General features: G+C 40.9%; 1 pseudogene; it reads right to left on the bottom strand.

Moving 5' to 3' along the window:
- Positions 1 to 24109: 24109 nt before the first annotated feature.
- Positions 24110 to 43830, bottom strand: LOC126059993 (mediator of RNA polymerase II transcription subunit 6-like; annotated as a pseudogene).
- Positions 43831 to 72089: the final 28259 nt, after the last annotated feature.

Consider the following 72089-nt stretch of genomic DNA (forward strand, 5'->3'; position numbering starts at 1 on the left):
TCTCCAGGGCTCCTTAAAAAAGAATTACATGTTTTATTCTATATTAATTTAACCCAGGGACTGATTACTCAATAAGCAAGGTATGGATTACCTAATGAGCAAGATACGCACCAGTTTACTTGTGCTTTCTTACTAATTTGTAGTGCACAATTTCACCTGTTTTTCACCACATCTCATGTGAAATTATGCACTGCAGGTTAGTAAATAGACACGTGTAAGCCTGTGCATACCTTGCTTACTGGTTAATCAGCCCCTGAACCATTATATATTCATAGGTGTTAGGGATGTAGAGGGAATTCTGATAGTGACACCACTCCCTCCTCTCTGAAGAACTGCTGAAAACCATTGCCCAGAGTGGATCAGAGGAGCAGTTTCTGTTCTGGTCTGCTCCAGGTCCCTCTTCTCCCAGCTTCTGCTGACTCTCTTCTGAGTCTGACTCTGGTCCTTCACCTACTCTGCCTGCTCAGAAATCAGCCACTTCCTTGTTTCGTGGTCTTTATTACTTACTATTCGTTTTTCATTTGCAGATTATTCTGTCTCTGAAGATGTTATTGCTCAAATTTCACTTTAAATACAGTCTACATCCGTTGATATTTGTATAAGTTTTACTTCCCTCTAATAAATCATCCCCCCCCCAAAAAAAAACAAACCCATTGCCATTGAGTCTATTTTGATTTGTAGTGACCCTATAGGACAGAGTAGAACTGCCCCATAGGGTTTCCAAGGAGCGACTGGGGGATTTCAGCTGCCGACCTTTTGATTAGCAGCCGAGCTCTTAAACTACTGTGCCACCAAGGCTTCAAATGTACACTGCAGAAGCTGCCTGCCTGTTTGAAATCCTTATCTGCAATCTTTGCCTCAGTACTAACAATGCCTATACCAAAAATAATAACAGGGGCACCATATAGTTGGTACTTAATCTGTTACAGGCAGAAAGCCTGGTGGTGTAGTGGTTAAGTGCTATAGCTGCTAACCAAAGGGACAGCATGTTCAAATCCGCCAGGTGCTCCTTGGAAACTCCATGGGGTAGTTCTACTCTGTCCTATAGGGTCGCTATGAGTCGGAGTCGACTCGACAGCACTGGGTTTGGTTTTCGGTTTTTTGGTGTTACAGGCATGGCATTAACTCTTTTAAGTAATTTTTGCCTTGGATGCCGAAGCTCAGGCTTAAAGAATTTATCAAATAGAGTAGGGTAGCTGTTTTAATATGCAAACCTTTATTTCTTGCCCATGTGCAGTGCATGTAGTTTGGTGGTGAAGGGTTCTACTCCACACAGTTATACAGAGATTCAGGCTGCTTCTGTATGGAGGTGCCACCATCTTCCAGGGCCTCAGAATTCTCCCTTAGATCCTCTGAATCTGGCTAGTAGCTGACAAGGGAAAGGAGACAGAACGTGAAGGATCACACAGAAGGGTTTAGAGTCCAGGCATAGAAATGGTGAATCCCTTCTGCTCAAATTCCATCAGCCAGAAATCAATGAGATGGTTCCATCTAGGTGCAAGAGGGCTGGGAAATATAGTCTTGTTACACACCCAGGAAGAAGAGGAAATGGTCTTGGTGAGTGCCTTGTTAGTCTCTGCTGCACAGAGGTTAAGTGACATGTCACACAGTAAACAGTGCAGAGTCAGGACTCAAACCCATGCTGTTTGGACTCCAAGGCCAAGCTGTTAACTTATATGTGTCCATATTGCCTTTTCCCATCAGATTTTCTTCTTTTTTGGTGAAAACATATACAGTCATATACCATTTCAACAATTTCTATGTCTACAACTCAGTAACATTGATTATATTCTTCGATATAATCAATGTGCAAACACTCTTACCATCCTTCTCCAAATTGTTCTATCACTATTGACTTAAGTTCACTTCCTAAGCTTCTCATCTAATCTTGGAAGTTGCTATTGTCAATTGACCTCACACAGGTACTTTTAAAAAAGACCACAGAAAGTCTGGATTCCATTGAGAATTAAAAATTCTGTTCTGCATTCTTCCCCCTTTTGATCAAGTCTTCGATAGAATCTTTGATCAAAATAATCAGTAACGGTAGCTGGACACCAGGGCCTAAAATCCAGAATATATAAAGTAGTCCCACCAGGATGGCTAAGATATTAAAAAAAAAAAAAAAAGAAAACAACAATTGTTGGTGAGGATGTGGGGAAGTTGGAACTCTTATCCATCAGGTTCTTCTTACACAGAGCTGCAGCTGTGCCATGGAGGGAGAGTTATAATCTGCTCTTTGTCAGGAAGCCTGATTAAGGACCAGGCTGAAGATGGATTCCTTGAGGGAAAAGAAAAATGGATGCTGTGACATCTCCATTTTATGCGTAAAGCCATAAAACCTCCCTCTTCATGTCAGCAGCTCAGGAGTGCTGTTCCTGATTAACCAGTTCCTTCCTGACAGCACAAGACCACATTAGACTGAGGACTTTGGACTTTACCCTGTGGCCAGCCTTGCTTATGAAACTCTTAACTGAATGCTTTAAACTTGAAGTAATAGTCTCCCATTGCTGCACGGAGAGGGCCTTACATCTGTGTAATGGGCATACTTTATTCTACAAGGTGTGCAAGAAATGTACTTGAATTTTTTTTTTAAACCAAAATTGCCATATTTCACTAATTCTAATACATGGCTTTTTGTATGAAATCACCTGAAATCAGGATTTTAAAATTGATGGCATCTTCCAATGGCCGTTGACTGGGTGAGGTTCTGACATGGTTGGCATTGCCTGCTCAAGTGCAAACTGGGTCATAGGTATTTCCATTGTTGTTTCTTCAGTTGAGTTACTTGCATTGTTGGTATTACCCAAGTTGAGTTTAGTTGAGATTTGAAATGTTTCCAGTGTGCTTATTCTGAGTTTCAATACTGAAACGAAAAGTTACAGTAAACAGAAAGGTTCAGAAATGGAGCAGTGGGGTGTAAATATAATATTAACAAATCAAATATCTATTTTTAGAGGAATCATTGCAATCCCATAGTTTCTTGCAAAACGAGATCAGGATTTAAGAAAGGTAATTACTAGAAGTATGTGACACTATGATACATTTCGTTACTGAGTTCCACAAAAAAAGCCTGCCAGTACATGCCAAGCGGAATGTACCCTCATTAAACCTTCTAGAATGGGTAGCAATGTCTTGGAAGAAAACTTGGAGCCAATGGTGGGGGTATTCATAAGAAATGTTTTGTCACTAACATAGGGAACAATACTGTGTAGAGAAATATGAACACTGATTCACAAAAGTTAGAGTCTGAAAGTAAAGATGTTTTCCTTTTTATATATGCATAAGAATGATATTTAATAAGAATCTATGACCCAACAAATCTAAAAGAGCTTTCTCAGCAAATATAAAACAAAAATTGTAAGTGATGAGAAAGCATTGTTTCATGGATTAGTTGGGTGCATCTTTCTTAATGGTACACAAATTAATGATGCATTTTATAATCAATGACTTCTTAGTATCAATGAGATGGTTAATTTCTAATTTGAGCTCCCATTCCTTTGGGTATTGGAAATTAAAGTTTAGTCATTTCAGTTCCCTCCTTCCCCATAATTACATTGCAGTTTCTGGAGGCTTCTGAGCTGCCACCCTTCGGCCTGGGGGCAGTGCATTTGTTGAAAGTCATCATCGATCCAGGCTGGCAGTCACCAAGATGTCTATCATTTTCCCTGATCCTGCTCGTCAGGCCACACAGATCATTTGTGGATCCTTTTTGTTCTTGTCTCAGGGCCCTTTCAGAGATGGATGTGGCTTTTTGCTAGTTCTTTGTCTGTCTTGGATGCACCAGCTTGGACATGGAGAACTCTGTCATGGATTGAATTGTGCCCCTCAAAATATATGTTGGAATCCTAACCCCTATACGCGTGGATGTAATCCTGTTTTGAAATAGGGTTTTCTTTGTAAGTTAGTTAGATCATAACCAAGTAGGGTGCGTTCTAAGTCTAATTGCTTCTGAGTTATAAGAAGAAGCAGGTTAGACACAGAGATATATACATATGGGGAAGACAGATGCTACGTGAAGATCATCTACAAGCAAAGGAACCCCAAGGGTTGCCAGCAGACACCAAAACCTAGGAGAGGTGCTCACAACACGGCTGAGACCCTGATTTGGACTTTCAGCCTCCAGAACTGTGAGAAAATAAATTTCTTATCTTTAGAGTTACCCACTTGTGATATTTTCTGCAGTGCTAGGAAACTAAGACACTCTGTAATCCTAGTAATGCCCTGTGACACTCAATGGACTTTATGAAGGCTATTCTGCTCCTACACACTCAGCTGGGTGGCTGAGTACTGGGTAGAATTCACTTCTCATTCTACACGTAGGCATGCAGGCGTCAAGCTTCTCTTTGGAATGGGGAAGCCAGGTGGGCTGTTTTGGGTGCATCTGTTTACACCCACCAGGCCTCATTTTCTACTCTGGCTCTACCTGGGAAAGGAACACATATACCCTCAAACTTGGATGGCATTTGTGGCACTTCTCCTATTCCCACAAAATTAGAGGATGTGGCCAGGTGGGAAGACCCACTGTTGTGCACCCTCCAGGGTCTAAGCTCTAACTTCCCCTCTACAGCCCCCTCTTTATGCTTGTCTGGGGAATGTTTTCAAGTTTTGTGGGTCAGCAAGCCTCTCCCTTACTCCATCTTCCAAATTCTTCCTGCTCCTCAGAGGCCCTGGGCTCTAAAACCCAAGCCAAGAAGGGACTCATGATTTTCTCTGCTTTCTTAACAAGTGTCTCAAAATACCCAGCTGACTGAGTGGAAGAAAGATCTGAGTGAAAAGAAACACAAACAAATCACATTGGTTAATATTTCAAAATATTATCCTAATACAAGTTCTCACTTGGTTACCTTTCTACTCTTATTTTAAAGTGGTATTTTAGGTCCATTTTTTAGATTGCTGGTTTTCTGCTCTCTCTCTTAGCAACATGGTACCTGATTTCAATGATCCCTCAGATGTTTTGACCACTGATTTTCTGTAATCACCTCAGAAATCAAGGGGAAGGGATAGCCATTCTCTTCCTCCTTCTCTTTTTATAATACAAAGTTTATCATTTTTATTCCATTATACATTTTATTGTATTATAAACCATAGGAAGTCACTAAAACTAATAGCAGGAACAACAACAACAAAAATCACCTGTAACTTCACTACTCTAGAACGTCCATTGACTGGTGACATTTGTCATTTTTCCTTCTAGTTTTTTTTTTTTTAATGTTTACTCTTTGTTGTTGTTGTTAGGTGCCGTCGAGTCATTTCCAGCTCACGGTGACCCTGTGTACAACAGAACGAAACACTGCCTGGTCCTGTACCATCCTCACAATCATTATTATGATTGAGCCTACTGTTGCCATCTCATTGATGGTCTTCCACTTTTTCACTGACCCTCTACTTTACTAAGCATGATGTCCTTCTCCAGGGACTGGCCCCTGCTGATAACATGTCCAAAGTACATGAGATGAATTCTCACCATCTTTACACTAAGGAGCATTCTGGTTGTACTTCTTCCAAGACAGAGTTGTTTGTTCTTCTGGTGGCCTAGTGTATGTATATTCAATATTCTTCAGCAACGGCATAATTCAAAGGCATCAATTCTTCTTCAGTGTTCCTTATTCACTGAATGTTTACTTAGCTTGTGTGTATTTTTTTACATAGTGGACAGTACACTATATATAAAACCGTCTATCCTCCTTTGTTCGCTCAACGCTGTATTTTTTCTTATTAGCCTAAAGTCTTCAGAAACATCCGTTAAATGATGTAGCAGGGTTGAATCAACCACTTCCCTAGTGTTGGACATTTAGTTTGTTCTCAATTTTATTGTTTTATAAAAGTAATAACACATCTTCATGCATGAAGCATTTCCTACATTTCTGATTGTTCTCTTGAGATAGACTCCCACAACTGGAATTAACTAGAAAAACCACTATTTTTAAAACAAGCTATTTCCCTAGATTCCAAGCAGTGTCTTCTCACTGCATGTGGAAACACTTTTGCCCTGATATCCTATATCATATCAGGCTGTACTTGACGTTTCTAGTGGGGGGAAATATCTAATTGCTACTGATGCAAGAATATTGTACATCTATATGAAAGCAAAATTGATGGTACAAAAAACATAAAGCTAGATTTGCCTGTTCTTTCTACATTTATCAGTTTTAATGGTCATGTTTATCTGAGGATAGTGAATATGGGTTGGTTGAAAATTTTCTACAAGCTGCTTTCTTTCATCTCCAGCTTCTGTGGATCTTGATGGCTTTTTCTGGTCTCGTTACAGAAATTTGGTATTTATCTGTAGATGTACCGTACCTACACGTACAAAGTCTGACTCAAACAGTTACTTCTAAAGTTTTCTTATTTTTGTTAAGCTGTCGATAGACAAACTATGGTATTAGTACTAGAGGATTACATTGGACATAAATGTGACTCTAAAAGTCATGTGGTAGATTTTGTTTTAAACAAACACCCAAAGCTTATGCATTCAAAGAATTGTCCTCTTCAAGCAGCTACTCTAGATGACTGGGCACTTATTCCAGTGATGTGTCATCACTCAAGATGTTTTAGACCTCCTCTTTTGAAACTGCTGTCAGAGTCTCTGGCACGTTCTTTTGAATATCCTCAATGAAGAAAAATTTTAAGGCTTTTAGGAAGAATCGAATCTTTTCAGTCTTTCAATAGTATTCAAAATCAAATCTGAGTTGTCCATAGGGTGAGTGGGCATATGCACAAGATGAAAAAAATAAAACAGCAATGTGCCTCTACAGAGTAATGAGACTGGTTTTCTTGTATGATTAGTAGATAGCACAGTGCACAAAGACAATTATCAAAGAGGGAGGAGTAATATTTTTAAGCCATAGTGACATTGGGACATGTGAATCAAAGTCGATGGCCAGGTTGAGATGCCATATACTCAGAAGTGTGTGTGTGTGTGTATTTGACCTAAGCTTATTACTTACTAGTGATGTAGTTTAAATAAAAATATTTAATTTTTTTTTTTTTAAAGAAAAGTCAAGCCTGTGGTAAAGAAGAAAATAAAATCCATCCATTGAAATTCATGGGCTTAATTAATTACAACAATCCAGGGAGGACCCTGACTCTCTTTAAGCAATTTCCTCTTATGCATTTAAAATAATACAAACCCACTATAGAAAAATCGGGAAGTCCAGGAATCTCACCATGCAGAGATATTGCCTCATGATATTTTGGTGTGAAAATATCTCAGACTGGGTTTCCTGTTGACAGACTCCGAGACAGAGAGCAGCATGCAGAACATTTATTGGGAAAGTGCTCTCAGGAGATACCCCTGCAAGAAAGTAAGGAAGGAGTGGGCAGAGGGAGAAGCTGACTTCAAATGTTGTTACAACTGAGACCTCAGCCTATCATGGGATGAGCTCTGGAGCTGGATGGCTTCTGACAGTTGTCCCAGTTAAGGTCAGTGGGTGGGCCTTTGGATCCCTGCATCAGCCAGTCCTAGGAGGGGGCTAATTTTATATGAGTCTATTCCCTATGGCCAAAACCAATCCCCAGTGAGGATGCAGCTATGTGCTGCCGGTAGTCAATGTTCCCAGCAGCTGGGAAGAGATGTGCTTTCTGAAGAGGGGATATGGGGAATGACCACAGTACTATGTCAAAATTGGAATCGTACCGTATGTACAACTTTGCAGCCTACTTTTTTACTGAGCATTATTTGCTGAATTTTTACCATTGCATGAACATTTCTTTGAAAATAACATTTTTAATATTTTTAAATTATCATATGGAAGTATCATTTATTCATTATTCTGTTACAGTTGAGCGTTAAATTTTGGGCAAGTTTTCACTATAATAAATAATATTGCACTGAACATCTCTGTATCTTTGTAATGTGCATAAAATAATAATAATCCTACACCCGCCCACTGCCGTCAAGTTGATTTCGATTCCTAGAGACTCGTAGGACCGAGCAGAACTGCCCTATAAAGTTTCCACAGCTGTAATTCTTTATGGACGCAGACTGCCACATCTTTCTCCCTTGAAGTGGCTGATAACAACAGGGTGCATTTAATCGAGTGCTTATTACTGACCAGGGCAGGTCAACATTTTCCTTGCCTTCCTTGTGGAAATAAATGAGAAAATGCATGTAAAGTATTTGGTGCTTATTAACTCATTGACTCCTTTTAACAACCCCATGATGCAAACACTATTACCATCTCCATTTTGCAGGTGAGGAAACTGAAGAAACTGAGACACAGAGTGTAAGTGGCTTATCTAAGTTTCCACAACCAGCCAGATTAGAATCCAAAAAACCAAACCCATGGCTGCTGAGTAGATTCTGACACATAGTGACCCTTGCACCATAGATTCAGAGCTTACACAATATACTGCACTACTTCTTCCAGTCAACTTTTCCAGCGATTTTCCTAGTTTACCAAGAGGCAGTCATTAGAACAGAACAAGGGAATACCGTGTGGTTTAAAGTCAGGACTGGTGTGTGCATCAGGGTTGTATCCTTTCACCATACTTACTCAATCTGTATGCTGAGCAAATAAGCTGAGAAGCTGGAGAATATGAAGAAGAATGTGGCATCAGGATTGGAGGAAGACTCATTAACAACCTGCATTATGCAGATGACACAGCCTTGCTTGTTGAAAGTGAAGAGGACTTGAAGTACTTTTTGTTGAAGATCAAAGATTACAGCCTTTAGTATGTATTACACCTCAACATAAAGAAAATAAAAAACTCACAACTGGACCAATAAGTAACATTATGATAAACAGAGAAAAGACTGAAATTGTCAGGAATTTCTTTTTACTTGGATCCACAATCAATGTCCATGGAAGCAGCAGTCAAGAAATCAAAAGATGCATTGCATTGGCCAATCTGCTGCAAAAGACTTCTTTAAAGTGTTAAAAAGCAAAGGTGTCATCACTTTAAGGCCTAAGGTATGCCTGACCCAAGCCACGGTGTTTTCAATCATCTCATATGCATGCAAAAACTGGACAATGAATAAGAAAGACTGAAGAATTGATGTCTTTGAATTATGGTGTTGGTAAAAAATATTGAATATACCACGGACTGCTAGAAGAACAAACAAATCTGTTTTGGAAGAAGTACAGCCAGAATGCTCCTTAGAAGCAAGGATGGTGAGACTTCATCTCACATACTTTGGACATGTTATCAGGAGGGATCATTCCCCGCAGAGGGACATCATGCCTGATAAAGTAGAGGTTCAGTGGAAAAGAGGAAGACCGTCAATGAGATGGAGTGATGCAGTGACTGCAACAGTGAGCTCAAGCATAACAAAGATCATGAGGATGGCGCAGTACCTGGCAGTGTTTCCTTCTGTTGTACATAGGGTCGCTGTGAGTTGGAACTGACTCCATCTCACCTAACAACAACAATCCTTAGAAGAATTCCGAGGTAAAGGACTTGGTTGGTTTTAGGGCTTATGATAAACATTGCCGGATTTTTTCCCCAGAAGGACCGAGCACCACCGCTAGCAGAATTTGAGCGTTTTATTTCGCCATAGTCAACACAGAAGAATCCAAATTCTTAATTAGAACCACGGTAAAGGAAAAGTAGTCCGTTTCCTTGTCTTCCATCAGGTATTACAAATATTGATTGTTCTTAAGCAGAGGGCCTTCTTTTGTTCTTTAGCATGCTCATTTATTTCAAGATCATCTTCTAAGTGCTCACAAAATGTATCTCCTACATTTCAGAGAGGAATTTGTTTGTTTATGGAATAAATGCATGAATGAGGTCAGGGAAAGGGTGCGAAACAGCTACCTTGCAGTGCATGTGGAGCTGTATAAAACAGGTAAGCAAAAACCTTGTAGACCCCCCCACAAAAAAACAAAACAAACAAACAAAACCCCAACAAACAAAAAACACCAAACCTGTTGCTATCCAGTCAATTCCGACTCAGGAGTCGAACTACCGACCTTCCAGTTAACAACTAAGACTTAACCACTGTACCACCAAGCCAAAACCAGGGGAGTGATTTTTGAAAATGAGAGGGTTTTCCAAACATTCTTTACTGGAGTCTTTCCTGATCTCAGTTCTATTATCTATTTAATAAGCATTTATCGAACACCCGACTTGACAGACTCTATCACGTGGTTAGAAACATCCACTTCTAATGTTGGCAGGGATATTAGGCTCACCTAGAACTTGTTGGTACCTTCAGGAAGCAGGGGGAGCTATTTTATCCCCCCTTCACAGTCAGAGGTGCTCTTCAGAGGTCTTAGAGGGCACCAGACTTATTTTTCTTAATTTTAGTATTGAGTCAAGCTTCTTCTACTTTCAGGTAGCCCAATATTTAATTAGTTTTTGAATTCTGAGGGATTTCTTTTAGAAAACCAAGAAGTTTTTCACTGAATTGTGATCTTTGGCATTGTATTGAACCTCTCCAAGCTCCTTTCCTTTTCATCCTTTCTTCATATAGGACTGTCTTGAGTCTTAAATGAGACAAAGTATGTAAAGTTCTTAGTATAATATTTGGTACAGAGTAAGCACTCAACAAATATTGACTTTGAGTCCTCTCTCCTCCCTCCTTCTCTTTTCCATGCCCCTTCCTCTTGTTCCTTCTAGAATAGTTGTGGGACCTTGGGCATGATATTTAACCTCTCTGAGCCTCAATTTTCTCATCTGAAAAAACACAGATTATACTTTATTGTATATTCACTGTATAGGGTTTTAGTGAGAATCAAATGAAGTAATCTGTATAATGCAACCAGCACAGCACCTGGTACAGAGCAAGTAGTCAATAATTTGCAGCTGCGATCACTTTAAACCTGTTAATATACTTTAAGTTGGTTGTTTAATTGCTTGGGCAGTCTAAATGAATGAATGGATCAACCATACTTGGTTAATTTTCAGCCCTGTTGAATTTAGATATAGAATAGGATCTATAAGGAGCATAGCATTTAGATTTTATGAGCTAGGTGGCTAATTCTAGCCCAATTATTTTTGATTTCTGTTTAAAAAAATTTTTTTTATTGTGCTTTAAGTGAAAGCTTACAAATCAAGTCAGTCTCTCACACAAAAACTTATATACACCTGGCTACATATTCCAATTGCTCTCCCCCTGAGACAGCCTGCTCCCTCCCTCCACTCTCTCTTTTCACATCCATTTCATCTCTACCCTCTCATCTCGCCTCCAGGCAGGAGATGCCAACATAGTCTCAAGTGTCCACCTGATGCAAGAAGCTCACTCCTCACCAGCATCCTCTTCATCCCATTGTTGAGTCCAATTCCTGTCCGAAGGGTTGACTTTGGGAATGGTTCCTGTCCTGGGCCAACAGAGGGTCTGGGGGCCATGACCACCAGGGTGCCTCTAGTCTCAGTCAGACCATTAAATCTGATCTTTTTAGGAGAATTTGGGGTCTGCATCCCACTGCTCTTCTGCTCCCTCAGGGGTTCTCTGTTGTGTTTCCTGTCAGGGCAGTCATAGGTTGTAGCTGGGTACCATTTAGTTCTTCTGGTCTCAGGCTGATGTAGTCTCTGGTTTATGTGGTCCTTTCTGTCTCTTGGGCTCGTAATTACCTTGTGTCCTTGGTGTTCTTCATTCTCCTTAGGTCCAGGTGAGTTGAGACCAATTGATGCATCTTAGATGGCTGCTTGCTAACGTTTAAGACTCCAGACCCCACTCTCCAAAGTGGCATACAGAATGTTTTCTTAATAGATTTTATTATGCCAATTGACTTAGATGTCCCCTGAAACCATGGTCCCCAGACCCCTGCCCCTGTTATGCTGGCCTTCGAAGCATTCAGTTTATTCAGGAAACTTCTTTGCTTATGGTTGAGTCCAGTTGTGCTGACCTCGCCTGTATTGTGTGTTGTCTTTCCCTTCACCTAAAGTAGTTCTTATCTACTATCTAATTAGTGAATACCCCTCTCCCACCCTCCCTCCCTCCCCCCTCTTGTAACCATCAAAGAACATTTTCTACTCTGTTTAAACTCTCTCTTGAATTCTTATAATAGAGGTCTTATACAATATTTGTCCTTTTGCAACTGACTCATTTCACTCAGCATAATGCTTTCCAGATTCCTCCATGTTATGAAATGTTTTACACATTATTACTGTTCCTTTTCAATGCGTAGTATTCCATAGTGTGAATATACCATAATTTATTAATCCATTCATTCGTTGATGGGCACCCTGGTTGCTTCATCTTTTTGCTATTGTAAACAGTGCTGCAATGAACATGGGTGTGCATACATATGTTTGTGTAAAGGCTCTTGTTTCTCTAGGATATATTCCAAGGAGTGGGATTGCTGGATCGTATGGTAGTTCTATTCTAACTTTTTAAGGAAGCACAAAATCGATTTCCAAAGTGGTTGTACTGTTTTACATTCCCACCAGCAGTATATAAGTGTTCCAATCCCTTCACAGCCTCTCCAACATTTATTGTTTTGTGTTTTTTGGATTGATGCCAGCCTTGTTGGAGTGAGATGGAATCTCGTTGTAGTTTTGATTTGATTTCTCTAATGGCTAATGATCATGAGCATTTCCTCATGTATCTGTTAGCTACCTGAATGTCTTCTTTAGTGAAGTGTCTGTTCAAATCTTTTGCCCATTTTTAAATTGGGTTATTTGTCTTTTTGCAGTTGAGTTTTTGCAGTATCACATAGATTTTAGAGATCAGGCCCTGATCAGAAATGTCATAGCTAAAAACTTTTTCCCAGTCTGTGGGTAATCTTTTTACTCTTTCTGTAAAGTCTTTGGATGAGCATAGGTGTTTGATTTTTAGGAGCTCCCAGTTATCTAGTTTTTCTTCTGCATTGTTAGAAATGATTTGTGTACTGTTTATGCCATGTATTAGGGCTCCTAATGTTGTCCCTATTTTTTCTGCCATAATCTTTATCATTTTAGATTTTATATTTAGGTCTTTGATCCATTTTAAGCACATTTTTGTGCATGGAGTGAGGTATGGGTCTTGTTTCATTTTTTTTGCAGATGGATATCCGGTTATGCCAACACCATTTGTTAAAAAGACTGTCTTTTCTCCATTTAACTGCTTTGGGGCGTTTGTCAAATATCAACTGCTCATATGCGGATGGATTTACGTCTGGATTCTCAATTCTGTTCCATTTGTCTATGTATCTGTTGTTGTACCAGTACCAGGCTGTTTTGACTACTGTGGTGGTATACATTTTTTTTTTTTATCATCTCTTTTCTTTTTCTTCTCTTCCTGTCTCTCACTCTTCATTTTTCTTCTCTTGACAATAACCAAAGTGCCTGTGATGAGCAGTTAGTTGAAATTACTATCAGCAGACCATGTGGCATCTTGGTTTTCAGGTTGGATGGATTGATCCTCCTGACCTCTGACAGCATTTGACTATGCCAAACCCTTCCTTCCCTGGGCCTTAGAGATGAGACTTCCTCTTTTTTTCCTGTCTCTGCTCTCATCATAGCCTTCAGGGGCTCTTCCTCTTCTTTTGCCTACCACTTAAGTCCTGAAGTTCCCCCTGAGTTTCATATGCAACCTTCTGCTTTTCTCATTTCTCACTCTTTCTGGACAGCCTTCTCTCCTCCTATCATGGTTTCATCTTTATTGTGTTGAGCCCTAAGTCTGTGTCACTGACCTAGACCACTCAGGGGCATCCAGCTGTTGAACACCTCCTCTTGGATAAGCCACTGGCAAGTCAATTTCAATGAATAGATAACGAAACCCATCATCATTTTCCTTCAGACCAGCTCTACAACTCCAATCCTTAATCACTGTGATCTAGTTCAAAGATTTTCAGTATAGGTGGCATAGTAGAGTGAATAAATTAAGGCTTTTGCCTTTTCTGAGTAAAATCTCTCTCACTTTTTAAATGCCACCTCTATGAAGATTTATTTAACCCATTATTCTCTCTTCTGTACCTGTCTGTGCTTTATTGCAGAATATATTTAATTCTATTTTTATGCTTCATTTATATTTCTTTTCTTCTAGACCAGGGGTCAGCAAACTTTTTTGGTAGAAGGCCAGAGAATAAACATTTTAGGCTTTGCAGACCATATGGTCTCTGTTGCAACTATTCAACTTTGCGGTAATAGCGTGAAAGCAGCCACAGACAAAACATAAACGAATGAGTGTGGCTCAGTTCCAATAAAACTTTATTTACCAAAATAGGCAGCAGGCTGGATTTGGCCCAGGAACTGTGGTTTGCTGACCCCTGTTTTAAACTGTGGACTCCTAGAGGGTTACTTTATAAGAATTCAGAGTTTAGATAGCCTATTACCTGAGGACCCAAAGGCAAATAAGGCTCAGTTCCTGACCCCAGGAAGCTCACAGGGAAATCTAGCATGGTAAGAGACTATTACACATGCTGTGGTAGAAGTATATATCCTTTGTATGCCAGGGGCACTGAGGTGAGGGAGATTCATCTTGCTGGACAGTGAAGGAGAAGGAAAGAGGGCACAACACAACAACATTTGGGCTGGAAGGATGACTAGTATCTTGCTAGGCTGAATAAGAAAATTCAAGGCTAAGGAAAGTGTGAGCAAAGGCAGGGGGCAGGATCAAAAGAGCAAGGGAATGTATATTGAATAATTATCCCGGTGTGGCTATAGAATTGAAGACGTTCATGGAAGACACTCAAAATGGTGTTAGACAGATAAGCTGGGGAAAGACTAAATACATGCAGCCTTAAAAGAGTTGCTTGAACCACATTTACTGAATGCAAGAACTAATGCAGTTGAAAAGAATGGTTGTGACTAATTGGTGGCTATGAATTCCTTCTCTTTCAATGGCCAGGGGTTCACTAATTGTCCCAAGTACTCATCAGCATCTGGATTGCTACCCTGCAGTTTTTTCACCAACCCTTACTTGGGCTCATAGCCCCTCATAATTTTTGTGTTTCTGTGTATATCAGAAGAACTCAACTACAACATAACTGGGGCTCTAACTCATAAACAAAAGTTCTCTGAGGGAAGGTCAGCACAACTGGACTAAACCAAAAGCAAAGAAGTTTTCTGAATACATCTGAATGCTTTGAAGGCCCGAGTAGCAGGGACGGCGGTCTGGGGACCACGGTTTCAGGGGACATCTAGGTCAGTTGACATAACAAAATGCATTAAGAAAATGTTCTGTATCCCTCTTTGGTGAGTGGCATCTGGGGTCTGAAACACTAGCAAGTGGCCATCTAAGGTGCATCAATTGTACTCAACCCCCCTGGAGCAAAGGAGAATGAAGAACACCAAAGACACTACAAAAACATGAGCTGAAGAGACAGAAAGGGCCGCATAAACCAGAGACTACATCAGCCTGAGACTGGAAGAACTAGGTGGTACCCGGCTACCACTGATCACTGCCCTGACAGGGAACACAATAGAGAATCCTCGATGGAGCAGGAGAACAGTGGGTTGCAGACCTCAAATTCTCATAAAAAGACCAGACTTAATGGTCTGACTGAGACTAGAGGAACCCGGGAGGTCATAGTCCCTAAACCCTCTATTAGCCTAAGACGAACCGTTCCCAAAGCCCGCTCTTCAGACAGGGATTGGACTGGACTATAAGACAGAAAATGATACTGGTGAGGAGTGAGCTTCTTGGCTCAAGTAGACACATGAGACTATGTAGGCAGCTCCTGTCTGGAGGCCAGATGAGAAGGCAGAGGGGAACAGGAGCTGGTTCAATGGACACAGGGAATACAGGGTGGAGAGGAGTATGCTGTCTCATTGGGGCAGAGCAGCTAGGAGTACATAGCAAGATGTGTATAAGTTTTTGTATGAGAGACTGACTTGATTTGTAAACTTTCGCTTAAAGCACAATTAAAAAAAAAAAGGTCTCTGAGGGAAATATGCAATGTGTTCTTCTTTCAGTCATAATAATGGCCAACATTTGTTGAATGTTTCCTCAGCACCAGGCACTGTTCTAAGCATTGTATATGTTAACTCATTTAATTTGAAACACCCCCCCCCATAGGAGGTTATTATCTCCATTATGGCATGAGATAATTGAGGCTCAGCATGATGAACTGGTCCAACACAATCCAGCGGGTAAATAACTGACCTTTGACCACTAAGCTATACTGCTTCCCTCTCCCTTCCCCTTTACTCTCTTTCTTGCCGTGCTCGTCTCTCCACCGCCCCTCTTGGGTCAATCTCTCTCACTTCCTCTTTTCTCCTCTAACTCTTATGCCTCTCCTTACTCTTATGCCACTCCTTCACTCTCTCTGTGTTGGCTTATGGGTCTTTTCTACCTCTCTCTGGTGTAGTGATATTCCCTTCACTAATGCAATTATTTTAAAGGACTCTTCATTTTTCTTAACAGTAACAGAATTCTCACCAGCTTCATATAAAAGACCTTATAGCAGATTTGTAACTAACCTTTTCTTTTTTTTTTTTTTGGTGGGGGAGCAGTAGGATGTACAACAGATTGCATGTTCAAATATAAAACATAAAATCTCATTACAGCCACATAAATCCTATTAAGGGGGATTATATAAATACTGAGAATAACAAATTTTTAAAACAGTTAAGAGTGTACAAAACACTTATATTTTAAGCTAGCAATGTAATTCCTGGATTACTGTTATTCTGACATTTTACATGTCTGACTTTACCACTACATGTGGTTCCATATTCAGGTTTGAGAATATTTTCCGAAATTTGCCGTTTCTGATTCTATCGTCAGAATAACTTTACGGAGAGACCTCACTACTTATCTTCCAACAATGGTTTGCTAGAATAAAGGCCATGAACTTTGTACTGTGGGAAGCTTTGGAATTTTAGAGGACTAAGTCCTAAGAGGAATTCTGAGATGATGGTGGGCGGAAAAGGGGGTGGACAGTGGGGCCATTTTCAAAGTCATTAGATGTTAGATTTTTCCTATAAAGCGCTCTTGAGGTGGCTTAGTGCGTTTTATTTTTGCTAACTTTTTTTGGATGGAAAGTAAACGGAGGTCTTTTGGCTCCTGACCACCGCTGTACCTACAAAAAGCAGCTTTTTAGAACGAGCAAGCAGCTTATGTGTGTATGCGTGTGCGTGCTTGGCAGGAACTTTCTGGAGAGGCACGAAGCACTACTTTAATTCCCATGGATGCTGCTTGTTCCCCCGAATGGAAAATGTTCTATTTTTGGCAGCAAGAATATTTCTGAGGAAAAAAAAAAATTAAACAAAGGATGGCAACAGTTCATATGTGTAGTTTCCCGAGTTTTAAGAAGTTTTAAGAGTTTAATGCGTTTGGGGGAAGAAGAGAAGCTACTTGGTTGCAGTGGTTTTGGAGTGATAGAAGAAATGGTTAAATCTGGAGCCCTGAGTTCAGGCTGTGGGGCTGAAGGGCCCGGGCAGAGAGAGGCTGAACGTGTGGCTCCTGGCTTTTGGCCTTTATTTGCAGGCATATTAGCTGGTGTGGAGAAAAAAAGGAAAATACTTAAAGACATACATTCTCTGCCTGTAATAAACCTATCTTGGTTTTTAAAGTAGCAGTCTATTCCCAGACAAAACAGCCCTATTGGTATCCCTGTCTCAGAATTACGGTTGGCCATAAGACTTTCAGGGGAAGGACTTCCAGAGCCAGATTTCCAGCAGCATCTCACCTCCAAGGCAAATCTGTAGGGGCCAGCTACCGAAACCTGTTGCTGTTGAGTTGATTCTAACACATAGCCACCCTATAGGACAGAGCAGAACTGCCCCATGGGGTTTCCAAGGCTGTAAATCTCTACAGAAGCAGTCTGCCACATCTTTCTCCCACAGGTCTGCTAGTGGCTTTGAACCTCCCACCTTTCCGTTAGCAGCTGAGCACTTAACCTTTGCTCTAACAGGGCTCTCTTAGTGCCAGCTATAAGGTGAACTAAATCTTTATGGGCGCTTCCCCCACCAGACAACTTTACAGGAAATAGCTTTTTATTGCTGTTTGATATCCTTGATATGAAAAAGGAGAACACAGACAAGCATACCATTAACTCTTAAGGAACGTGGCCAGTGGAAGGTATCTTGTCGTAAGAGGCGTAGTACCAGCCAACACAGCCCAGGGGCGTATGGGATAATCTTGTTGGTGATGGAGAGTTATGTGTAAGTGGTCGGAGTGCTTGTGAAAAGTGATCACAGAAATTCTAAAAGCCTAACCTCCTGGAAATGGAGCTGTGCCCTTTGGGTCTGATTAAGAAACCCAAGCTAATTTAGAGGAAGCCCTGTAATTCAATATCCCGAAGCAAATTGGGATGGAGTTTTGTGAGGCAGCCTGAGATTTTCTTTCCCTGTCGTGCTGTTGAAATACTCTTGAATTCCAGTTGGTTGTTTCTTCAATCTGCTTCAAACCTAGCCCTCGGGTTTTCTGGGTAACGTTTAATTCTTGGTAGGAAGGGCTTATTCTCTTCTCACGAAGAGATTCCGTATCTTTGGAGTTACAAAATAGTGAGGGAGACTGCTTGTTACTTGTTCCTTAAACAAAGCCATTTCTGAGGAGCGCTGTTCTTGAAAGAAGCTCTGAGTCGATGCCTTGTGAGGCTGGGAATTTTTCTTCTTGGCTACAGTCTTTTGAAACATGTGCTCGAGATTGAGGAACTTGCACTGCAGTGGTTTAGAAATGTGGACAGATTGTGCAGGGTGTCTTTACTCGGAGCCAGCTGGATTTCTTGTGCCTTTACCTTCATGGGGTCACTATGAGTCGAAACTGACTCAATGGCAAGGGATTTGGTTTTTTTTGGTTTACCTTCATTTATTCAATGAATACGTACCAAGCACCTACTATGCACCAGGCACCAGGGCAAACATGAAAGACATGGTCTCTGCTGATGGGACATTTACAGTCTAGGGGGGTGACAGACAATATGTAAATATATTCACATTCTAGGGAGTGCTTTGAAGAAAAAAAAAATAAGAGATAGAATAATGGTAGATGTACTTTCCAAAGGGTGGGCAGGTATGACCCCTACGTTGCTGTTGTTAGGTGCTGTCTAGCAATTCTGATTCATAGTGACCCCTTGTGACAGAGTAGAACCACCCATAGGGTTTTCTAGGCTGTAATCTTTATGGGAGCAAGTCGCCAGATCTTTCTTCCATGGAGCAGCTGAGTGGATTCAAACCATCAACCTTTCTGTTAGCACTGATTGCTTAACTGTTGCACCACCAGGGCTCCTTTGACCTTTCTAGGAGGGTGAAATTTATGTTAAGCCAAAGAAGAGGCCAGTAATGTGAAGAAAGGGGGTGAGGGTGAGATTTTTCAGGCAGAAGAAACAGTAAGTGCAAAGGCCCTGAGGTAAGAAAGCTAAGCACGTCTAGGGAACGGAACAACACCTGTGTAGCTGGAACAAAGTGACTGAGGATGAGAAAAGCCTGAGATGAATTAGGAGAAGTTCCCAAGGGGCTGGATCACAGCAGGCTTGGAAACTCAGAAAGAAGCTTAAATTTATCCTAAGAGGATTGGAAAGCCATTGAAGGGCTTGAGGCAGAGGTGTGACATGACCTGTCTTACATTTAGTGAGGATGTCAACTGCTGTGTGGAGAATGGATGGAGCCGGGGCAAGAGTGGAAATGTTAGAAGGTTCTTGCCAATGTCCAGGCAAGAGGTGACAGTGGGGGTGGCAGCAGATTCCTCTTGCCTGTGTTTATTCCTGTCTCCTTCCATGGATCCCCTTCCCTCCACCTCCACTGTTTTCTGGAGAAAAGCTGGATTTTTTCGTAGCAAGTACTTCATATTGGACTGATGCTTTAGGCTTTTCCAAAGTTTAAGCAAATTGTTCCATTTCATTATCTTAATAACCCTGTGACAGAGACAGGGAGCTTAGGATATTGCCCCCATTTGACATACAAGAAAAATGGAGGTCCCAGAGGTTCTAAGTCTTTTCACTCTGAGACTAGGGCTCTATGCAGCTCCATGCTACCTATCCTGCTGGCCTTTGGCTCTGCCCCATCACCTCGGCTTACACCTTTTGCTATGGAATCATTTTCAAAAAGGTAAATCTTGACTCTCAAGATAAAAATGTTATCCTTGTGGTTCGGTGCTGTTGAGTTGGTTCCAACTCATCGCCTGTGTATACAAAAGAATGAAACACTGCCCGGTCCTGCACCATCTTCAGAATCGTTGTTATGTTTGACTTCATTGTTGCAGCCACTGTGTCAATCCATCTTGTTGAGGGCCTTCCTTTTTTTTCACTGACTGTCTACCAAACATGATGTCCTTCTCCAGGGGCTGGTCTCTCCTGATAACATGTTCAAAATACATGAGATGAAGTCCTGTCATCCTCACTTCCAAGGAGGGCTCTGACTGTATTTCTTCCAAAACAGACTTGTTTGTTCTTCTGGTAGTCCACTTCAATATTCTTCACCAAGACCATAATCCAAAGGCATGAATTCTTCTTCAGTCTTCCTTATTCATTGCCCAGCTTTCGTGTGCATATGAGGTGATTGAAAATATCTTTATATGAGGTGATTGAAAATATCGTGACTTGGATCAGGCACACCTTAACCCTTAAAGTGACATCTCTGATTTTTAACATTTTAAAGAGGTCTTTTGCAGCAGATTTACCCAAAGCAATATGTCATTTGATTTCCTGACTGCTGCTTCTATGGCTGTTGATTATGGATCCAAGTAAAATGAAATTCTTGACAGCATCAATCTTTTCTCCATTTATCATGATGTTGCTTATTTGTCCAATTGTGAGAATTTTTGTTTTCTTTATGTTGAGGTGAAATCCATGCTGAAGGCTTTAGCCTTTGATAGCACTTCATCAGTAAGTACTTCAAGTCCTCTTCACTTTCAGCAAGCAAGGTTGTATCATCTGCAGGTTGTTAATAAGTCTTCCACCAATCCTGATGCCACATTCTTCTTCATATAGTCCAACTTCTCTGATTATTTGCTCAGCATACAGATTGAACAAGCATAGTGAAAGGATGCAACCCTGATGCACACCTCTCTTGATTTTAAACCACGTAGTATCCCCTTGCTCTGTTCAAACTACTGCCTCTTGATCTATGTACAGGTTCCTCATTAGTACAATAAAGTGTTCTGGAATTCTCCTTCTTTGCAATGGTATCTATAATTTGTTATGATCCACACAGTTGAATGTCTTTGCATAGTCAATAAAACACAGGTAAACATCTTTCTGGTATTCTCTGCTTTCAGCCGAGTTTCATCTGACATCTATCAAGACAAATATAATAACTAAAAAAACACCACAAGCCAAAGATTTTATTAAACTCATTAATTAATGAAGGAGCCAGTAAGATGGATAGCCTGTTTAAAGAGTATCTAAGAAGTCAGGATATTTACAGTAATTTAATAAAGAAATGTTAGGATAAGATTGCAGGTTAGCTATAAACTGGTCAACGTCCAACAGGCCATAAATCTATGCAATTATATGTTCCACCGAACAGAACCTACTTGCATCTCTACTGGACAAAATCCACAAATTACAGGTAACTTTGCTAAGCCGGGGACCTTTGTCAATAGGAAACAATGAGATAAACTCAGTACATTCTACTAGAAAATCCTTCGGTGGCCTTGAAGAGATGCAGCACTCACTTTTTTTTGTTGCCTTATTTCTACACTTCAACTAATTTTTAGTGACACTGTTTCTCAAAGCAGGGATCACCAGGTATAATGCCTTTAAAATGCAGGGATTAAAAATCAATTTGTGTATACATTTTTGAAAGAGAAACTAATTTGTGCAGTAAACTTTCACCTAAAGCACAATAAAATTATTTTTTTAAAAAAAGATTCATAGAAAGTCTAGGGATAGAGATTAAAAGCAATAAGGAGTAGATAAATTAAAATTCAAGCCTGCCTTCCACAAAATGGAATAGAAGAGTTGGGATTCATTCGTTTAACATACACATATTGAGCCTTGACCATGGACGCCCAGAGCCCTGTGCTAGGCCGTGGGAGCCCAAAGCTTAATACAAAACAGTTCCTGCCCTATGGACCTCACAGTCTAGACAGGGAGACAGACACATAAATGGATAAATTACAACTCATCATGCTTAGAAAGAAGTAGAGATGTGGGGATTGTGTGGGTGTCAGAGATTGGAGTGGTGCTCTATGACAGTCAGAAACCCTTCACAGTGAAGGTGCTTTTGAGCGCATCTTGAAGGGCAGGGAAGACCACTCAGGCAGGATGTCAACAACTGCCCAGAAAAGAGTGCGCACGCGCATGAAGAGATTTACGTTTTTGGCTGGGGCATATATCTTATTTTCTCCTCAATTTTTACAGCTAATTGCAGAATTCTAAGGTTCTGTGGGATGTGGGGGAAAGAAGATGGGAGTGTCATAGTTGGAGCCTCTTGGGCAAGCTTGCAAAATTTTCTTTAAATATTAGGTCAAATTCTCTATAAAAACTCTATTTAAAACTTTTTGAAAGACTTTGAAGTCCCAGAGAAGCAGGAAGTTAATTAGAGTGGCTTTGATATCTCAGGGTATGTTTTAACAGCTGTTTAAGTCAGTTTAAACAATAAGAACTTATGTGGTTTGGGATGCGTCTGAGATAGTCAGCTTTGGCCAAAATGAAATATCACTGCATTTGAAAGCAACAGCAGTTGGCTTTAATTTTAGAAAGAGTTCAAGCCAAAAAGTTCTCTAAAACCCAAGAGAGGAACTTCTAAAGAGGAAGATTGCTCCTAGAGAATGTGTTTGGGGGTAGAAAATGAATAGGGAACAAATTATCTTAACTTAGTGCTTGGAGCAACACAGGGCATGTCAATTTCTGAACAATTCTCTTAAGGTGGATTTAACTAAGGGTATTTATTGGCAGTTATCATTTGTAAAGGGGTCAAATGGGGAGGATTAGCCTCTGTCAGGAGCACTTGAATAACACAAAAGGTGCCCAACCAATGTACATTTTCTGGGGATTGTCATTGTACTTGAATTAACACTTAATTTGCTTCCCTGGTCAACACCCTCAGCTTTCTTAACTTTTTAAAACTTCCTCAACAAATTATTCCTCAGACCCCGCCCCTGATGGGATTATCCCCATGCTGGACAAGAACACATGGAGGATTCCCGTGATGAGCAGCAAGGAGCTGCCTGTGAAGTCAGGTTTCAAAAGGCTCTGTGAAGGCCTGCTCTAGAAGCCCTGCGTGGGCGGCCTGCAAAGCTGCTGCTGCAGCAGTTGCTGCTGACGAGGATGACTGTGGTGGTGATGATGATGAGGATGTGACCTTTGGAGGGCTAATGTTTATGTGACTGGCACTGTGCTGAGTACTCTACATGTATTCTCATGCTGTAGGTATTTTATCCCCATTTCACAGATAAGGAAACTGAGGCTCAGACAGCTTCAGTAATGTGCCCGTTCATCCTTCCAACCACCACGTCCTTGGCTCCTATCTGGCCCCCCAACTCCTAGCAATTTATAAAATAGTATATTGCAGTCCCGCTCACCCTGGTTTTTACAGAGGGGCTTTTGGTGATGGACAATGGCTTGCTAGACAGATGACTGTATCTTCCTGTTCAAGAGAGACAAATATATCTTCTCAAAACTCTGCTTCAGACATGTCATACCAAGCTTCCAAGTACTCCTCATTTGCCACAGAATAAAGACCAAATCTTCTATGTGTATCACTTTCGGTGGGGAGAGCCTGGGGCCTAAATAAGTCTCTGCTGGCTGCTGTAATTGGGAATTGTCTTGTGAAGGCAGCTGTTTGCGCCTTAAAAAAAAGTGCCACTACTATAATATTTCTGGAGAAAAACTTGAATTTATTAAAATGAAATACAATGAAATGAAACTGCACAAGACCTCGCTTTGACAGCCCGTAGACTCACACTGAATGAATCGAGAAAAGATTGGCATGGGGCCTTGCACAAAGATAACTTGACTATTTTTTAAAGGTTCCAATTTTAGTGTAGTAGCTGCATGAAGGAGAACATTAAAATAGCTTTGTGAGTGGGGTGCATTTATAAATGAGGAACCTTGACAAAATGTCTGTGCTCAGACGCTAGCCTTCTACAATAATTAACTTGGTAAATTGTTGCCATCAAAATTTTTTTTTTTGGAATAGACCTGTATCTTTATTATTATTATTTTTTACCTTTATATACAGGTACACAAGTGAGTGTGCAGGCTGCCCAAGCCCAGCAGAGGAAAGGGTACCAAAGATGCATAAAAAAAACTCATGTAGAACATATAATGGAACTAGTACCTTTTCTTAAAAAACAGGCACTTTCCATACAAACAAGAGGGCTGTGACGAGATATTTTAGAGCTCAAAGTCTGCCACAAATAGGAGGTATGCAAATAAGGGAAAAGAGGAGGCTTGCAAGATTCTCTTTTATCCTTTTATCCTGCATTCACTGGAGTCTTGTCCGTTTCTCAGGGGCCCCTTAGTGCTCGTTGTCTGTGGGATGTTCTTTGGGGTCTCCATCACTTCTGACTTTACAGCTTGTGGTATAGGCTCTGACTCCTTCTTTGTCTGAGGCACTGAGATAGGCTTTTCTCTAGACCTTTGCTGCACAAATTTGAGTGGAAAATTTTGTTAAGGCCCACCTGTTGTTCCTGGAAAGTTGAGCTTGGTTCTCCTTTCCTTTCGATTTTATGTTTGGCTTTATCTTGCTTTTATGGATCTGTAAAGCACCACCAATAACTTATGGATAGATGATATTGACAGATATAGATTGCTTTGTCAAAAGCTGACTAAATTCCAAACACTAAAGTGTGTACTCTGGAGTTCATAACTGATTCCAAGTTTCTGTCTGAGAAATCATGTCAGCAATGGCATGTTAGTAATCAGTTAGCAAGATGACTTGGGTGGGTGATGGCCGTTGTTGCTTCCAAAGTCTAAAAAAAGAAAAAGAAAAAAAAAAAGCTCTTGAGCATGTAAAAACATGTATTCTGCTCCAACCATATAATTTAAGAATTCTAGGACTTCTAAATTTCCAACAGATAAATTTATGATTCAGCAATGAGAAATCAGAATTCCCAGGAATTCTCAGGAGTTCCCTAAATCTTAAGTTATTCTTAAAATACTTTCAATGTTCTTCATAGTCCTTGCTTATCGTTAAGGAAATATAAGAAAAATGTGTTTAATAAATAAGAGATACTGAGTTTGGTAGCTTATAGAAAATATTCAAATCTTTGAAAATGCCAGCAAACATTATTGGGCAGTATCTGAATAACATAGCATTGGATCTTCCAATTCTCCAACTTGGAAATGAAACAGACCACAAGAAGGTTGATGTCCTAAGCAGTAGTGAGCTGAAATAGACTGATATTGGCCATTTTGAATTGGACAAAATTATGGTCTACTCTGCTGGGAATGACAAATTGAAGAGGAATGGCATCGCATTCGTTGTCAAAAAGAACATTTCAAGATCTATTCTAAAATACAACGGTGTCAGTGATAGAATAATATTCATGCACCTACAAGGAAGACTAGTTAATACGACTGTCATGGATGGAGTTGTGTCCCCCCAAAATACCTGTCAACTGGGCTAGGTCATGATTCCTAGTATTGTATGATTGTCTACCATTTTGTCATCTGATGTGATTTCTCTCTGTGTTGTAAATCCTATTGCTATGATGTAATGAGACAGATTAGTGGTGGTTATATTGCTGAGATCTACAAGATTACAGAGTGTCTTAAGTCAATCTCTTTTGAGACATAAAAGAGAGATGCAAGCAGAGAGACATGGAGACCTCACACCACCAAGAAAGCAGCACTGGGACCTTTGGACCTGAGATTCCTGTACTAAGATATTCCCAGACCAAGGGAAGACTGATGCGTCACAAGGACCTTCCTCCAGAGCTGACAGAGAGAGAAAGCCTTCCCTGGAGCTGGCACCCTGAATTTGGACTTCTATCCTATCGGACTGTGAGAGAATAAACTTCTCTTTGTTAAAGCCATTCACTTCTGGTATTTGTTATAGCAGCACTAGATGACCAGGACACCGACTATTATTCAAATTTATGCACCAACCACTAATGCCAAAGATGAAGAAATTGAAGATTTTTACAAATTTCTGCAGTCTGAAATTGGTCAAGCATGCAATCAAGATGCTTGATAATCACTGGTAATTGTAATGCAAAAGTTGGAAACAAAGGATTAGCAGTTGGAAAATAAGGCCTTGGTGATAGAAACTATGCTGGAGATCACATGATAGAATTTTCCAAGACCAATGACTTCTTCATTGCAAATGTCTTTTTCCAAAAACATAAATGATGTCTATACATGTGGACCTTGCCAGATGGAAAACACAAGAGTCAAATTGACTACATCTGAGGAAAGAGAAGATGGAGAAGCTCAATATTTTCAGTCAGAACAAGGCTAGGGACTGACTACAGAATGGACCAGCAATTGCTCATATGCAAGTTAAAGATGAAGCTGAAGAAAATTAGAACAAATCCATGAGAGCCAAAATATAACATTGAGTATATCCTACCTGAACTTAGAGACCATCTCAGGAATAGATTTGATGCATTGAACACTAATGACTGAAGACATGATGACTTGTGGAATGACATCAAGGACATCACACATGAAGAAATCAAAAGCAAAACCAAACCAAACCAATTGCCGTCGAGTCGATTCCAACTCATAGTGACCATATAGGACAGAGTAGAACTGCCCCACAGAGTTTCCAAGGAGCGCCTGGTAGATTTGAACTGCCAACCTCTTAATCACTAGCTCTTAATCACTATACCACCGGGATTTCCATGAAGAAAGCAAGAGGTCATTAAAAGACAGGAAAGGAAGAAAAGACCGAAAGGATGTCAGGAAAGACTTTGAAACTTGCTCTTGAATGTCGAGTAGTAAAGCAAAAGGAGGAAATGATGAAGTAAAAGAACTGAAGATTTCAAAGGGTGCCAAGAGAAGACAAGCTATTATAAAGAAATGTGCAAAGACCTGGAGTTAGAAAACCGAAAGGGAAGAACACACTCAGCATTTCTCAAGCTGAAAGAACTGAATAAAAAATTCAAGCCTCAAGTTGCAGTAGTGAAGGTATCTATGGGCAAAATATTGAATGATGCAAGAAGCATCAAAAGAAGATGAAAGGAATACCCAGAGTCACCGTACCAAAAAGAATTGATCAACATTCAACCATTTCAGGAGGTAGCATATGATCAAGAACAGATGGTACTGAAGGAAGAAATCCAAGCTGCATTGAAGGGAATGGAGAAAAACAAGGCTCGAGGAATTGACGAAATACCAACTGAGATGTTTCAACGAATTAATGCAGCGCTGGAGGTGCTCATTCGTCTATGTCTAGAAATTTGGAAGACAGCTACCTGGCCAACTGACTGGAAGAGATCCGTATTTATGCCTGTTTCAAAGAAAGATGATCCAACAGACTGCAGAAATTATTGAACAATATTAGTAATATCACACACAAGTAAAATTTTGCTGAAGATCATTCAATAGTGGTTGCAGCAGTACATCTACAGGGAACTGCCAGAAGTTCAAGTCAGATTTAGAAGATGCTGAAATGAGGAATTCATTGCTGATGTCAGATGGATCCTGGATGAAAGCAGAGAATATCAGAAAGATGCTTACCTGTGTTTTATTGGCTATGCAAAGGCATTAGACTGCATGGATCATAACAAATTATGGATAACATTGTGAAGAATGGTAATTTCAGAACACTTAATCATGCTCTTGTGAAACCTGTACATGGACCAAGGGGCAGTTGTTAGAACAGAACAAAGGGATACTGCATGGTTTAAAGTCAGGAAAAGTGTGCATCTGGGTGGTATTCTTTCACCATATTAGTTCAATCTGTATGCTGATCAAAAAATCCGAGAAACTGGACTATATGAAGAAGAACGGGGCATCACTATGCAGATGACACAACGCTGCTTGCTGTAAGTGAAGAAGACTTGAGCAGTTACTGAAGAAGACCAAAGACTACAGCCTTCAGTATGGATTTCATCTCAACATAAAAAAAAATAAGAATTCTCACAACTGAACCAATAACCAACATCATGATAAGAGGCAAAATATTGAAGTTGTCAAGGATTCTATTTTACTTGGACCCACAGTCAATGCCCACGGAAGCAGCATCAGGAAATCAAACAACGTATTGCATCGGGCCAATCTGCCTCAAAAAACCTCTTTAAAGTATCGAAAAGCAGAGACATCACTTTGAGAACTAAGGTGTGCCTGACCCTAGCTATGGTATTTTCAATTGCCTCATACGCATGCAAAAGCTGAACAATGAATAAGGAGGACCAAAGAAGAATTGACGCCTTTGAATTATTGTATTGGTGGAGAATATTGGATAAGCCATGGACTGCCAGGAGAACAAACAAATCTGTCTTGAAAGAAGTACAGCCAGATTGCTCCTTGGAAACAAGGGTGGCAAAACTTCGTCTCACGTACTTTGGACATGTTAACAGGAGGGATCAGTTCCTGAAGAAGGACATTGTGCTTGGTAAGTAGAGGGTCAGCAAAAAAGAGGAAGAGCTACAACGAGATAGATTGACACAGAGGCTGCAACAGTTGGCTCAATCATAACAATGACTGTGAAGATGGTGCAGGACGGGTGCATTGTTTTGTTCTGTTGTGCATGGGGTCGCTATGAGTCGGAACCGACTGGACAGCACCTAACAACATCTTTGGATCTCCTAGCAAAGTAAACAGCCCAACACAGAATCACATGTTGAAGTTGCCAATTTAAGGACTTATTTTGCTTCCAAAACTTTAAATTTTTTTTGGAATACCACTCAAAGGATTTTAATAAAGTATGTATGCATCTAAGTTTGTTAATACCATTCTTTCTCTCTCTTTTTTTTTTTTTTTTCCAGAAATGGCTTAACATTGGCAGTAGACGGGACCAGAGACACACATAACGTGAAAACATCTATAAGCCAGACTGACTAACTGAATCAGGGCGTTTCTCTCCTACATGTTCCTGTCCCAGTTCCTGGAAATGTTGGCTGTAACCTTTGACTGCACGTGTCAGCTGCTCCTGCTCTTGCTTTCTACTTGGTATCAGTGGATTCCTTCATACCAACAATGTCTCTATGTTGATGGCTAAGCTTTAATTCTTGCAGGAAAATTATGATACTTTTTTCCATTTCCCCAATTTCTTGACTGATTTTTTCATGGTATTTGGAATTCAGAAAAACATAAAGTTCCAGAGAGATGTCAGGGAGAAAATCCCTCATGGAAACACTAAAGTATTCTACTGTTAATTCTCTGCACTCTGGTCACTTCATTATTGCATGTCCAGTCTGGAAAGGATCACTCATTCTGGAAGCTGTTCAAAATGGAGGTCCAGGAACTGTCAACCCAAGAAATCCCCAGTAGTTGAGCTCAGATACCCACTGCTGTGACATTCAATCCCGTTTGCAGGGTTTTCCTTCAGCAAACAGTTTCTTTAAAAAATGTAAAAGCTGAACCACAGCAAGCAGGGCAAATTCACAACTGGAATCGATTAGAATATATCCTTCATCTGGGAACGCTGTGGGCCTTTAATGAAAATGGCTGCTTTGGGTATGTTGAAGGGTTAGACATTGGGTACCTCATTTTCTCACAGGGTATGGAATGATTGTAAAGAGCAAGGGCACTAGTGTCAGACTGCTTGAGTTGAAATCCTGGCACTAAGTAGGTGTCAGACATTGAGACCTCAGTGTTCTTATCTGTATCTGCTTCACAGGCTGGTCGTGAGGGTTAAATGAGACGGTGCATGTTACAGTGCCCTAGCACATAATAACTGCACTAAGAAGAGCATGGAGGAGTCCCTAGGTGATGCAAATGGTTACCATGCTCAGCTGCTAACTGAAAGGTTGGAGGGTCGAGTCTACCCAGAGGTGCCATGGAAGAAAGGACTGGCTATCTAGGTCTGAAAAATCAGCCATTGAAAATCCTATGGAGCACATTTCTACTCTGACACACATGGGGTCACCATGAGTCAGAATGAACTCATCAGCAACTGGTAAGAAGAACCCACTGTTGTACTGTTCTCTTCTAGGAAAAGAACAGGTGGCATTTCTGACAGTGCATCCTATCAGCACTTCAGTTAATTATTCAATGGTCTAAATTTTCCTGGTGGCCCAATGGTTAAGTGCTTGGCTGCTAAGGGAAAGGTCGGCAGTTTGAACCCACCAGCAGCTCCGTGGAAGAAAAGATCTGGCGATCTGCTCCTATAATGATTTTAGCCTAGGAAACCCTATCGGTCAGTTCTACTCTATTCTCTAGGGTCGCTATAAGTCAGAATTGACTTGACAACGCACAACAACAATAGCCTGACGCTAGATGACAGGCAGTGCTGTTTACGGTTCAGAACTCTGCCACCTGTCTTGGCACAGTCGTTTTCTACAATGGCTTTGCTATGCTCAAGCTAAAACCCTCAAACCAAACCCAAAAAACTGTGCCAGGAAAGAATCTTACATCTGGTGACTCTTCATCTTGACACAACACCCAACTTCAGGAGGCAGTTTTTGACTTTGTCCGGAATGCACAGTCGGGGAGCAGGCTGAACTGATCGTGGGCTGAGCAGTGTTGATACAAAGTGCAATGCAGCCTCTCCCACTCTAAGACAGGCTTCTGAGAGGTTTGACCCACACTCTTCTGCACACTTTAGGTTGTGGGTGCAGATTTTATAAGACAAAAAGCCTTCTGGGTAGACTCAAAGATGTAGGAACTCTCAGATACGATTGCCTAATCTGACGTCAGTCTCTTGACTGTCCTCTTTCTTATAGGACAGTCAGTAAATAGTTTGCAGCAGTGGAAGAAGATTCTAGATTAAGAGTACTAGGGTAGACTTCAGCACACTCAAGTTTAAAACACACCTTCTCCACTTACCAGCTGTGTGACTTTGGTTGAGGTTCAGTTTCCTTCCTTATAAAATGGGGATCATAGTTGTACCTACCTCACGGGGTTTTATCTTGAGGTTTAAACAAATAATATATATGCAAAAAGCTCTTAACATAGAGTCTGAAACACAATAAATTCTCAAGAAATATTAGCTATTTTTATTATTACAGTCGAGTTGAGGAGGTATACAGATAATTTTTGGCATACTCAAATCTTGCATTCTCGAGTATATCAAAAGTAATTTTCCCATAAAAGGAATTGGAATGTGTGGCTAATTGCCTCTTGAACAACTGTCTGCTTTGCCATGAGACCAGAAGAACTGGATGGTGCCAGGCTACCAAACATTTTGATCAAGGATCCTATAGAGGAATCCCAAGCGAAGGGGGGTGGGGGTGGGGAATGCAGAGCAGAATTCAAATTCTAATGGACGCCAGGTTTTCTGGAGCTATGGAGGCTAATGAATCCCTGAATCTATTACTCACATAATCTTTAAATCTTAAACCAAAAATATTCCCTGAAATCCCCTTAAAACCAAAAAATAGCTTAACTAGTAAAAATGCCTTGAGCATTATGGGACAGCAGTGGGTTTAGGTTTTTTTTTGGTTTAGATATGTAGAGGTTCATGCCACATGCCTCTCCCTGACAACAGCTATGCATGCCCTGACAATTTGGACTGATGACAAGTCTTTTTTCGCTCTCTAATAGAGGGGTTATGCCTTCATTTTTGCCTCTATGTATGCAACACTGGGCAGCTCTTGCCTTCATTTTATGATATTTGCTTGTCTGCTGGCAGCCAGTGTTGGAGTTATTGGTTCAGAACTTGGCCCAGAAGTCAGAGTCAAACCACAGCTCTGCTACTTACTAGGGCTGCAAACCTGGGAAAGTTGCTTACTTTCTCTCAATTTTCCCATCTGTAAAATGGGGACAGTAACAACGCCTAACTCATTGGGTTGTTGTGAAGATTAAACGAGGTAAAGTACTTAGAACAGCAAAGGTTTAATGTTAGCTGCTTAATATAATTATTCAAACTTGGGAGAGTTCCCTGAGTGCTAATAATAGCTACCACCATGCTAAGAATGTGCATACTGCCCATTATCATCTCTGATTCCCTGGCTGTGGTTTGATTCCTTTACAAACATTTCTTGAGTGCTTAATTTTATTATATGTCACCCAGTGTGCTAAGGGTCGTGGATACAGAGAAGAATAAAACACCAGTAGCTCCTGCCCTCAGGAAACGTCCACTTTGGTAGATAGACATATAGTTTTGTTGTTGTTTGCTGTTGAGTCGATTCTGACTCCTGTAATCCTATAGGACAGAATACAACTTCCCCATAGGGTTTTCCAGGCTGTAATTTTTAATCTTTACAGGAGCAGGTCGCCAGGTCTTTTCTCCCACAGAGCCGCTGGTGGGTTCAAACATGCTGACCTTTTGCTTAGTATTTGAGCGCTTAACCATGGTGCCACAAGGGCTCCTTAGACATATAAACAGATACATTCAATTTAATGTGCTAAAAATGCAGGGTTCATTAGGAGCCGGGAGGAGGCATACCTTGCTTCACCTGATAAGTAAAGGAAGGAAGAGCAAGAGTTAGCTACATGCAGAAAGTTGGGAAAGGATTTCCACGCAGGGGGAACACATGGATATAAAAGGTGGGAGATGACAATAGGGGTGGGAGGATCTGTGAAGGTGTCCTCACAGGTCTACCTCAAACACCCCTGAAACTCTACCCATCTTCTGCCCATTAACTGAGAGAAGGAATAGATTTCTGAGCTGTTACTGTAACACCTTGCCACCCTTGAGGAAATGTTTTGGCTGAAAGGCAGTGCAGAGAATTAAGACTGCTGTAAAGTGGCATACTGGAAATGACTGGTTAGTTAAGCCTCGGGGTTTCTCATGGCTCAGGGTGTCACTTCTTGTTCCACTACAGGAGTTGGTCTGGCTGAATTTTGAATGGAGTGACACCTCATGATGTCCCTTAGCATAGTCTTTTTCCAGCCTAAGCTGAGACTGTCTAAGGAAGCTTTCCGTATGTTGCTTTATCTGTACGCATTCTCTTTGTGCTTCGATGGAAAACTCCCCCAAAGATGACAATCATTGAGAGCTTCCTGTGTGCCAGGCACTGTGGGAGAGACTTTTTGTGGCTTATATCATTTACTCTTCACAACAGCTTTTTTAAGGTAAGTGCTACAGTTACCCTCACTTTAACTGTATGGGAAACTGAAGTATAGAGAGGTTTTGTAACTTGACTAACAACTGACTCGGGGACTGGACCCAGGCTGCCTGTCCGTAAGCTCCATGCTGTATGGAATTTACCCAGGCTGAGTCTTGCATTTCTAACTGAAGTAGCTTCACTTTGGAGGCTACTTCATTTAGAAGGCCTTGAAACCTTTAGAACCTTTAGGAAAATTCCTCAAGGCTCAGAGGAAAAGCAGTTTTCAGTTACACCCGGTTTGTGACTATATTGGTTTCTGTCAGAAGGGAGTTTGAATTGTCATCAAAAGTTACAGTCGGAGGTAACTTTAGTATCTGGAGAAATAAATTGGAATCTTGTCTTAGTCTCCCCATCTGTTGTTCAAAGTAAAACAAGCCAAAAAAAAAAAAAAAAAAATCCAAAAAACAAAACTTACACCAAAACTCAATATGAATAACTGAAGAATATGAATAATTGAATAACAGGTAATTGAAGGTCTGTGCTGCCTAGAGAAGAGTTGGGGGAGCTTGAGCCCTTGTTTCCACTAAAAGGGCTCCATGAAGCCATTTTAGATAGATAGATAGATAGATAGATAGATAGATAGATAGATAGATAGATAGATAGATAGATAGATAGATAGATAGATAGATAGATAGATAGATAGATAGATAGATGATAGATAGACAGATAGAAAGATAGATGGTGTGTGAATTTATATGTTTACTTGTTTAATGTAAGTATCTCTCACTGAAGATTTACCTATGGTAGTGTAGATACCACATCTCTTTGGCTCACCTGTTGCCCTTGTGTTAGTACAGTGGTGCCTGGCATGTAGAGCCACTTCATAAATATTTTCTGATGGATAAATACCACTGATAAGAAAATTCCTTCTTTGACAGTGAAGAAACTCTGGGTATGGAGTAAAATGACCATGGGCTCGTTGGAGCAAAAGTTAGCCCTTATTTTCCTGTGGTTACTCCAACTGCTGATGTGGCATCTTGGGATTTGCTCCCCCCTCTATAGAACATGCAGAGTCACAGAGCCGTGAGTGAGGGTGCTCCCTTGTTAATGAAAAGCCTGTTTGACTGGTCACAGTACTGATACTTAATTTCTCCTTTATAATGTTCTGTGCTTTCTAAACTTTTTATAATAAACACATATTAAACACGAATTGCTTTTACAATCAGAAAAAATAATTTTAGAATATTAAGTTGGTTAACAGAGAAGAGGCAATTTGAATGCCAAGAGTGACCCCAAGTATGTGGACCTTCCTAGTCTTTGTGCTGAGTGGCTTGTTCCAATGACTTTGGGTTAGACCTGGGGATATTTCCAAAGGAATACAGCTCTATCCTGTGAAGGTCTGCTCATTTTCCGTTTGCTTATTTTTATCACTGCCCAGACTCAGGCCCAGCATTGGAGACCTTCCCTCACTTGTCTCCAGTCCATCTATCTATCATTGTCTCCTGTGATTCCAGGCAAAAATGGCTAATGGCCCACTACTCATGCCAAGCCAATCCCTACCTCTCTGGTTTTGTCCACACAGTTCTCTCTGCTACGAAAGCTTTTTTCCTTTCTCTGTTTATCAAAGTCCTGATATTGTCTTTCAAAGGTCTATTTCATACCCACGTTATTCAGTCACAGATTCATTCATCCATTAACAAATATTTATGAAGTGCCTCTATAAGCTAGGCACCACTGGACTAACACAGGTGTAGCAGGTGAGCCAAATAGATGTGATATCTACACTTCCATAGGTAAATCTTAAGTGAGAGAGACTTACATTAAACAAGTAAACATATAAATTCACACACCATCTATCTATCTATCTGTCTGTCTCTCTATCTATCAATTTCAAATGTGGTAAGTGAAAGAGAACGCCAAGGTGGCCCTAGTATAGAATGGGTAGTCAGGGAAGATCTCTCTGGAGAAATAGTCTTAACCTGACATACAAAGGATATAAGTGGAGGGCTGTGGGAATGGTGAGGGCAGAGCATTTTAGGCAGAGGGGGCCGGCCCTAAGTTAGAAAAGTCTGAGGAACTGAAAGAGGCTCAGTGAGGCTGGAACAGAGTGAATGACTAATGACCACCATACTATTTTCCTTATATATTTTTTGTCTTCCTCCACTAGAATGTAAATTTCATCAAAGAAGGATTTTTTGTCTGATTTGTTCACTATTTTATCCCTAGTGCCTAAAACAGTGCTTCAAGCATAGTAGGCACTCATTGAATATTGTCGAGTGAATGAATGCATGAGTGAATGAATAAGCAATGCAATGAAAGAACGCTAGAGAGGCAGGCAGATATGAGATTACATAGGGCCTGTGGGTTACGATAGGTGCTTGGATTTTATTCGTCATGCAGAGGGAAGTGACAGAATTTTTAACAGAAGAATTACATGATCTGAGAAATGCTTTTAAAAGATCACTCTGACTTTAGGGTGGAGAACAGATTGGAAGCCAGCAATTGGGGAGTCAACTTAAAGGGCTTTTGCAGCAGATTGGTGGAAGAGGCTATGGAAAAGCTTATTGCTATCAAGTCGATTTCAACTCATGGCGACCCGATGTGTGACAGAGTAGAACTGTGCTCCACAGGGTTTTCGATGACTGATTTTTTGGAAGTAGATTACCAGGTCTTTCTTCTGAGATGTCACTGGGTGGACTCAAACTTCCAACATTTCAGTTAGGAGCCGAGAGTGTTAACTGTTTGCACTACCCAGGGACTCAGGCAACAGTGTAGATGGATAGAAATGGATGAATTCACGCTATATTTCGGATGTGGGAATAATAGGGCTTGCTCATGAATTTGGTGGCAGACACTAAAGATTGAGCTCTCATTTTCCATTGTCCCCTTCTTCTTTACTAATACAATACTATACAATATAAATTATATAAAATTTGTAATATAAATGTTGTTTGGGGATGACAATATGCCCAACCGCCTTCCCCATCTGTATTTCCCAGCTTCCTTTGCAACTGAGGATGATCATGTGATATACAGTTCTGGCCAATGAAATGTAAGAGGGAATTGTTGGGGAATGCTTCTGGGAAAGCCTTTTAAAAGAAAGTAGATTCAACGGCAGAATGCCTTTTTGCCTTTGCTCATCCCCTTCTTGCCTGAATTGCAGATCTTGGGGTGGAACAGTTATCTTGAGAGCAAAGGACAGTAAGCATAAGGATAACATTGCCCGCTAAGGAAGCAGAATGTGATCTCTGATGACATTCCAGAGCTACCGTACTACCCTGGACTGCCTATCTTTGAACTTCTTATATGATAAAAAATCCAACTTCTATTTGGTTAAGTCACTGTACATTGAATTTTGATTGTATCCTACCAACTTTATTACTAATTGATTCAGATTGGATGAGGGGAAAGCAAAAGATAGGAATTACAATTACCTTGGTTTTTTTTTGTTTTTGTTTTTTCCCCTGAACAACTATTTAAATGAAAGACTGGGTAAAAAACAGTTTTTAAATGGGGCTGGTGTGTGTACGTATATGTGTTTGTGTGCGCATCTCTGTATGTGAAAGAGTGAGAGGGAAAGAGAGAGAAAGAGATGGAACTCAAGAACCCAAGACTTCAGTGTGGGATATGTTAAGTTTTAGATATCTGTAAGACATTCAAGTGGTGATGTTAACCAAATAGTTGGTTATATGACCCTGCCATTCAAAGAAGGGTCTGGAATAGAGATAGAAATCTGGCAGTTGTCAGCATAGAGATGGTATTTAAAGTCATGTAAATGGCTGAGATTTTCCAGAGCAAGAAAGTAGAGATGGAAGGAAAAAAGGCCCATGGCTAAACCCTGACTGTCAACATTTAGAGAGGAGGAGAGGAGGAGCTGTAAAAGAGATTCAGAAAGACTAGCCAGAGGGGAGAAATAGGAGGGCAAAGTGATGTCAAGTAAGCGCCTCCTGCAGCTTCTTGGGCCCATCCCTTTTTTTCATAGGCTATTTGTGTTCTGTTGCGCCCACTTAGTGGTTTATACATCCTGTCTTGAGATGCTATTTATCTTCCTTTGTATTGCCCTCTTTCCTTCTGTGACGAGACCTTTGGTCTTCAGGGGTCACATCCGATCTCTAGAAGTCCCCATACCAGGCACAGCAGTTTACCCTGAGGTGATGCTCCATAAGTTGTTGGCAATGATGACCTGTCCTCACTCTGGTCAGGGAGAAAAAAGAGGATGTTTAGACAAAGAAAACTGGCTTGAAAAAATGGACAATTAGAAAGTATGCTAAATCCCAGTTTGGAAGGGCTCCTTGAGCAGCTTGTAAGAGCATGAATCACTGTAGGTCATAGGGCCCACCAAAATTTAGAAAGACTAAGAAAAAGATGGTGCTGAATCTAAGAAATCCACTGAAACAGGGTTCAGGTGAGTGAGGGTTTTGGTGGAGAGGGTGACTGAAGGAAACACCCAGGGCTTATGTGGGAAGCTGAGCAGGAAAACACAGAGTGTTCTTAGGGCTGGGACGAGGTCATGATGACTGCTGGGGTGAAATAGAAGAGAAAGGCACTGTGAAACTCTGGTTACATGTTAATTCACAGTCAAGGCATAGCTGGGTTCTAGCAATTTCTTACAGTGGTCTTTGGCATAAAGGGTTGATGAACTCTCATGGAGGCCTAGGTTGTGGGACAGAACGGTAGCCCTGGGCTAGAAAGCTAAACTCTCATGATCACTAATTTATTCATTCATCCATTCATTTATAGTTGATATGCAATTGCTATAAGACAAGTCCTGGGGATGCAGTGGTGCAAAAAATATCCCTGCGTGTATGGAACTCTAGTGAGGGTGGGTGATGTGTACGAGAGAACAATGACTAGAAAAAAATAATGAACAAGATAATTTTATATAATGATTAGAACTATGAAGAAATTCAGACATGGCAATATGCTACAGCTAGAACTACTCAAAGCCAGATTTATACTTCTGTTCCAGACTCTTCTTTGAATGACAGGGTCATATAACCAACTGTATCAGGATCACTATGAGTATAAGGTTGCTATGGGTCAGAACTGACTCTATGGCAACATGTTTTTTTAACCAGGATCATATCACCTGTGAGACACCCCAGACCTACTGAATCAGAACTTGCATTTTAACAAGATCTCTCATTATTCTTATGCATGTAATATTTAAGAAGCACTATGTGAAAGAATGCTTGGGCTCCTTCAGATTGGGTAGTTATGGAAGGTTTCTCTGTGGATGTGATGTCTGCGCTGAGATCTGAATGACGAGAAGCCATCCATGTAAGATCTGGGAACAGAACATTCCAAGAAGAGGGAACTGAAAGTGCAAAGGGTGGATGAGAGCAAGTTGGTATGTTCAAAACCCAAAAATATCTGTTTCCTCAACATGGACCATTCCTCTCCTCTCTCTTTACCTGGCCAGTCCCTACTTAGCTTTCAGATCTCAGCCTAAATCTCATTTCCTCTGGGAGTCTTCCCTGTTCCCTTAACTCCCTTCCCGTACGCCTTCACAACTCTAGTCTTGTATGAGAGTAGCCTGGCTAATTTTTTATCTCCCCAGTGTGTCTGTGATCTTGGTACTGAGCAAGTAGTGCCTGTGAATTTGTTCGATAACAGTTTGAATGAAGGCGAGAAACCTAGAAAGATGGAAGAAGGAGGCTATACAAGCAGCCATACTACAGCTTTGCTGAGGGGCAAGATCAGTAGCTCTTGAAGTTGCCTGGCCTTACCTTGGGGAGAAGCACCCGCACCCTGCTTTCTGTGCCACTAATTCTCACCCTTCTTCTTAACCCTCTTTGCTTTGAGATCTGTGGTCAGATGCTTCCTAAAGATTTCCTTTCAGCCAGGGATCTGAGGTCCAAGAGAAGATAGGAGCTACTAGAAAGAATATGCAATGAAATAATGCACGGGGCTAGATGCAGTAATGTAGTTGGGAACAAGCGACTGTTGGAACTCAGACAGGGGCTACAGCACCAAGTCTGGAGGGATTTAGAAAGTTCCATTTGAGCTGGCTCTTAAGGAGGAAGAAGATTTTTTTTTCAAGTTTAAGGGGGATGATAGGAGGTGTGGTAACGGTGCTGGTGGAGTGGGGGTGGTGATAGTGGTGGTAATGGGGTAGTTATGGTGGTGAAGGGGGTGGGGATGGTGCTAGTGGTGATAGGTGGTGGTAGTTATAATGATGATGGTAGTAGTGGTGATGGTTGTGGTTATGGTAATCATTGTGATAGTGAAGAATATTCCAGACAGGCCTCTGAGCATAAAGTCATGAAAGATTCTTAGGTCCAAAAACTGGGGGATGCTCACTTGGTAGGGAGGCTGCAGGTAAGATGGAAGGTAGGTTAGAGCCAGAGGTAAGAACCATGGGCCAAGATGGACCCGTTTTCATGAAAAATTTAAGTAGGTGATGGACTTGGTTAGCTTTGGTGTGTGGAAAGAGAACTGACAGTACTGGGGGAGAGGGTATTGCCTGGCATAGTTGCCTCTCTGATTTTATAATTGTCCAGTTAGACACCAAAAGGGGAGGACCAAAGGAGTGTATGAAATATGCACAAATTGACTTCCCTTTAAACCCAGAACTCTAAAGATAAGAAGAATTTCCCCTTTGAAACAGGATAATATGAAAATCACTCAAGAAAGATATTTTGTTATCTCGTTTATGTAATTGTTTTCCTTTACTCACTCATTCATGAATTCCCTTACTCATTCAAAATGTTTTTATGGAATGCTTGGACTGTTCAATGCCTAGGGTATGGTGGTTAAAAAGAACTGTAAATTGCTTCTTTGGCTTCCAAGGAGCTTGTAATCTGATGGAAACACTGTAGGAAGCACTCAGGACTGAGTGTCAGCAGTCCTGCATGCTAATCCTAACTTTGCAACAGATAGTGTCCCTTTAACTTGTTTATTCAATACTTTTTTGCAGAGTCCTTACTGTGTTCATGGCACTGTATTAGAGAATGAAAGGATAAGCAAAATAGTTCTGGCCCTAAGAAGCAAGAAGTTTACAACCTAGGGAGTAAGCTTCTCCAGACTACTGTACTCCTCCACTATATTCCAAAATAACAACAGAAAAAAAATCATTGCCATCGAGTTGATTCTGACTCACAGTGACCCTGTAGGACAGAGTAAAACTGCCCCGTAGAGTTTCCAAGGCTGTAATCTTTACAGAAGCTGATTATCATATCTTTCTCCCAGGGAGCGGCTGGTTGGTTTGAACCGCCAACCTTTCGGTTAGCAGCTGAGTGCTTAACCATTGCACCACCAGGGCACCATTCATTTATATTATTTATGTATAAATGTGTGTGTATGGATGGGTAGAGAGGGGTTGACCAGATGATGTCTAAGGTCCTTTACAAATTCAATATTTTATGACATAAAGATCCAAGATTTTAAAAGACCACTTGGCTTACAAATAAGCTCAAAGTTAAGTTCTACCTTTTATGCTAGCTTTGCTTGATGGCCAAAAAAATAATAACAGCAACTTCTTTCACACCTGCCTCTTCACCCCATACATACTCACAGCATAAATTATCTAGGATCAATGCAAAATGCTTATGGTGGATTTGTGTGTGTGTGTGCGTGTGTACATGTGCAGCGGGTAGTGGTCAGTCAGTTTTCAAACCTGGGTGCAGGGCATAAGGCTATCCAAAAGATTTTCAGGACCCTGAAGGGTGTGGCTGGGGAGCATAGTCATATAATGAAAGACCCAGTTATTCTGTATTTGTGTTGGAGATTGTGGTTTGCGTGGCTGTGGGAACTTTAACTTTCTGACTTTCTGTGTCACCGAAATCTCAACCCCCCAAGTGTGTCGAAGCGACTTCTCTGACACAGCACATGTAACTTGGCTCCCTCCTGATGTATGTTTTTCTTGTTCTCAGGAGAAAAAAATGGCCTAAACAATCCTCATGGGCCAACGGTTGAAAACGTATTTGTTTTGGTTTTGTTGAGCATTTTCCCTATTAAAATGTGAACATTTTGAGGGGAAGAGAGATCCCCATTGTATATGTTTGATTCATTTATGCTTAGCAAATCAATTGTTTCAAGGAGAGACTTTATGTCCAAGAAGGCTATAGAAAGCTTTACTGCCCCTTTCCTTTCAAACAGGAAGTTGCATTTTGCCAAAAGTAAACAAATGTGAACCCGGGAAGGTTTGTTTAGTTTGTAATGCTGACTTCAGGACCTGAGAATGGAGTCTGTGCTTGGCAAAAATGCTTTCTCTGGGATCTAACTGGGCCAAAATGTTCTCTGCTCAGGACCTGGCCTTTGCGCTTTGGTAAACATCCTCCTCTCACCAGCCCACAGAAACTCACCGCCAAAGTCTCTCACAGCTTTGCTTATTTATCAGAAACTTTCTAAAGCTGATGGCAACTTGCAAACATAGCATCTAGCTCCATAAAGAAAGTTTTCTGGAGAGTGGCCACTCTATGGAAATGGCCTGAGGTTTGGAAATCTCAAGGGGTGTTAATGCAATTTGACATTCTAAGTGCTTAGGCATGAGCTAGCCCCTCTGGGAGATGAAGCTTCTAGAAGAATGACTGTTACTACCCAGCTAACATAGTGGTACTAAGCACTTTATACGACTGATCTCACGTAATCCTCACACAAGTCCTAGGAGGCAGGCACTATCATTATCTCTAATTTACAGATGAGGGAACTAAGGCTTAGGAAGGGTAGGTAACTTGGCTCAAGTTCACACAGCTAGTCAAGTAACAAAGCCCTCTGATCTTTTTGTCTCCTGGTTTGGAGTTTTTAACCAGTTCATGATCAATATCTGAACCTCAGGAAGTTACAAAATACTTGCGGGAGATCCCCATGATTCAGGTAAAGAGCAATGGATTACAGGCCAAAGAATTAAGCAAGTAACATTTAAAGTTTTTAATGAATGAATTTAATGTAGAGCCTGTCTTGTTCCAGAAGGATTTAAGGCCGCTGATATAAACCTGGGGAATATCTGGTAAGTGGACGCAATGAAGTCTAGAGGAATCTGGGATGGTTCTTGGAGGAGACAAGACTCTAGTTGGCTCCAGAAGAACGAGTGGAAATGGGATGAGTAGAGAACATTTCTGATTTGGGGGAAACAGAATAAACTGGTTTTTAGGAGGCTTGCATTTAACTCGACCGCACTGGGGTACTGGGTGCATTTGAAGTTACTTCATGAAAATCCCCTTAGTGTACCCAGTGACCCTCTTTGAACCTCGATATTGTATTCTTTGAACTCTCCTATGCTTGACCAGGGATGGATTAACCAGTAAGCAAGATACGCATGGGCTTAATTGGGTGTATGTACTAATCTGTAGTGCACAACTTCACCTGTTTTTCACATGTGTGTATCTTGCTTATTGGGTAATCTGTCTTTGTGCTCAACAGATACTTTGTCCCTGTAAACACGCAAGGAAACATGTAACCTATGAAGGAACCTATCACTGAGAGCCAGTGGCAAAGCCATTGAGTATTGGAGCAGAAATCCATACACCTGCACGCATCCTCAACCCCCTCACCTGTCATTAGCCAATTCTCTCTGTGTCCTGGTGGCTCTAGTTTCATCATGGCTCTGAAAACATGTTACTGCTTAAGTGCCATCTCTACTGTACTTTACAGACATGATCACTAATCCTTACAACTGCTCTCCTAGGGTAAAATGAGATTGTCCTCATTTCACAGCTGACGAAATTGAGACTGAGCGAGATCAAGAACTTTGTCCAAGTTCATACAACTTCTTGGGGAAAGAACCAGGTATGATGACAAAGTCCATGTTCTGTCCACTATATCTTGTACTCTCCTTACAACAGACCAATTTTAACTAGTTTTCTGGATTCGTTTTTTTTCTTTGAAGAAAATGCTTATGTGATGTTAACAGCTTTAAGTACTGTGGTGGTCTGGAGACGTGAACAACTCGGTGCATTTTCTTTTTTATTCAATCTAAGGTGGACGTGGACCTCTGGTTTCCCTCGTAGGACCCCCCACCCCCCCTGCCCCGCTGCTTTTGAAGTGTCTCTCTTTTCTTCATTCAGGAGACCAGATCAGCATCTCTCATGCAAGGTCTGGCTCCATGCCCATCTCACTTTTGCAAAGAGTTTAGCAACATCTGCTTTGCCCATTAAAGTGATTTTTCTCTTCCTGGCCCTGAGCCTGTGTGCTTGCTGCAATTGATTACCAGCAATTTCCTTCCCAAACTAGAGGGTACAGTAAACTCTAAATTGAATTGTTGCTCACTGGTCTCCTTTGGACCAATGCATGTGGCTTACGTGCAAAATGGTCAAGTCACTCAGTTCCCAAATCTGTAGACTGATGATTCTGGTTAAACACAGGGGAGGACCTGTTGAGTGACATTTCCCATTTTTACACAGTGGTCTAGGGTTGTGGTCATCTCTGGGTTTCTCAATTTCAAACCTAAGTTTGGGGAAGGGGGTGAAGTCACCTTGGTTACGGCAAGGCTATTACTGGTATTTTCACACCCTCCTTTCTTTCAGTCAAATTACGATGGCCTCAGGAGTAGCTGACTAGCAACCTTACTTAGGCGACATCTGAGAAAAAATATCTCTGGCTCTAGAAGTAGCTTACAAAGACCTCAGAAAGATGTACGTCATTCTATACATTTGAAGGCAACTCTGAATCCCCATAAGTGGTTCATACAGGACTTCATAATAAAGCAAAGCCAAAAATGAGGCTGAGATGATGTCCTTGGCTTGATGCTTCATCATTTATCTGAATGGTAGATTCCTGCCAGTTGCCCTCAAGTCATTTCCAACTCATGGTGACCTCACGTGTGTCAGAGTAGAACTGTGCTCCATAGGGTTTTCAGTGGCTGATTTTTTGGAAGTAGATCACCAGGCCTTTCTTCAAGGGAACTCTGGGTAGATTTGAACCTCCAAACTTTTGGTTAGCAGGCAAGCGCTTAACTCTATGTGCCACCCAGGGACTCCTGGTAGATTCCTAGTCATCCTTTAAGACACAGTCTGAATGTTACCTGCCAGGAAGCCTGCTCTGCCTTCTCCAATCTGATTGGTTTTCCCACCCACACCACTTTGCTCATGCATCGATTACTGCACTTATCACCTTTTATTGCATTTCCCTGCTTACATCAAGGTGTCCTCCACCAGCCGGTGAGCTCCTTAGGGGCTGGTGGTCGGTTCTTATTCTCCCCTGTCTTTGCAGTACCTAGCACAGTGACTACCACGTAGTCCTCCCTCACTGAAAGGATGAGAGAGGGAAGGATGCCGGTTGCCTTGTGAGAAGTTTTTCAGTTGGTACAGTGCTCTGAGCGGTTTCTGAAGTGTCTCTCCTCCCCCACCACTGTGGCTGCTTTGACAAAAGGACAGTGAGGAATATGTTGCTTATTTAGAGAAGCGGAACTCAGGAGCCTCCTCCAGCACATACTTCTAAAAAAAAAAAATTCAAAGGAACCCATTACCGTCCAAATTGCTGCTGCTTATTAGAGGAGTTAATTCAAAGCTAGGTGTCTAAAATAAGAAAAAGGCAACACAAATGACTAAATCCTGTCATCGTGGCAAATGCTTTTAATCATTTGAGTCGTTGCATTTTCTGTTTCTTTGAGGAGACATTCTCCATTTCCATCGTGATTGCTGACGGCAAACCCACCTGTATCAGCAACACTTCTGAAATGATCATCGCCAATGAGGCTGCTAATATCCTATTCCTGCAGAACGCTTTACAAACATCTTTAGCACTGAGCTGGAGGCTCTTTGCCTTTATTTCTGGAAGACATTTCATTTATATTATTACCATAGTAGGAAATAATAGAAAAAGCACCCATAAAAAAACTCATTGCCATTGAGTCAATTCTGAATCAGAGACCCTACAGAAAAGAGCAGAACTGTCCCATAGTGTTTGCAAGGAGCACCCGGTGGATTCAAACTGCTGACCTTTTGGATAGCAGCCATAGCACTTAACCACTACACCACCAGGGTTTCTGTAGAAAAAGCAGTGTTCCAAAAAGCATGCCTCTTCACCAAGTAGAGGCTGAGTTGAACCTCCAACGTGCTCAGGGAGTCCTAGTTTTTTTAGCTTCTAGAAAGGCCTTACGAGTTGCTGTTGGGTCGATTCTGACTCATAGTGACTCCACGTATGTCAGAGTAGAACTGTGCTCCATGGGGTTTTTAATGCTGATTTTTCAGAATTAGATTGCTAGGCCTTTCTTCTGAGGTGCCTCTGGGTAGACTTGAACCTCCAACCTTTCAGTTGACAGGCAGGCGTATGAACCTACTCTGACACACATGGGGTCACCATGAGTCAGGGGCTTCATAAGTTGGGGTTGATGCAATGGCAACTGTTTTTCTTTGTTTTTTAGAAAAAAAGTCTTAATTTAACCCACACATTTGTAGGTGACCCCTTGTAGATCTCCTGAGGAAATGGGCTAGGCAATTCAAGGGAAAACTGAACTGGGCTTGCCCTGATGATATGTAATTAGGGAAAAGGGCATTTAGCATATTTAAGCTTTGGAAACCAAACAGAAGAAAGGCTGGGGAAATTTTCCAGTTGCCTGCCCTTAGTCTTTACCATCCATCTCCCAGATGCTATTAAACCAGGTACCCTTCCCCCTCCAGTCCCCAGCAGCAGACAGGGAGTGACCTCAGCACCCCACCCCCCTGCAGTGAAACAAGATGGGCTGTGCTTAGTCATGCTGTTTCGGTTCTGCTGCCAGTCACCCCAGTAGCTAGAATGTAAAACACATTCTTCCCCTTTCCAGAGTTTCTGGCTCAAGCCGAACTTTTCCAAGAGAAATGGATTACCCTGAGGTCCAACTCACCAAGTCCAGGCTTAGTCCAAAGTTCCAGGTTGAACAAATGATTAGCAATAGGGCTGTGCTATAATTTCCCCAGAGCTAACTAAACTTCCTCCGCCACCACCAAATAACCATCATTGCCATCAGAATGATAGTCCACAGTAAACAAATGCTTATCGTGTACCTGGCATTGTGTTAGCACTTAACTTGCTTGGTTTCAGGTAATCCTCACGAGAGCTTTAGGAGGTAGGTTTTTATAATTTTATTTTACAAACGAGGACACTGAGGCACTGGAAGTTTATTTTTTTTATGCAACTTTTTAATAATTTTTTTTTTATATTAAAGTATTCTTTTTTTTTTTTTTTTTTTTTAAGAGTATTGGGCACTGTGCTAAGTGGTGAGGATGAGTGGTAAGTAAAATAAATACAGTTCTTCCTTTAGGAAGTTTCCATCTAGCTAATAAGTGTGGTGTAGTCAAGACTGGAGCCTGGTTATAAAGCTTGCCTTAAGCACTACATTCACAATTAAGTATTCATAGTCTAAGACATCCCTTGGTGACCCTCTTGGAAACTCAACCTGCTCAGTATGGATGTTGAATAGGTAGAATCCTGTACTGAGTTTATCCTTCTGACATTACACCGCTGCTGCTTAGCAAGGCAGGGACCATGTCTGTCTTCTGCTTGGAACACAGTTGTCCCTGAATAAATCTGTGTTGGATGAATGAGTATTAGCATTTTGGTCTTTGGTCTTCTGCCTAAGAATGGTCCCCCTAGCTCACAGTGAAAGCAGATTGAAACTCGTGTGCTGTGACAGACTACAGAGGAAGTCTTTAAGCTCTTACATGTAGTGGGTTTAATTCTTCTTCTCTCTCAATTTTCACACGCCCCTGCACTTCCTGCTCTTCCCTGGGCCTGGAAGCAGAAGTACTGCGATACTGAGACAAACTGTTCTTATGGTTTCTAGAGGCTGGCTAAAACCAGTAAAGATAGGAATTTAGAAGGCAGCTCTCTATGGGCTCTCTCTGTCTAGGAGAGAGGAGCTGGGTCTTAGAAACCTTGACCATGTTTCCACTCTTCCTTTGAGTTGGCGGGTCCAGCAAGGACAGTCAAGAATTTGATCTTAGCTGCAACTTCATTGTTCAATGCTAGGTTGATGATTGTTCTTTTGACTTCCGTTTCCATCTGTAACTGGAAAGATGTATCTTTAGTGGGAGACAATGCTGAAGTTCTTTTCTTGTTTATAGAATTGGGTACACTGATTTATTCATCTAACAAACCTTTATCGAGTACCTACTGTATACCACGAGCCATCATGGAGCTTACATTCCAATGATGGAAACAAACAAAATAATAACATATGTAATAAGTTAGAAGGTGAAATTGCTACGGAGGAAATTAAAATGGGGGAGGTGAGAAATGTGAAGGGTATTGTAATGTGAAATAGGGTGGTTAGGGATGACCTCAGGAAGAAGGTAATATGTGAGTGAAGATCTGATGCAGGTCGGGGAGCAAGCCATGCGGATATGGGAGAAGAAGTTTTTAGGAAGAGAAAACAGCAAGTGCAAATGTCCTGAGGCTGGAAGCTGCCTGGCACGCCCCAGGATCAGCAAGGAGGTAGCAAAAGCACAGTGAGCAAGGGGGAGAAAGAAATACAGCCAGAGAGGAAACAGATCAGAGTGTATTGTGAGGACCTTGAGACCAGGGCAAGTCCTTTAGGTTGTTTTCTGAGTGAGGTGGGAGCCTTTGGAGACTATTGGGCAGAGAATGGACCTGAGTCATAAAGTAAATATTGAATAAGCTAATTTTGCAGAAACACTGACACCTCCTACTACTGTGCACAAGAGGCAAGGGATTATGGATTTGAGATTTGTTCCAGCCTCCCAACCGGCCATGGCAAGTACTGACCTCCTTTTAGATGAGGCCAAGGAGGCCCAGAGGGTTTTAGCAACTTCTGCAGGCCATTAACCATGCAACTAGTATGTAGAACCCAACCCCATTGTCATCGAGTCAATTAGCGACCCTACAGGACATAGTAGAACTGCCCCATAGAATTTCCAAGGAGTGCCTGGTGGATTCGAACTGCTGACCTTTTGGTTAGCAGCCGTAGCTCTTAAACACTATACCACCAGGGTTTAGTGTGTAGAGGAGGTAGGGAAGTGCCTTTTGGCTGTGTTCCTTCTGGAGGCTCTAGAGGAGAATCTATTTCCTTGTTTTTTCTAGCTTCTAGAGGGTGCCTGCATGCCTTGGCTGGTAGTCCCCTGTCTCCATCTTCAAAGACAACATTACATCTCTATGACCCTTCTTCTGGCATCAGTCTGTTTCTCTGGCCCCAACTGGGGAAGGTTTTTCAGTTCTAAGGACTCGTGGGATGACACTGGGCCCACCTGGATGATCCAGAATAATCATCCCATCTCAAGGTTTATCACCTTAATCACATCTGCAAAGTTCCTTTTGTCATGTAAAGTAACATATTCACAGATTCTGGGGATTAGGGTGTGGACATCTCTGGGTATTACTCTACCTACCACTACTATTAAGTACTTTCCTTGTCTGATTACAGTTAAACATCATAACAACTCTGTGAGATAAACAAGAATATTTTTTCTTTTTTTTGCCCAGGGTTAAGCAGTCAGTAAATATCAAGGAAGTTTGGAAAAGACTGGGTTAATTCAAGTCATGTAAGTTTATTAACAACAGAAATTAGTGCCTTTAGGTAACTAATATGTTGTGAACCTCTAGAACATGTGAGTGTGGAGTGGGTGAGGATGGGGAAGGTCTACAGAATATAGCACTTGACCTTGGATCCTTTTTTTTCTTTTTGAGTAGGACTATTGCTGGTGGCATAGTGGTTAAGAGCTACAGCTGCTAACTGAAGGTCAGCAGTTCAAATCCACCAGCCACTCCTTGGAAATTCTAAGGGGTAGTTCTATTCTTCCTATAGGGTTGTTGTGAGTAGGAATTGACTCGACAGCAAAGGGTTTATTTTATTTATTTATTCCTCAGGCATTTATCCCTCTCTGGACTGTCTCCAATTCCCCCCACCTTTGTTTTAGGTTGTTGAAATTCTATCCATCTTTCCAGGCTTATCTCAAATCTCCATGAAGTCTTTCTTGCCCTCACCCAGCAGGCGTGATTTATCCTTCCTTTGAGTCCCTTCATGGGACTTTGTACTTCCTCTTTGGGGCTTATCCCATTTTACAGTTATTTGTGGCTTGCCTTTTCTTTCCTACTAAATTACACTCTCTTTAGGCCAGGGACCAGGTCTCCCTCTTCGTGACATTCCCCATGGCCTCAGTGCCTTTCGAATGAAGGTTGAGGTGTCGGCATGGTCATATGCGGTCCTAACAGTGCTATTTCCATGACGGTTGCTTAATATATCATTGTTGGGGTTAATGAGAGAGCAAGTACCCACTGAGGGGTAATTAGAAGCCCTTGAATTTCTATAGCACTCTAGAGCTAGGCCTCATGCACTTTCATTTCCCTACATTTGAGTCGCTTTTCACCATCTTTGCTATGTATTTGTACCACCTCCTTTATCATTTACTTAATTTTTAAAACTGACTCAGTATTTTTACTTAGCCTTGTCTTAAGCCATAAAATCCATGAAAACAGTGGGTTTGATGTGATGCTTACACACACATTAAATAAACAGAAAGCTATTAAAGCCAAACACCTACACTACATTGCATCATAAAGACTGGACTTTGGAAAACTCTGCCTGAGACCCAAGATGTGATGGGACTTGAACAAGGTAATTCAGCTATTCTGTCTCTTTCCATTAGGCTATGTGGCCTCAAAACATGGGGCCTAAAAGTAAAACATGCAGAGTACATGATCTTGCACATGCCATCAGGGCAGGAACCAAGCCTGTCTTGCTCACCACCAGTGTTTATAGCACCCAGCATACGGTATTTGTTGAATCAATGTAGAACACAGACATACAACCACAAGTGCGCACACACACACTTGAATTTAAAGTTAGTGGCCCTGTCAGTGTTTGGGTTCACCCCTGACTTCTCATCTCATGTTTTCATCAGGCTTTATTTAATGTGCTGATGTTAGTTTTCATCACCTACAGCCTTTGGCTTCACCTGTGGACTTCAGTGGCCTTCTGCTGCAGCTGCCCTGCTGCTGCCAGCCGGCCAACCCCCGGCTTGTTGCTTCCTCTGCTCCCTCCTTCGCGGTAGCTCCCTTACTGCTCTGCCCACTCACATCTGCCACACGTCTGGGAGGCACTTCCCAATATGCAGTGCACGAGAAATGCTTCCTAATTCTACCCAAGTCTTTTGATACTTGCTATGGTCAATCACAACAGCATCTGTCTTTGAGAAGCTCTGAAGTGTCTTCACAGAAGAAAACAATTGCTCTGAAGTGATATCACAGGCAGGAACCCCGGGCCGGGGCATGCCACTCCCAGGCAAGAGAGCAGCTCCAGGTTCCCTTTCTCCAGGCTTCTCTCCAAAGGGAAAAGAAAACTAAAATGATTTAATAACTTTGTTCACCATTCGGTGTCATTTCACTTTAGATCTGGGCTAGGACATAAACAGATACTTCTAAAATGGAGGTAGATTTTAGCAAGATTTCTTTGGCGGGGTGCTTTGTTTCTATAATTCGTTGAAGAAGTGTGTTCTTCAGGAATTCAGCAGATCATGGGTTAGGTTGCCTGACTTCAGAGGTGAGCGCTTTTGCTTTTCTACCTCAAACACCAGTGGAGAAGGGGAATGGGTATGGAGAGGCAAGGTGGGAGGCCAGGGCTTCTAATGGGAGCATATTCATGGGCTTTGGGGTCAAAGATGATGGAGTTCATATACCAGCCCTGGCCATGTCAGCTCATAAGATCTTGAGCAATTAAACTTTCTGTGCTTCAATTTTCTCACCTGTAAGAAGGATAAATAATATGTTTTCTAACATTGCTCCCAACAAGGATATATTAGAGAGAAAACATCTTATCACAGTGCTGGGCACATAGTAGGTAGCTCTCCTCGCTTTCCTGCTAAATATCTCTGCATCAGGTATGATCAAGTTATTCTTGCATTGTACTCTCCTCCATTAACGTTTATGTCTTCCAATGCTGTGAGCTACCACAATGAAACAGACACATATGAAGTGACTTAAAAATCTTTATAAAGAAGCAGGTCCAAATGTGCTGTTTACCCGAGTTCCAACTCTGTTATGATGTTTAAAAGGGATTCTAGGCCCTGGATGGGAGGTTGAGCTTAAAAGGTCTCTGGCATGCCTTTCAGCTTAGAGAGTCTGTAATTTGTTGGTCTTTGATCTCATATCATATGTAGAGTATCCATGTAATTTATTATCTAAACTAGGAAACTTTTGAGAGTGAAAGGGGTTGCTATTAAAAATTACACCTGAACAGGAGGTATAAATTATGACTGTTTTGGGCAAATGGGGTGTATTTTTTACCCTAATCAGGGTGTGCACATTGTTGGACCCAAGATCTGTGTGACTTTTAAGCCTTTATGCTTACTTGCCCTCCATGCACTTTGCATCATGTCAGTTCCTCTTTCCCTCTTTAGCCAGAGACTCTCATTATGTTGGCAAAAGCCTTCTGGAAAGAAGGTTAAAGATGCATGGCACAGCATACATCTAAATCACATGTCAAATAATCATAAAAAGGCAAATGAAAGCCAGAAGGCTGAGCCAACCCAGGGTCCTGATAATCCTGCAGCTCTCCCACCCCTCCCCCACGCCCTCCTGCCTGGCAGGCCTTTGGCCTCCATGATGACCAGCTGTGGAGGGAAGTAATAGGCTGGGGAAAGGCCAACCAGATGCTACTCCCAGGAAGCCTAGGCCAAATTTGACATCTGTTCGTGCTCTCAGTGGCTGGCTCTGATGTTCCAGACTCATGAGGATGGAAATTAAAGGAGAAATTTCATCGCCGTGGTCCTCAGGTACCAAGTGAACCTCCCAAATGTCTCTGGGAGCCAGGATGCTGCAGAAACTAGTTTCAGCTTTGCAAAGAACACTGCCTTAATTAATGGAGACAAGGGCCTAGAAGGCAATCTCAGAATCTAAGACTGTGAGCTAGAAAAAGTCCTCAGAGATGATGCTAGGCAAAGGGGAAGGAGCTCTGGGTTCGCAGTCAATAGATCTGGGTTTTCCTTTTACAGAGGAACCTTGGTGTCCTGCCTGGAATTTGATGATAACCATATCTGTCGGGTTTACCCTCTGGGGTCACTGGGATGATAAAATTAGATAATGAACATGGAAAAAAAAAAAAAAAAAAAGGCTTGCAAATTGTATACAAATGCCAGGTGGTATCATTATTGGAGATCCTTGGTTCAAATTCCTAACTTTACAGATAAAAATCTCAGGTCCAGGAGGTCAAGGGTCTGGTTTCCTGTTGACCAATCCCTTTATGGGGGGTGGTCAGCTGAGAAGATGCAATGTAACAAAAATGGAAAAAAACAGGGGCAAATCAAGGAGGCAGAAACATTTTCAAGAAACTTAATTCAAATTTGCACTGGACAGGATGGGAAAAATAATTTTGTGGTTAGTTTTTTAGGCAGTAGGATCCTTCATGTCTTTGATTGCTCATTGTCATGGACACTGACTAGAGTTGATTTCATCTGACCCTTTTTATCCTGAGTCCCTGAGGCTGGAGTTGATTATGTTAATAATCCAGCTATATCACTCTCTTATAAAAAAAAAATGCCCCTTTGGCCTGTCTACTGCATTTTGGCAATGGGGGTCTGACCAGGTTGGAAAGTGGTATGAAGGCCAGGGAAGACCTATCTTAAGTAGGAGAAGGGTGAGGCAGCTAAGCAGAGCAATTAAGAGCACAGACTCTGGAGCCAGGCAGCCAGGTTAAGAATTCTAGCCTTGCTCTCAATAGCTCTGCAGCCGTGAGCGAGTTGCCGTGCCTCAGTTTTCTCATCTGTAAAATGAGAATATTAACTGTGTCCACATCACAGGTTGGTGTTAGGTTTAAGCAAATTAGTATGTTCAAAATGCTTAGAAAAGTACCTGGCATACATTCAACTCTGTTTACTTGGTTAGTAAATAAAAGTACAATAAAGCTGCGTGTAAAAGATAGAGATGGATGAGAGGCAGTGAGGAGTAGCAGAAAGAACATGGGCCTTGTCATCAGACAGACATGCGTTTGAATCCTGACTCCACAATGTTTTTTCTACTAACATTTATATTTTTTTCTAATAACAAAGGGCGTATATGTTCATAGTAGCAAATTTAGAAAATACAGGAAACCAGAAGGAAGAAAATAAAAACCAACCCTAATTCTACCACATGGAGATGACCACCATGTTAGAATTGTGGGTGCTGATGTTTGCACCAGACTCTGCTTCTGATGCTGGTTGCTTGTTGGTTTTTATCATTCCTCCTCTATTTGTATATCCTTCAGGGAGGTACCCAGGAACCATTTGAGAGCAAGGACCTGTGGATGCCTAGTAAATAAAACATTTTTTGACAGTGAAGAGGCCCTTGTTATATAACTCAGAGACCTTAATCTATGTAGTTTTTACAGTTCTCTGTTCCTGCATTTTAGGAGCTCAGTTTTCTAGTGATATAGCATGCCAAGGATTTAGATTTAAACTCGTAAATTTTGTCTTCCAACTTCCCTGCTATAATTACTTGGCCACCCATATTATTGTTGTCAATTGCCAAGTGTGGCCAGTGAGTGACAGGTAGATTATTTGTAACGGGTGTGGGTCACGCTTTTGTTTGGTCTGAGCATTTTTGTTTAATGCTCTATAAGAAGGCCATTGATGGGTAGCAGAGGAGGAGTAATAGGAGAATTCTACTGGGTGATGATTTGGCAGCTCAAGGAAAGTTGTAAATTAGGCCGTCAGAAAGGAATTTTCTGGCACATTCAGTGAACAAACACAAGGTGTGAGGTGGCCAGAACTTGCAATAAGCTAACTTTCTCTCTTACTGGTGGTTTCCTCTTGTTGGTCTTTGGTGAAGTGGTTAGATGTGTTAACTATCTCCCAAACAGAATCTGAACTGCTTTAGGGTTGGGGTGCGGTGGTGGATGACAGTGGTAAAGAGGAGGGATACAAAACTACAGATCCACAAGGCAGAGCAGCACTCCGCGAATGGCATAACCAAACCTGTTCCTAGGTTCTAAACATCCATGTGCAATGGTGTATCAACAAAGTTTCCCTGCTCATTGTACTGTCTCTGATTGGACACTCCAGAAAACCCTTTTAACTTAAGGAAGGAGCATACCTATAATGTAAAATCATGACACTGATATTATAGAAACTTTAAGGAGGTTTTCTCTTTCCTCTCCCATGGGGTTGATATGAGTCAGAATCCACTAGACAGCAACGGGTTTGCCTTTTTTTTGGTTACGGTCAATCCGTGGTATAAGTCAACTTCCCTATCAGAACTATCCTCTTTACTCAATGTAACAGCAATTCACATTGATTAAGAAGCTTGAAATGGATCTTTCACACCAACGCCTGTGTCGACATAGCCAGCACCTACTTTAATTAGGGTGACCAAACATCTTGGTTCACCCAGGACACTTATAGCTTATACCTGTTGTCCCAACCAATAAATTTATAGTTCCCTGCTTCATTCTCAAAAGTGCCCTGGTTTAAATAATAAATTATATAGGTACCCCAAACCTGAATGATATTAAGAAGGAGCTCTCCATCTTTCTACTGACCTACCTAGTTACATGGTCTGTTTGCTCAGAAAAATTCCCAATGCCTCTATCTAGTAGACCCTTGGTCCTAAGGTCATGGTCTGACTGTTTTCATTTTTCCAGCAATATCTCTCCCTAGCCAGGGACCACTGACTCTTAGCATATTGTGTTTCAAACTGCTTTTCAGCAGCAAAATCTTTTGCCCAGGTGAAAAGCTAGGCAAAACTCCAATGTTTAAAAGAGATAAAGCAGAGCTTTTCCTGGTTGAAGTAGGGATGGAAAGCTCAGATACCCACAGATATGACCTTTCTTTCTTTATTTTTGGTGTGGCTCTCCATTGAATCTTGAAGCTTTATGGAGCATAGATTAAAATCCACTGCCAGAGGAATTTAAAGTCTTACTACTTTATGGAATGAATACTCTCGTTCCGTAGTAAATTTAGTTTAGCAATACAGTATTTATTTAAACTTGGCACAAACTAATAACAATCAGGTTCTTAAAAAATACTACCCCAGGCCTCAGCCACAGTTCTAAGTTCGGTTACTTCCATGATCTTGATTTTTTCGAACCAATCAAATCTTCACTGCTTGCTTTAATGCCCTCCCCACTGAACAGGAGTCTCGGGTTGGTGTAACTGGTTAGCGCACTCAGCCGATAATCAAAAGGTTGGAGATTCAAGCCCACCCAGAGGGGGTTCAGGAGAAAGGCCTGGTGATCTACTTCTAAAAAAATCAACCACTGGAAACAAAACAAAGATACAAGGAAAATATTTGTCCAGAGGACTAATGGACCATATGAACTAGAGCCTCTACCAGCCTGAACCCAGCACAACTAGGTGGTGCCCAGCTACCACCTCTGACTGCTGTGATAGGAATCACAATAGAGGGTCCCAGACAGAGTGGGAGAAAAATGTAGAACAAAATTCACATTCATAAAAAAAGACCAGACTTACTGATCTGAAAGAGACTGGAGGAACCCCTGAGATTATACCCCTGGATACTCTGCTAACTTAGAGCTGAAACCACTCCCAAAGTCCACCTTTCAGCCAAAGATTAAACAGGCCTAAAACCAAACAATAACACATGTGAGGAATGTGCTTCTTAGTTCAATCAAGTATACAAGACCAAATGGGCAACACCTGCCCAAAATCAAAGGTGAGAAGGGAGAAGGGACAGGAAAATTGGACATGGGCAACCCAGGGTGAAAAGGGGGTGAGTACTGACACATTGCAGGGATTGCAGCCAATGTCACAAAACAATTTCTGTATAAATTTTTGAATGAGAAACTAGTTTGCGCTGTAAACTTTCACCTAAGGCACAACTGAAAAAACAAAAACAGAAAAAGAAAACCTATGCAGCACGGTTATAGTCTCACATATACGGGGTCACCATAAATTGAAATCAACTTGATGGCAACTAGTTTTTTTTTCTACTGAACAAAACCATGGATAGTGTTGAGCGTGCATTAACCACAATAAAACCTGTTTTACCAACCCCAGGTCTCCTGAGCTCATGGTAATTCCCTGGTCTTCTCTTCTAGCTCCTTTATCCTAATTCTGCCTTTATGGTTCCTCTTCTATAACCGTATCCTTTGTCTGGGATTTGAAATGTAATTCCAGCATTCATTTCCTCATCCTCTCAAATCTTGAGCAGACCGTCCTGTATCCCCTTTTTTGTTGAATCCCCAATCTACTTTAAAATTGTCTGCATCTAAAAAAAGGAAGAAAGAAAAAAAGCCTCCACAGAACTTATTGTACACATCAATGCATCGAAAACCTTCATTCACTGAATCTTGAGAATCTCTCCCAGCTTTGCTAGGTCTGTTATTTTATACAGCCTATCCAAACACAGTCTCCTCATCAGAAACAGCCACATACGTACTACCCCATACCTATATTTCAACCACAGTTGACTCAGTAGCTTGAGGACCCCCCTAATTGTCAATGATTCTGGGGATCAGATTATTTTTCTTGGACCAGAACCAGTATATTGAGGCTAAAATTCAATATCAAGGCTGGTCTCCCTAGGATGTCATTAAGAGGGTTTAGTTACCGAAACACCAAAGGATATTGTCATAATACAGCAGTTCCACTCAAAACAGCCTCATGCACCAGACTGTTGTTACCGCCCCATTATAAAGCTCTAGTACCCTCAGGGAGGCCTCACCAAGAGTGGGTGCCTTGGCTTATTTGTTTATCCAAAAATGTTTGGAAGGAAGTAGAATATTCCTGACAGCTAATTTGGGGTACTACTAATTTTTTTAAAGAAGTATAAAAATATTCAAACAAAGGCTTTCTTCAAGCAACTAGCTCTCGTTCAGACCATTTACAGAAAAAAAAAAAAGGTCATTTATAGAACAGTTTTCCAGAATTAGAAATAGATATAATTTTCATATATTTAATAAACATTTGCTATATACACTTACTCAGAATCAAACTTATACACTCTTATAAAAAGAAAGAATTAATAAATAATTTCAACTTAAACTATGGAACAGCGTTTGACAACCTTGGCACTATTGAAATTTTGGGCAGGAAAATTGTTTGTTTTGGGGGGCTGTCCTGTGCATTGCAGGATGTTTTGCATCATCTGTGGCCTTTACCCACTAGATGCCAATACCTCCACTCCTCCAGTTGTGACAATGAGAAATGTTTCCAGATATTGCCACATGTTCTTTTGGAAGCAAAACTACCCCAGTTGAGAACCGCTGCCATAGAAAGGCAGAGAAAAGATTTAAGAGGAAGAGTTGGAGATGGAACAATCTATGACACTACAGTGACTCCAGCTTCTGCCCCTGTTCATTGCAGCACAATGATGATTATGCAATTGCTGGTTCTCTTGGTCAACACTGAGCCTATTTGGGATTTCCTCCCAACTGACTCCAGTACATCTTCTAAATTTCTCCTTTTACAATATTTTTTTTTTTGTTACTCTTTCAGCTTAAGAATTAACTCCATATAGAAGACATGCAAAGTTCTAAAATTCTAGGTAGCTGGTATTAGTTTACTTCAGGTCAAACTAAATAGTTCAGGAATGTGCTTTTGCTACTTAACAAACAGTCTAAAGCTCGGTGGCTTAAAAAGACATTTATTATTGCTCATGCATTCGGTTGGCTGGAGTTCAGCTGATCTAGGCTAGACTTGGCTGGACAGCTTTCTTCTCATTTTAGGTGTATGGGTTAGCTGGGGCTGCAGCAGCTGGATTGACCCTGCTCCATGTCCCTCTCATTGTTGTTCTGGGATCAGTGGGGTACTGGGAACATGCTAATCTCATGGTGATGATGGAGGTACAAAAGCACAAGCAGAAACAAGTGAGGCCTCTTAAGGCCTAGTTCAGAACTAGTACACCATCACTTGTGCTTCATTCTATTGGCCAAGACAAATCACATGGCTGAACCCAAAGTTAAAGGGAGGAAAAATATCTTCTGCCCCTTTACTGTGAAGAGCTGCAAAGTCACAGGGCAAAAGACATGGATACAGGAAGGAATGGAGAATTAGAGTCAATGACACACTCTATCACAGCCCTTGTTTTTAGAGTCATATTTTTGTTTTTATATAATTTCATAGTTGAGTTCCTTTATATTCCGGGGCACCGCTGTAACGAAGAATAAAATCACAAATCAATTTTGAGAATGGAATCACATGGTAGGGAAGAATGAGCCAAACAAACTGTCTGAAAATTTATTTTAATTCCAGTTAGCTGAATCTAGTATAGATTTAGCAGCACTATATTTCTGTGGCTTTAGAAAATGGAACAAGCTAGATTTGTCTGACATGGAGGCAGAGAAGAAAGGTATTTCCCAAGATGTTTGTAGATAAAGAAGCAAAAACGCCAATTTTTAAGGATTGGCAGATTGCAGATGTGTTGGCCAGAGGAATGCTGAGTGAAAATCTCTGGAATGTTTAGCAACCTTTTAAATTTATTGCCAGGAAATGTGCACTGCTTGCCTTCTCTGCATCTTTTCAAAAGGTCTCTTGTAAATCCAGTCAAGTCTAGTCCAGGTAGGGAGGTTTGGGAACAGTGATAAGTGAAAGGTGGTCTCTGCAGCTGTGTCTCAGCTCCAGCCTGACCAAACACCGTTAATATGTAACCCGAATCTGACCACTTCTTTTATGTTTACGTTTGGTTTCAGTATTATTTTTAACTGGTGAAAGAGCAGTTCAAAGTCATTTTTTTTTTTTTTTTCTTGGCACTTACCCATAAGCTTTCAAGGCTCAGTGGCAGAATGGCAGTAAGTCACGTCAGTAGCATTTGAATCTGGTAGAATTAATAATCACTTACCTTATTATGCATGTGAATGTAAGGAAGATGGATGGTAATAGCAAGGATAAGCTATTACATCTGCAATAGCATTTAATTGTTTATTCTGAGATGCCAGATTTAGAGAGCAGTCTTCTACATGTTTGGCATAATTTATCCAAAATGGGTGTGCACTACATACCTATTAACCAGTACCAGTTATCATCAAGTTGATTCTGACTCATGGCGACCTCTTGTGTGTCAGAGTGGGGCTGCACTCCATACAGTTTTCAGTGGCTGATTTTTTAAAACTAGGCCTCCAGGCCTTTCTTCTGTGGTGCCTCCGGGTAGACTCGCACCACCAACCTTTCAGTTAGCGGCTGATTGCATTAACCATTTGTATCACCCAAGTACTCCATTAGAATGGTTTAAAAAACAACAAAAACAAAATCCTGACAAATACAAATGCTGGAGAGGAGAGAATATAATAAAAACTCTCAAATATTGTTGCTGGGAATTCCAAATGATTAGGTCACTTTCAGAAACAGTTTTGTTTTTTCTTATTAAGTATATGCTTACCATATGACCCAGGAATCCTACTCTTAGGTATTTACCCAAGAGAAATGAAAACTAGGTTCAAGTACAGTCCTCTATGTGGATATTTATAGTGGCTTTATTCACAATCACCAGATGTCATTTAATTGGTGAATGGATTAATAAACTCTGGTACGTCCATACAATGGAAAGTTACTCAGCAATATAAAGGAATGAACTGCTGATACATGCAACGTGGTGGTTGAATCTCTAAGTCATTATGCTAAGTGAAAAAGGCCAGGTTCAAAAAGGCTGTAAGTTTTATGATTCCTCTTATATGATGTTCTGAAAAAAGGCAAACCTACAGGGACAGAGAACAGATCAGTGGTTGCCAGGGGCTAGGGGTAGGAGTTATTTGCAGAAGGGCATGAGAGAAACATTGGGGATGATGGAACTGCTCTTTATCTTGCTTGTGGTGGTGGTTGTGTGACTGTGAAACAACTCAGAATTATACACTAAAAAGGGTGAATTTATGCCCCAATAAGCCTGACTTTTAAAAAAGTGTGTGGTTTAATCTTCCCCTAGAACTTCCCATTTTTGTATTTGTCAATGTAGCGTACATATTGAGGTGGCCACTGAATGTATGCCTGCTTCTTTGGTAATGTCTACCCAGTACCTGCTGAAAGGGCTGGTTTAGGCTATGCTATTTCCAGGTGATTCTACACCCTGACCCATTTAATAGAACCAGGGATGGGCATCTGGCCCAAACTGAAATGGTAAGATCTTCTCTTTTGAGACTTTGCTCTAAGAGACATAAAAACCACAATCTAGAGGGTGTAGATTTTGGCCTGCAGATATGTTTTGTTTGGCCTGCACAGTATTTAAAGAATTGAATTAGTTGCCAACATTAAAAATTGGGAGATTTCACATAAAAATCCAGATTTCCGGCCTCTTTTTAAGAAATGGGAGGATCTGGTAAAATGGACCCAAATTCCCGCATGGAGACAATGGCTGGAGCTGAGCTCCTTGCCCTCTTTCCATCAGCGTGTGCTCTCCCTCTGCACAGCTCCTACCACTCCCTGCATGAAGCTAAGCGGTGCCTCAGCTTGTGCTGTTAGTTTATATATAGGAGAGTTAAGGGAAATATGAAATATTTCTTGCATCCATTTTTTTTTAAAAATCGAATGTGGGGAAACAAAAGACATAGTGTGCTTCAAAAAAAAATGAGTGAGTGAGTCTATTACTTTGTGGAAATAAAAACTATTCTCTTGGCTTATAATAAAACAATTGTGTCTGTATGGGAAGAATACAGAGGAAGATCCTTTTCTGAAACAAACATGGATCTCTTCATTCATTCATTTTTATCTGCCTGGCCTCTGTAGGCTTTTGAGTTTGCACTGCCCTCCTAGCCAAATGGCTTTGGGCAGCAGAGTATTAAGGTTGCATAAAGTTGAGGATAAACAGGTATTATGATGACTTATCCACCAGATGCTCCTTGGAAAACGTATAGGGTAGTGCTACTCTGTCCTGGAGGGTTGTTATGAGTTAGAATTGACCCGATGGCAATGTGAATGGGTTATGGAGCCCTGGTGGTGCAGTAGTTGAGAGCTCGGCTGCTAACCAAAAAATCGACAGTTTGAATCCACCAGGCGCTCCTTGGAAACCCTATGGGGCAGTTCTACTCTGTCCTGTAGGGTCACTGTGAGTCAGAATCGACTCGATGGCAACAGGTTTTTTTTATTTCACTTTATGATGGCTTATATCCATGCACAAATTGGTGTTACTGGGGAGCAGGAATTGAGAACCTTACAAAGAAGCAAGTCTGCAGAGATAAAAAAAAAAAAAAAAAAAGTGTGTGTGTGAGATGGAGAAAGAGAGACTGAGGAGGATACAGATATTCAAAGGAGAGGAAAAGTGATTTTTCTTTAATTGCTCAAGAGTAGAGAAGTTGGGTTTACAACCCACATCCTCCAATCAGCGTGCTTTCAAAGTATAATGTATATACAAATCCTGGGAATCTTGTGGAAATGCAGATTCTGATTCAGTAGGTCTGGGGAGTGACCTAAGATTTTTCTACATTTCTAACAAGTTCCCAGGTGATGTTGATGCTGCTGGTCAGCCAAACATGTTTTGAGAATCATGGCTCTAAACCATACCATTTGCAAGGAAACAGTAAAAACGGTCCAAACTTTGCCTTTAAACCATCTGTTCTCCATTGACAAAGTACTTGGTAAATCAGTTTTTTGTCACTTATTAAAGAATATTACTATCTTTGGACAAGGAATTATTTAAAGGGCTGCCATTCTGGGAAGCAATAATAATTGTGATAGTGATTAATTGGCTGGCATCATCAGAGAAGCAGCCTGGGTTAGCAGCCCAGCTGACTGATGGTGTAACCTCCCTTCTTGTGCTTGGTCGCTTTGCTCTGTGGCCTTAGGCAAATCACTGTAGTCAGTGCTTTCTCAGCAGTCAAATGGAGGTGAATTTTTGACCTTGAAGACTATTGTAAAAGATTTAATTAGCATTTGTTGAAAGCTTGCAAGATCTATGGAGCAGAGGTGCTTCAGAAAAACAAAGTAATTTATAGTTCCTATCATCATTTCATTACCGGTTTAGCTAATATGCCAGCAACCCAGTCTAACAGAAGCAGTCTCCGTAGTCTATAGGTCCCTCATGGTGGAAGACACTGCAGTGAGGAACATTACACTATATGTGAAAGAAGATAAATTGTGCCCCAAGCCCCACAATCCTTAAATTACTCAGGTGTCTTCCATTTCAGGTTTTCATATATGATATTTTTTCATGTAAAGAAGGAAAATTCTCTTTTTAATTGCCCCCTCCTCCTAAATATGGTCCACTGTGAAGTCCATTTAAAACTTATGGGCTCTGGTTTGAAAGGATTATGTTCTCTCATCCTTCCTTCTCTAAATCAGCAGTCTAGAACAGCTCTGTCCAATAAAAATAAAATGTAGGCCAAGTAGACGATTTGAAATTTTCTAGTAGCCACATCAAAAAAAGTAGAAAGAGGGGTGGCGGGGCCAAGATGGCGGAGTAGTCAGACGCTTCTGGTGGTTTCTCTCACAACAAAGACCTGAAAAAACAAGTCAATCAGTTCTATATGACAATCTAGGAGCCCTGAACATCAAAGGCAAAGTTGAGGAATTAGATTGAGTGGCAGGGGGAGGGAGAGACAGTTCAGAAGCAGTGAGGAGTTGCCAGACTTGACCCAGAGGGAACCATCACCCTGCAGGCCAGATTGACTGGCCTGTGCCGTGAGGCAAGCACTGGCATTTGGGATTTGTTTTCCACATCAGGAGAGACGGAGTGGCTGAGAGTCTACTCAAGCCTCTAGAACCAGTGAAAAGTGGTGCTCAGTCGGCAAAAGATAAGTACATGCTTCTAATCTACTGCATGGATCAACAAGCACCCTGTTTGGGAAGGACCTCTCTCCCATTTTTCTGCTCCCTCCCTGCTCTGCACTGGTCCTGGGCCAGCTTCAGTGATTGCCGCTTCCCCTGGGCTGGAAGTAGGACCTGTCATGCGTCCTGAGCCATTCTCCTGGCCTAGGAGAGGGAGCAAATTAAAAAACAGGAAAAAAAATATCTGCCAGCCCCCCTAAGCTAGAAACTTAGGTCAGGTACAACTCCTTTGCCTAAGGACAGGCATAAGGAGTCCAGGGACTTTGAATGCCTTTCACCCCTGCATAGACCTGTGTAGGTCCATTTCAACAGCATAGGCCCTCATTAGCACAGTACAACAGGGTATATACCTGAAGCCTAACTTCACTGTATCAGCTACATGGTGGAGTGGTAGGTTTGTGACATTCGACACCACTCTGCCCATTAAGCACGGTTCTCACCTACTCACGTCAGGGGCCTGGGGACTGGTGGCTCCACCTACACCACCTAGCAACCTGTGACAGGGGTCCAAGAATAAATGGTGCCTCCCAGTCCTTACAGGCAACAACAGTGGGTGCCCACAATCTGGCTACAAAACCCACCCACCTATGCACTTTAGGGGACAGAGACGTGCTTTCCTCCCAGTCACTCAGGGGCAGCTGCCAGTCCCCTGTCTTGCTCGATGCATGACCCCTACTGCAGCCAGATACCTGTGCCTACTCCAATCACCGCTGCCCATCTAGGACATAGGTGACAGTCTGCACCCACACTTGGTGACTGACTACCTGGACACCTGAGCTGAATCCACACAAGAAAGTAAATGGGCTTCTAGAATCACATACTTGGTAACAGATCTAACCACCTCGTGACAGGACATTACAGCTTCAAAGACACCAATAATCAAACTAGCTCACATGAGCAACCTATGTGGGCATACCAAAACAAAACAAAGCAAGAAGCTAGGACTCAATAAGCAAACATAAAATAGATAAATATAATAACTTATTGATGGCTTGGAGACAACAGTCAATATCAAATCACATAAAGAGTCAGACCATGATGACTTCAGCAAGCTCCCAAAACAAAGAATCAAGGAATCTTCCAGAGGAAGATAATTTATTGGAATTACCGGAAGTAAACTATAAAAGATTAATACACAGAAGTCTTCAAAAGATCAGGAAGGAGATCTGGCAAAATGTAGAACAAGCGAAGGAACACATAGACAGGCTGCAACAATCCATAGAGAGAGAGCAAACAGAAATCCAGAAGATTACAATAAAATATCAGAATCAGGCAACTCAATAGATAATCATAGGAGCAGAATTGAGGCAATGGAAGTCAGAATTAGGGGGACTGAAGATAAAGCACTTGGCACAAACTTATTTGAGAAAAAATCAGATAAAAGAATTAAAAAAAAATGAAGAAACCCTAAGAATTATGTGGGACTCTATCAAGAGGAATAACCTCTGAGTGACTGGAGTACCAGAACAACAGAGGATAACAGAAAATATGGAGAGAATTGTTGAAGATTTGTTGACAAAAAACTTCCCTGATATCATGAAAGATGAGAAGATATCTATCCAAGAAGCTCATTGAACCCCATACAAGGTAGATCCCAAAAGAAACTAAGACGCATTATAATCAAACTTGCCAAAATCAAAGATAAAGAGAGAATTTTAAGAGTGGCTGGGGATAAACAAAAAGTCACCTACTAAGGAAAGTCAATAAGACAAAGCTTTGACTACTCAGCAGAAACCATGTATGCAAGAAGGCAATGGGATGACATATATAAAGTCTTGAAGGAAAAAAATTGCCAGCCAAGAATTATATATCCAGCAAAACTGTCTCTCATATATGAAGGCAAAATTAGGGCATTTCCAGATAAACAGAAGTTTAGAAAATTTGCAAAAACCAAACCAAACTTATAAGAAATATTAAAGGGAGTCCCTGGGTTGGAAAATCAATAACATCAGATAACAACCCGAGACTAGAACACAGGACAGGGCAACCAAATATAAATCCAGATAGCGAAGTAACAAAAGTAAATCAAAGCTAAAATGCTGAAAGTGGGGAAACACAGATGTTAATATGTAAAAGATGACAACACTAAAACAAAAAAGAGAGACTGAAAAATGTAGTCATAGGACTTTCATATGAAAAGGAAGTCAAGGTGATATAAAGAAACAAAAAGTTTGTTTAAACTTAGAAAAATCGTGGTAAATACTAAGGTAACCACAAAGGAAACTAACAATTCTGCACATATAAATTTTTAAAAAACCAAGAAAAACATAAAGACTCAGCAAATACAAAATCAACAACAATGAAAAAGATGAAAAGAAAATACATAAAGAAAAATGACTCAGCACAGAAAATTAAGTGGAACAAAGAAACTGTCAACAGCACACAAAAAAAGATATCAAAATGACAGCACTAAACTAAAAAAAAAAAACTCATACCTATCAATAATTACGCCAAATGTAAATGGACTAAATGCACCAATAAAGAGACAAAGAGTGGTAGAATGGATAAAAAAACATGATCCATCTATATGCTGCCTACAAGAGACACACCTTAGACTTAAAGACACAAACTAAAACTCAAAGAATGGAAAAAAATATATCAAGCAAACAACAATTGAAAAGAGCAGGAGTGGCAATATTAATCTCTGAAAAAATAGACTTTAAAGTCCACCACAAAGGATAAGGAAGGACAGTATATAATGATTAAAGGTCAATACACCAGGAGGACATAACCCAATGCGCCCAATGACATAAAACCAACTGTAACAGCATTGAAAAGAGAGATAGCTCCACAATAATAGTAGGAGTCTTCAACACACCACTTTCGGTGAAGGACAGAACGTCCAGAAAGAAGCTCAATAAAGACATGGAAGATTTAAATGCCACAATCAACCAACTTGACCTCATAGACATATACAGAACACTCCACCCAACAGCAACCAAGTATATTTTCTTTTCCAATGCTTATGGAACATTCTCCAGAATAGACCACATCTTAGGCTATAAAGCAAGCCTTAACAAAATCCAAAACATCGAAATATTACAAAGCATCTTTTCTGACCAGAAAGCCAATAAATGTAGAAATCAATAACAAAAAAAAGCAGGGAAAAAAAAATCAAAGACATGGAAACTGAACAACACCTTGCTCAAAAACTATTGGCTTATAGAAGAAATTAATGGCAGAATAAAAAAATTCATAGGATCAAATGAGAATGAAAACACATCCTACCAGAACCTTTGGCACACAGCAAAAGCACTGCTCAGAGGCCAATTTATAGCAATAAATGCACACATCCTAAAAGAAGAAAGGGCCAAAATCAAAGCATTAACTCTACAGCCAGAACAAATAGAAAGAGAGCAGCAAAAGAAGCATTTGGGCACCAGAAGAAAGGAAATAATAAAAACTACAGCAGAAAAACAATTAAGAGTTAAGAAGACCAAAAGCTGGTTCTTTGAAAAGTTCAACAAAATCAATAAGCTGTTTGCCAAAGTGACAAGAGAAAAACAGAAGAAGAAGCAAATAACCTGAATAAGAAATGAGATGGGTGATACCACAAGAGACCCCACTGAAATTAAAAGAATTGTATCAGATTATTATGAAAAAAAGCACTTTAAAAAACTTGAAAACCTAGAGGAAACGGGCAAATTTCTAGAAACACACTATCTACCTAAACTAACACGAACAGAGGTAGAACAACTAAATAAACCTATAATGAAAGAAGAGATTGAAAAGGTATTCTAAAAACTCCCAACAACAACAACAACAAAAAGCCCTGGCTCTGACAGTTTCACTCAAGAATTCTACCAAACTTTGAGAGAATAGTTAACACCACTACTACTAAAGGTATTTCAGAGCTTAGAAAAGGATGGAATACTCCCAAACTCATGCTATGAAGCCAGCATAATACTGATACCAAAACCAGGTAGAGACACCACAAAAAAAGAAAATCACAGACCAATATCCCTCATGAACATAGACACAAAAATCCTCAACAAAATTCCAGCCAATAGAATTCAACAACATATCAAAAAAATAAGTCACCATTACCAAGTGGGATTCATACCAGGTATGCAGGGATGGTTCAACAATAGAAAAACAATCAATGTAATCCATCACATAAATAAAACAAAAGACAAGAATCACGTGATCTTATCAATTGATGCAGAAAAGGCATTTGACAAAGTCCAGTACCCATTCACATTAAAAATTCTCAGCAAAATAGGAATAGAAGGGAAATTCCTCAGTGTAATAAAGAAATAGAAAGCCAACAGTGAACATCATCCTAAACGGAGAGAGTCTGAAACATTCCCCTTGAGAATGGGAACCAGGCAAGGACACCCTTTATCACCACTCTTACTCACATTGTGCTGTAGGTCCTAGCCACCAGAGCAATTAGGCTAAAAAGAAAAGAAATAAAGGGCATCCAGATTGGTAAGAAAGAAGTAAAAGTATCTCTGCAGATGTTATGAGCTTATACACAGAAAACTCCAAAGAATCCATAAGAAAACTGCTGGAACTAATAGAAGATTTCAGCAAAGGATCAGGATACAAGATAAATAAACAAAAATCAGTTGGATACCTCTACACCAACGAACAGAACTTTGAAGAGGAAATCACCAAATCAATACCATTTACAATAGCCCTGAAGAAGATAAAATACTTAGGAATAAATCTAACCAGACACGTAAAAGACCTATACAAAGAAAACTACAAGACACTACTTTAAGAAAGCAAGAGACCTACATAAGTGGAAAGACACCTTGCTCAAGGATAGGCAGACTCAACATTGTGAAAATGTCTATTCTACCCAGAGGGATATACAGATATAATGCAATCCTGATTCAAATTCCAATGGCATTTTTTAATGAGACAGACAAACATATGACCAACTTCACATGGAAAAGGAAGAGGCCCCAGATAAGCAAAACATTACTGAAGAAGAAGAACAAAGTGGGAGGCCTCACACTACCTGATTTTAGAACCTATTATACCACCACGGTTGTTAAAACAGCCTGGTACTGGTACAACAACACATATATAGACCAACTGAACAGAATTGAGAATCCAGACGTAAACTCATCCACCTTATGAGCAGCTGATATTTAACAAAGGCCCAAAGTCTGTTAACTGGGGAAAAGACAAGTCTCTTTAACAAATGGATACAGGCATAACTGGATATCCATCTGCAAAAAAAAATGAAACAAGACCCATACCTCACACCATGCACAAAAACTAATTCGAAATGGATCAAAGGTCTAAATATAAAATCTAAAATGATAAAGATCATGGAAGAAAAGATAGGGACAACGCTAGGAGCCCTAATACATGGCATAAGCAGAATACAAAACATTACTAACAATGCACAAACACCAGAAGAGAAAATAGATAACTTAGAGCTCCTAAAAATCAAACACTTACGATCATCAAAAGACTTATCAAAAGAGTAAAAAGACAACCTACAGACTGGGAAAAAAAATTTGGCTGTGAAAAATCTGATCAGCATCTAATCTCTAAAATCTACAAGATACTGCAAAACCTCAACAATAAAAAGACAAATAACCCAATTAAAAAATGGGCAAAGGATATGAACAGTCACTTCACTAAAGAAGACATTCAGGTGGCTACCAGATACGTGAGGAAATGCTCACAATCATTAGCCATTAGAGAAATGCAAATCAAAACTACGATGAGATACCATCTCACCCCAACAAGGCTAGCATTAATCCAAAAACACAAAATGATAAGTGTTGGGGAGAGGTTGTGGAGAGACTGGAACACTTATACACTGATGGTGGGAATGTAAAATGATACAACCATTTTAGAAAATGAATTGTTGTTTCTTTAAAAAGCTAGAAGTACCATATGATTCAGCAATCCCACTCCTTGGAATATATCCTAGAGAAATAAGAGCTGTCACGTGAATAGATACATGCACACACATGTTCACTGCAGTACTGTTCATAATAGCAAAAAGATGGAAACAACCTAGGTGCTGATCAGCAGAGAAACGGATAAACAAATTATAGTATATTCACACAATGGAATACTACTCAATGATAAAGAACAAAGAATTTGTGAAATATCTTCATAACACGGATGAATCTGGAAGGCATTAGGCTGAGTGAAATTAGTCGTAAGAGGACAAATATTGTATGAGACACTATTATAAGAACTCAAGAAAAGATTTAAAGAAGAAAACATTCTTCGATGGTTACAAGGTGAGGAGGGAGAGAGAGGGGTATTTACTAACTAGATAACCAAAAAATCCCATTGCCGTTGAGTCTATTCTGACTCCTTGCAACCTACTAGATAGTAAAAAAAAAAAAAAAAAAATAGAAAAGAATTATCTTAGTGAAGGTAGTGAAGGAAAGGACAACACACAATACAGGTGGAGTCAGCACAACTGGACTAAACCAAAACCTAAGAAATTTCCTGAATACAACCAAACACTTTGAGGGGCAGAGTAGCAGGGGTGGAGTCTGGGGATCATGGTTTTGGGGGATATCTGAGTCAAATGGCGTAACAAAGTTTATTAAGAAAATGTTCTGAATCCCTTTTTGGTGAGTGGAGCCTGGGGTCTTGAAAGCTAAGATGCACCAATTGGTCCCAAGCCACCTGGAGCAAAGCAGCATGAAGAACACCAAAGACACACAGAAAATATTAGCCCAAGGGACAGAAAGGGCCACACAAACTACAGACTCCATCAGCCTGAGACCGGGAGAACTACATGGTGCACAGCTACCACCAATGACTGCCCTGACAAGGAACAAAACAGAGAGTCCATGACAGAACGGGATAAAGGTAGGGTGCAGAACTAAAATTTAGTGAAAAGACCAGACTTAATGGTCTGACTGAGACTGGAGGACCCCGGAAGACATGGCCCCCAGGCTCTCTGTTAGCTCAGAACTGAAACCATTCCCAAATCCAACTCTTCAGACAAAGACTAGATTGTACTATAAGATATAAAATGATACTCATGAGGAGAGTGCTTCTTAGCTCAAGTAGATAAAAAAATACATGAGACTAAATAGGCAGCTCCTGTTCAGAGGCAATATGAGAAGGCAAAAAGGGACAGGAGCTGGTTGAATGGACACAGGAAATCTGGTGTGGAAAGGAGGAGTGTGCTGTCATATTATAGGGAGAGCGACTAGGGTCACATAACAATGTGTGTATAAATTTTTGTATGAGAAACTAACTCGAACTGTAAACTTTCACTGAAAACACAATTTAAAAAAAAGAAAAAAGTAGAACTAAATGAAATTAATTTTAACCATGTATTTTATTTAACCTAATATTTCCAACCATCATCTATCTGTGTTTGTTGTACTGTGGTGGTTTGCATGTTGCTATGATGCTAAAGGAAACCCTGGTGGCATAGGGATTAAGAGCTATGGCTGCTAACCAAAAGGCTGGCAGTTTGGATCTAGCAGGTGCTTCTTGGAAACCCTGTGGGTCAGCTCTACTTTGTCCTGTAGGGTCGCTATGAGTCGGATTTGACTTGACAGCGATGGATTTTTTTTTTTTTTTTATGATGCTAAAATCTATGCCACTAGTATTTCAAATACCAGCATGGTCACCCGTGGTGGACAGGTTTCAGCAGAACATCCAGACTAAGACAGACTGCTTCTGAAAATCAGCCACTGAAAACCCTATGTATCATAATAGAATATTGTCTGGTATAGTACTGGAGGATGAGCCCACTAGGTTGAAAGACACTCAAGATACAAAGTGGTCACAACAATGGACTTGAGCATACCAAAGGTTGTGAGGGTGGTATAGGAAGGGGCAACATTTTGTTCTGTTGTACACGGGGTTTCTATGTGTTGGAGGGGAATTGATGGGAACTAACAGCAATAATATTTCAAAAATATCTTTATAATATGTAATTAATATAAAATTATTGATAAGTATTTTCCATCTTTTGGGTACTAACCCCCCCCATCCCCCCCCCCCCGCAAAAAAAACTTATTCCTGTTGAGTCAGTTAAGACTCATAGCAATCCTATAGCACAGAGTAGAACTGCTCCATAGGGTTTCCCAGGATTCAAACTGCTGACCTTTTGGTTAGCAGCCAAGCTCTTAACCACTGTGCCTCCAGGGCTCCTTTTAATTTGGTATGTATATTACACTTCCAGCACATTCCACATTGCATGCTAAGTTTTCATTAGAAAAATTTGATCTGTGTTTAGACTTCCTAAAATTTACAGTTGAAAAAATAGATTCACATATCCAAGTTGTTCCAAATATACTTAAATTTTTTTCCAATAATGCAAATGATTATCAGTTTTCAAATCTAAAGTTACCAAAATGAAATAAAAATTAAAAACCATTTTCTTGGTTGCACATTTCAAGGGTTTGATAGCCACATGTGGCTATTGGCTATACACTATTGGATAGTGCAGGGCTTGACTTTCAGGGGAAGGCTGCCAGTGTCGTGGGATTACCCCCAACCCCACCACTGGGAGTTCATGTATGTCCTTTGCTGATGGAGTTGCCTCGGAGTTGAGGAACCTCATGAATGTGGCCAGAAGGCTTTTCCTCTGTCAATACACATAACTTTTCCTCTACTCCTCAGGCTGTGGCTATTTATGGACCCTCTGACCCTCAGGATGATCCACATCCCCAGAGGGCTCTTGCATGGCGCCACTGGACTCAAACAGCATCTACCCATCCATTACTCCACTCATCCATTCAACAAATATTTATGAAGCGACGTTCTATGTCCCACCCTGCTAAGCTCCAGGGACTTTGCCTCAGCCGTGAGAAAGGATGACAGTGTCACTGACCTCATGAAACAATGTCTAGAAGTACCAGACATTAAACAAAATCACACAAATAATGAATTAATAACAGTAAGATATTTATAAAAGTGTAGGTCTCCATGAGACTATATACTTAGGAGACCCAATACAGTCTGGAAGTTCAGTAAATCTTCCTTAAGAAAGGAATGATATTTCAGTTGGAACCTGAAGGAGTTAGGCAGTGATGAGTAGGGAGAAAAATCCATTCTAGACAGAAGAGACAGCATATTCAATAAACTGAAAGAAGATCAAGAGTGGTTGGAGTAGTGTGCCAGGGGAAGAACAGAGAGATGGATAAAGGTCAAATCTGAACAGTCTTGAAGGCCTTGAAATAGAGTCTAGTCTTCGTCCTAAGAAAATTTGTAAGGTCATCGAAGGGTCTTAAAAAGAGGAATGACTTGATCAGGTTTGGGTTTTACAAGATGGCACGTGGCTACAGATCTTCCTTGTTGATTGTCACCTTAAATTTAATCCCAGTTGAAAATGACTGTAGAAACCAAATGATGCCTTCATTTCACTGGCCTGCTCACCGGCAGTGGAATCCCAGAACTCTCTGAGAAGGAAAATCTTATATACATAGTGAGGAAAAAGTGGTCTGATAGCTCTGGAGGAATGAAGTAAAAATAAAAACAAAAAAACACAATAGACAGACAAAACCCTGCGTATTCTAGACCAAATTAAAATTGGGTCTGCAAGGGGTAGTACTCATTACATTATTATTAATGGTAGTACTACTAATGAGGAAACCCTGGTGGCATAGTAGTTAAGTGCTACAGCTGCGAACCAAAGAGTTGGCAGTTCAAATCCACCAGACGCTTCTTGGAAACTCTATGGGGAAGCTCTACTCTGTCCTATAGGGTCGCTATGAGTCGGAATCGACTCTGCGGCACTGGGTTACTACTAATGATGAACACTGTTACTATTTATTGAGGGCCCA

The sequence above is a fragment of the Elephas maximus genome, chromosome 16 (assembly GCF_024166365.1).
Source record: "Elephas maximus indicus isolate mEleMax1 chromosome 16, mEleMax1 primary haplotype, whole genome shotgun sequence".
Classification (NCBI taxonomy): Eukaryota; Metazoa; Chordata; class Mammalia; order Proboscidea; family Elephantidae; genus Elephas; species Elephas maximus.